Genomic DNA, 72,089 nt, shown 5'->3' on the forward strand with positions numbered 1-72,089 from the left:
ACTATGAAATTCATATAAAACAGCCATCCTTTCCTCTCAGGTCCTCATATATCATTAGAGCCAGAGCCACAACACTGAGGTTACTCCAACGCATCTAAGATGTCAAGAAATAAGAAAATTTCGGATTAAGAAGTAGGTTATTTGAATATATTCTCCTTCTGCAAAGATCTAAAATGCTATATAAAATAAACGTTTGTATTACAAACACCAAAGAACTGATAATATGTGATACATTATCTGGCCAAAATCTTAACGCGGGAACCCAGAGAGGTGAGGGGACCCCCACAGCTGCTTTCTTCCTGAGGGTACTGGGAAAACCAATTAAAAAACAGTATGTAGAGGACAGAAGAGATAGTACGAGCTTTGCAAGAGGAGAGTCTAATAGGCAACACATGCCCATAAAGCTGGGATCCAACCAGGAATAAAACTGCTTTGCCTAATCTCCCAAAATAAACCTGTGTCTTTCCTTCCCTGAGGGGACCATAGAGAAAGATGCCTGGGAACCAAGAAAGGAAAGTCTCTGAGAAGTTGTAAGTACACATTATATCCAGCGTATACTGGCAATCCAAATTCACATTTACTCCATTAAAAATATTCAAATCATGTAGGTTCAAATAGCAGAAGCCAACGTCAACACTTCAGGAAGGAACGCACCATCATCCTAGCCTTGAAGAAGCCCTCAAGTAATTTCCCAAATACCAAGGAGACGAAGACCCCTCAGTAAAAATCAAACAGCAAAGAAGAAGAAGAAAAAAAAAAGGGGGGCAATAGAAACCGTTTCACAAAGACCTAAGATGCTTGAATAATTATCCCTACTTTGTTTACATCCGTTAAAAGAAAATCTTGAGAGCATCTATAGAACAGGAAGTCAAAATATGACACAGCAGATTTATCAAAAAACAAAAAATAAAAATGCAGGAGATAAAGAGGCAAGATTTGAAATGAAAAACTCCATGATCAGATTTAACAATGGATTTGAAACTGCTGAAAAAGATAACTAGTAAACTGTAAGACAGGCTAGAAAGAACATATTCGGACATAACATAGACAAAGAGATACAAAATGTGACAGAGAAGACAGGAGACATAGAGGAGTAAGTGAATGGCTTACCTATTTCCAATCAGACTTCCAGGGAGTACGCATAGAATCGATAAAGGGAAATATCTGAAGATATAACAGCTTAGAACTTTCCAGAACTGGCAAAAGACACCCATCTTTCGATCCAAGAGATTCAATGAATCAAAAACAAGGGAAAGAAAATCCAACCTAACCATAGAGAAAAACGCCAAATACCACAAACCGGGAGATAAAAGAGCTAACGGGAGGAGGGGAGGCAGTATGTTTAAACAAACGGCAGACTACCTGACCTCTGAGCAGAAACCGGAAGAACGGCATCTTCATTCTGTGTGTGTTCAGGGCCTTGGGGTGGGGGAGGACACACCTCTCTGAAATGAGGGAAAAGTGAAGACATTTTCAAGCAAATTAAAACAGATTTCAAATCAGATTTCAATAAAGGAAATTCTGAAAAATATGTTATTTCAGGAAGAAGGAAACTGACGCCAGGTGGAAGGTCTGAGACTTAACACGGAATGAAAACAGAAAAAGTGGAAATGCGTGATAATATTTAAACAAACACTGCCTGGGTAAAAATTACAGCAATGCCTGTGGAGTTTACAAGACAAAAATAAACGGAGACGTTAAGAAGCAGGTGACTGGAGTAAATTGTGATCTAAAGTCCATGCATTGTGCGGGAGGGTAAAAATACTGATTAATTTTAGACTCTTTTAAGTTTAAGAATTATGCATTAATTTCAGTGGTAATTACTCAAACTGTAGAAATGGTATATTTACAGAAGTTAAAAAAGGAAAATTATTTTAAAAAATCACAAATTCTCCCATAAAAATTAAAATAGGAGAACAAATAAAAAAGCCCAAAGTAGATAAAGTATATAAATCGAAATTTGTAATATGATATATAAATAAAATAAACTTTCTAATGTCAAACATAAAGATTATTGGACAGAATGAAAGTATCCAGGTGCAAGCTATATACAAGACACATATCTAAACCACAGAGTACAAATGACTTAAAATAGAAAGATGGAAAAGAAGTACTGCCCAAAGAAGCTGGTGCAGCTCTAATAGTGGTTGACAAAGTAAACTATAGGGAAATATATATATAAAATTTAAATAGGGTCCCTTCATAACAAGAAAATTCTTTATTTACTGAGAAAATAAAACAATTTCAAATTTGTAAGTTTTCAGTAATATAACTTCAAAATATATTTTGCTAAAACTGACAAAGTTACTGGAATAAGTAAATTTATAATCCTAGAGGGAGATTTGAACACATCTTTTATTAATCAACTTCAGTAATCAGTAAACCCAAGGCCACCTAAAAAAAAAAAAAAACCCACAAACAAAGCAAGCAACATTGGATACTACTTAACATGAACAATTTATTGTTAAAAAATCTTAGCAATAGAAGTCAAAGAGGATATCATTAATTTTAACAAGGGTTTATATTAACAAAAACCTTGTTACAAATATTATCATTGATGGTTGAGTTTCTAACCATTAATTATCTTCTCTGAGTTTCTCACCAAGACAAGGATGGCTACTATTAACACTATTGTTCAACACTGTACTGAATGTCATAAACTGTATGATAAAGCAATAGAAAGACGTGCAAATATTAAATATTAGATAAGAAAGAAAAAATCTCTTTATTGGCTGATGAAATAATTATATATGTGAAAATGCAAAAGAATATTCAGATAAATTATAACAAATCAAAGTTGCTGGAATCAAATAGAAATGTTTACCTGTAAAACATTGCTATGGTTTTTATCCTATAGATACTATGTATAAATACATATAAGTTTACCTATAATAAATCAATAGATAATAAAAGTTTTAAATTCTATCATTTATAATATCAGAAAATATAAAATATCTAGAAATAAAACTTGCAAAAGTTGGGCAAGATTTTACAGAAAAAAATTATTAAACTTAGGTAACAGTTATTGCAGAAGACCCAAGTAATTGAAAGGTAAGGCTTTGTTTATGATATTCGGAAGATTAAATATTTTAAAGATGTCAATTTTTCCCAACAGTTTTTCCCAATTGATTTATAGATTCAATGCAAGGTCGAACAAAATCCTAAAAGAGGGGTATGTGAGTGTTCATTAGTGTGTGTAAATTGACAAACTGTTTTAAAAATGTATGTAGAACACACCCCAATGTTCACAGCAGCACTATTTTTTAATTTACATCTTCTGTATTGAAGTATAATCAGTTTACGTGTTGTGTCAATTTCTGGTGTACACATAATGTTTCAGTCGTACATATACATACATATATTCATTTTCATATTCTTTTTCATTATAGGTTACTACAAGACATTGAATAAAGTTCCCTGTGCTATATAGTAGGTCCTTGTTGTTTATTTTATATATAGTAGTGTGCACCTGCTAATCCCAAATTCCAAATTCATCTCTCCCCCAACCCTTTCCCCTTTGGTAACCATAGATTTGTTTTCTATGTGAAAAAGAATACATATTTATATATATATATAACCGAATCAATTTGCCATACACTGTAAATCAACTATACTTTGATAACAAATAAATATTTAAATAAATTAAAAAATAAAAATATGTTTCCATATTTTAAAAAAATGTACATGGAAAAGCAAAGGGACACCAGTAATATAGACATTCTAGACTGGGAGTATTTATTTTAAAAGAAATCAATATTTTTTGTGAATTAAGACAATGTAGTATGGGTGCAGGGTGAACCACAAGCCAATAGCTAACAATACAACTCAGAAACAGAATCATGTACACAGAAACTCTTGAACTATCATAGAAGTATCGTTTTATCTCATTTATGTAAATATGGTCTTTTCAAAAAAAGTATGCTTGAATGATTGACTAACCATATAGAAAAATGAAATCATGCCTCTTCCTCACTTTATATATAAAAAATAGTGCATATTGTTAAAAGACCAACATAAGAGACATAAAACTATATAAATGAGATTAAAAAAATAAGAGAATGTCTTCAGGGTCTTAGAATAAAAAAATGATTTAGTAATGAAAGAAAAAGCAAGTAATTGAACCATGTTAAAAATAAGAACTTCTATGTGGCAAAGATATAATAGTTAAAAAGATGGCATAAAAAGAGTTAAAATTCAAGCCATAGAATAGAAAAAGTATCTACTGCACATACAACTGTCAAACAGAATATGTAAAGAATTACATAAATGCTCAGAAAAAAGACAAATAACCTAATACGAAAAATGGTCAAAAGGTATGAACAGGCCCTTCCAAATTGGCAATAAGCTTATGAAAATGTGTTCAACCTTAGAGGTAATCAGAAAAATGAACAGTGAGACCACAATATGAATCAGAATGTCAACAGTTTTTTTAAGTTCAACAATATCAACTCTGGTAGGATATGAAATAATGCAAACTCTCCTTCACTGTTTGTTGGAATGTAAACTGGTGCAATCACTTGGGGGGGAAAAGGTTTGGCATTATCGCCTAAAGCTGAAGGTTCATGGACTCTATAATCCAATCTTTCTACTCCTTGCTATATAAATGAGAGAAACTCTTGGACGTGTGCACTATGGGACGCTTATAAGCATATCCACAGTAATGTAAACTGAAAACACCCGACTGTCCTCCAACAGTACAATGGTTAATTGTGCTATATTCGTACCGGGGAATTCTATACAGAAAATAAAATAAATGAACATCAGCCACATGCAATAGCATAGCTAGATCTCCAAATACAATGAAAAGTGAAGAGGTCGTTAAAGTCATTAAGGCTTCTCAAGGAAACAAAGAAATGATTATGACTATAGTTAACCTAGTGGCTCCCCCAGTCAGGGAGAAGAAGGCTGTGATTGGGTAGGGGCCCGTGCAGGCTTCTGAGGGTCTGTAAATGCCTTATTTCTTGACCTGGATGCTGTTTTCACAAGATGTTACCTTTGTAATCGTTCATTAAACTTTACATATATACTTTATGCACATTAAATATTTATCTTACAGTAGTAGAAAATGTTATGAACAAGGAAGGAAGGGAGGGAGAGAAGGAAGGAGAGAGGGAGGGAGCTGGACACACTTAACAGATGCAAATGTCAGGGCCCAACCTCCCTGAGAGTTTCATCCAAGCGTTTGGGATTTGCTTATTTTTTGGATGATTGAATATGTCAACCTTATTCTGGATACCTTCCGCTGGAACGGCGGAGGAACCGTCACTCCAAATTGCCAAGGCAATGAGAATTTCAGATGCCACATTCCACATTCATGTAGATGAACTCCAAGCCAGCGTTGCCTTGGGTTTCAAGAACCCGAGCCTGCACTCTGCTTCTGCGAGGAACCTGCCAATGTTTTGCCCTCAGGCAAAGAGGAAACCCACTTTCTTCCCCCACCCCACCAAGTCTCAGAATGTCCAGTTCCAGTGGTTAAGATCTTTCCCTCGCTGCAGTTGCTAATTAAGAACATATTGAGTCACATCTCTCTCTCTCCTCCTCCTCTTTCTTCCTCCCTCCCTCTGTCCCTTCCTTTTGCATGTCCTCCTTTGTGACACCATCCAGTGAGGAGTGACGCTTGTTTCAGACATGAAGAGTCACAGCCTTTTTACTGCTTCAATTACTTCTTCACTGTCAGGAGAGAAACACCATTCGCTTCCAGGATTTCAATTTGTGTGGGGATTTCTTTTTTCAGTGGCCCCCAGGGAACCGGAATCATTTTACAGGCACTTTAACCTAACTTTACTAGCACCCACTTTCTCACGAACACAATTTGGAAGTGAACTGACGTCACCCGAATGTGAGGCACATTCTTTGTTTTCCTGGCGCTTCCAGCATTGGGGGATGACAAGGAGTGGACCAACCACTTCAGCCAGTTCTCAGCTGACCATATTAGTGGATGGAGTGGGTAAGTGTCCATGTTCCTAAAACATAGAACATAGATAATATACAAACAATTGAAGAGCATCCTGCTTAATACACAGATGCATTTTATTCTCAGCATCTGCTCCAGCCAAAGTAAAAAATGATAATAATTATAATACCACTAATTATGAACTATATATATCAGGCATTGTGCTGGTGCTTGATATACACTGTTCACTTTAATGTTCAGTAATTCTACATGGGTGTATTGTCTCTTGGGAGATGAGGAAACGGAGGCTCAAAGAACTGGAGTGAACTGAGACTGTGGTGCAAAGGCTGCCACTCCTTCAAGAGCTAGGTCAGATTCCTCCCTTCTCTCAGCCCCAGGAGACTTCTCTGGCCGTGCTGGCCCAGAGGGCTCTCTGCTCTCTGAAAAGAAGGTTCTCATTGTCCGCGCCAATGGTTCCTCTGACTCTTCATCAACCTTGCCTCACAGCATCTCTTACTGCTTTCTTATCATTCACGTTTTCATGGGTATTTACCCGAATTCCCCAACCTGATTGAATCAGGGACCATGTAGTCCTATTTCCAGCTGTGGTTTCCTCTCATCATTTAACTGAGGAATGACCACAAGGTGGAGAAGCAGCAGGCATTTGATGAAAAGGAGACTGTACATGAGAATAAACAAAAGCAAGTATGAACTAGAAATGACTGAAAGTGCAGGAGGACTTCCCAAGGTTCCATCAGCAGATGTGATGGAAGATGGGTGGTGTGGGGCACATTCGCAGCTAGCTTTAGCTGCGTCTAGGTGAGGCACGGACACTTAGCAATAGTCACACAACCATTCTGAACTGAACTCTGTGGGGTAAACATTAAAAAGTGCTTTTCAACTTGTGGTTGCTAAGGGGGCGGAGGGTGGGAAGGGACAGACGGGATGTCAAAACTGTAGAACAGATAAACAAGATTATACTGTATAGCACAGGGAAATATACACATTTTTTCCTCTGTGGTAGCTCACAGAGAAAAAAATGTGACAATGAATATACATACGTTCATGTATAACTGAAAAATTGTGCTCTACACTGGAATTTGACACAACATTGTAAAATGACGATAAATCAATAAAAAATGTTAACCCCCCCCAAAAAAGTGCTTTTCCCTAGAATAGGACCTTTTTAATAATTGTGTCTTAGAGGTTTAACGAAGTCTGAAATATTATTTTGAACAAAAATCAAAATGTAAAATAGAGATGGCGTTTTATAAGTTACAGGGTACTGAAGAGGATGGGGTCGTGAGAGTGGAAAGCTTGGAGATAAAGTTCTTAAAACTACTGCCTGTTTCCCTAGGAAACCACCCGTGGTAACTTCCAGGCCTTGTTACTTCCTTCACTTGTCAACTTAAACATGGAAATGGGTATGTTATTTAAAGCCATGTCAGCAAAGATGCGTGTCAATGGTGTTTCTCATTTGTTTTAAAATTCCGTCATTGTTTCCAAAATCCCTCCAGAGAATCTCCCACACCAAAAATTAAACTCAAGCAAAGTTTTGCTTTTTGCAATTTAGCAGTTTTGGAGTCTTTTTTTTTTTCCGTGCATGGGCGACACTCCACGCCATCCCACTTCACCCTAAATTGAGTTTGAGGCGTTTTTGTTTTCACTCTTGCATAACATGAAAACGAGTGAACACGTTTTACTCAAAATTTCCATCTACAAGTTTCCTAAGTGGTGTGAAAAATCCTGGAAAATCTCGGAGCAAAAGAGGACGCTGGGAGAAATCAGGACAAGTGGAAACAGCAGTGAGGGATGGAACCAAATGTCTGTGTCCACACAACTGATGTTTCCCAAAAAGATGTCCTCTCTCCAGTGAGGCTGGGCTTCTGGGGCAAGAGCAGGGTGCTCAGCTCGGTCAGCAGAGACTGTCATGAATCTCCCCTGCGCCCAGCCAACACCTGACACACGTCTGCTTTGTCCCTTGGGGATGCTAAGCCCAGTGCCTACACCTGTAATATGTATAACATGGTCCACATTCCATGAAAATAGTGTCCCCCCGAAAGTATTGGCTCTAAAATTAAAAAAGCCAACTGGAAAACTGAAGCCAATATGGTCAATTAAATATCGACAAGACAGACCATTATGTTACCTAGTGATACAGAACCCAATTCATATGTACATACACACACACACGTGTTTGTGAAGGGGCACCCATGCATAAATGCGCATGTGTACACAAAAGCCCGCTGAGATGTGGGCACCCCCTAATACGTTTACTGTAACATGGCTTGGGCCTCTGAAAGTGTGATCTTAGAACAGCCCTGTCCATAATGCAAACATTTCAACTCATTATTCTTTCATTCAGATGCATAAACTACGTACCAAGTGTGTGTCACTTAAAGAAAGGCAAGCAGGCTTCCCTTTATGAACAGTTCTTGAAATTATATTCCTCGCCTTCAAAGAACTCAAAAATATGATTGAGGCGGCCAGTCATTACTGAGCAAGATAAATCAGGGTATAATTTTTAAAAGATACTCAGAAACTGATATAAACAGGAAAGAGAGAGAGATGGGGGTGATTCTGGGACTACCATTAAAAAAAACCTCAAAAAAAAAAAAACCCTAAACAGCTGGATCTTGGGTTAGGTCTCACAGGAGGACTGAAGAGGTGGGTAAAGGAGGTGAGGGTGTGTGAGAGAATGGAGAGACGGACACGAAAGGAAGAGGAAGGGTCTTGGGAGCAAGGGCCACAGCCTAAGTGTCTTTGTGTAACTGAGTGTGCAGATTCACAGACGATGCTGTAAACAGGTTTATGCTGGTGAGAGCTGCAGTGTTCAATTATGTGACTGTTAGTTATTTAACACTTCATCGGTGAATATTTTCTCTCCCCACCTATATAGTCAAGATAACAGTGGATTCCAGAATGAGCTGCCGGTAATGGGCCTCCAACAAAGAAGCTGCCAAGATCTGAGATTTGTTTCCCTTCCCACAACTAAAATGAGAATGTGTTCAGGGTCCAAACAAGCTGCTTCTTTGTCCCTCCCGGGAGGTCCTCAGAAATCCTTCCGTGAGCGATTTCCAACAGAGTGGTCAGTTCAGGCATCGTGACGTCAGGACAGGAAGAGACATTTGAGGGACTTCTCAAAAAGCCCTTCTGTTGGTAAAACTTCTCTTGTTGTCCTTTTTTCTGCAGTGATTCCTTTATCTTCAAAATGAAGAGTAAAGAGATCATTTCCTCTTCTAAGCTAAGCCTACATTTTGCCTATGTTCTTATGTAATGATACCCCATTCCTTGTGTTCAGGTAATTTCAGGTCACATTTGAATCCCCGGGCTGGACTGTGAGTTCTGTGAGCAAACAGGTGGTGACGGAGGGTCCCCCAGAAACTTACACACTGTCTAGCCACTAGCAGGTATTCTGTGAGAGGAGTAATCACACACACAAACACACACAAATCATATGAACAAATGGAATAAATAAAAATATACATCTCTCTAAATTATGTCATACATACATATATAAACATGTAGAAAGAGAGTTCAAGTTGATAGGACTTTCTCCAGAAGTCAGACATAAAATTTCTCTCATTTGTACAACTAGGCATAACTCCAGCATCTCTCCAGGGCAGACATTGTTGCCGTGAACCCCTGTTTGCAAATACCCATCCTGAGCACAATAAATGAACCTCTATTTCAAATAGCAGGAGTAAGTTTCATTCCCCGATCTCCAATCGCAGAGATGGAGGTTAATGTTGTGTGGAAGGAGAAAAACTGGATCAAAGAATACAAAGTCTAAATCCAGCTCCTCCAGGAAACGGCTCTGCAATTCTGAGAAGCCACGCGTTCCCCTGGAAGATGATATTCTCTGCAGACTTACAGCACTAATCGTCTCACGGTAGCACCTGTGGTGAGGACAGTGCACGTGAGGGCGCCTGCCAATTAGCATTATTTAAAAATGTAAAAGAAAATACAATTTTTGTCTCAGATTCAGAATTCTTTACTCCCATAACACTCTCCAAAGCATTATATGGACAAAGAAGGAACACTTTCTACAGATCGAAAACCATGCAAAGGACTCCACGCCCAGAGGTTACCTCTCCTATTTGAATGGCTTCGTCTCGAACTTTCCTTCATCCTGAGTGTAAACTCAGTGGCTTTTAGAAATAAAAGAGATCACCTAGTCCAACCCATGACTGTTTCCTGAGGAAGAAACAAAGGCTTGATAAAAAAAAAAAAAAGTGGCTTGCCCAAGTTCACAAGGTGAGATTCCTTATCTGGGGATCTGAACGTGCCCCGACTCCTCACACACCCTTCTCCTGGGTCTCACTGTCCTCGGGAGAAATCAGTGTCATGTTCCTGCATCTGAAGTTGTTTCTTCATGGCTTCCGGTAAGAACCTTCCTGGATGAATCAGATGTATGCCTAGGGTTTTGTGCGGAGGAAGCTGAGACAAATACTCTTTCGCTTTCTGACTCTAACCCTTGTCCCAGGTGCATCTCCCTAACCACATTCAACTTACTTGCTTTGCAATTATCAAAAGCCATTCAGATCTTTAAGTTAGTTTATTTTATAAAATGGAGGGAATTTATATTAATCAATAGAGTTGTGCTGAGGGCCATGAATTGAGCGTATATTTGCAAAGCATTTAGCACATCACTTGGTCTGTAGTTAGCTATTCAATGAATGTTGCTGTTCTATCGTAATAGTATGATTAAGCGGTTTCACATCATAGTTAATTCACGGTTCTCTGCTTTATCTAATGATGGGATAGTTAATTAAATTCCTGAAATAGGTAGAAAAACCCAACCAAAAAAAAAAAAGACAAATTTCTTGTGAATAATTTGGTCTAATTTTGATCAACTCCTAAGGTTTTTTTTTTAAATTGTTTAAGGCTAACCTCTAAGTGCCACTATGATTATACAAAAGCATAGAAAGCACATTTTGGATTCATAAATGCTTGAAAATAAGCTAGAAGTGGGAAACAAGATATATTATGACAACAAACACAACTATAGTAGTAATTTTCTACAAAACTGTGAGAAAAGTTCAAAATCTGAATATATGAAATAATATTCTACCCACATACAATACAGGAAATGTAGTAGACAAAAATTCACAATGGTCAACTTTGGATAAACCACCCAGAGATGAAGAAGGATTCTTTAAGCACCTACATGGCTGTTCCCAGAAAGCAGAGGGAATCACAGTCTACCGGAGAGTCCCCAGTACCACTGGGAAGTATTGTCACACACCCTGAATTATGTATCCCCAGTGGCATGTCACGCATGGCCCTGGAGGAAGAACATTAGTTAGACTACAAGGAACAGACTCACTTATGTTCCTGGCACTGACACGTAAGAACCAGTGTTTCTCAGAGATGAGAAATGAATATGAAAGAAGGGAAGGAAAACAGCTGCCATATAACCCCCATGGAGTCAGATACATGCTTTGGTTTATAGCATCTACATTGAAGAATAAAGTATTTCTTTCTAGGGTCTTTGCTTTCAATATTTTTTAATTAAGATTTTACCTTTTTAAGATCAGTTTTAGGTTCACAGCAAAATTGAGGGAAAAGTACAGAGATTTCTCGTATGGCCCCTGTCCCCACACATACATAGCCTTCTGGGTTGTCAACATCCCTCACCAGAGGGTGCATTTGTTACAACTGATGAACCTATGCTGACACATCATAGTCACACGAAGTCCAAAGTTCAGTTACGGAGTTCACTCTTGGTGTTGTTCATTCTATGGGTTGGACCTACGTATGGTTTGGACTTATGTATAATGACACGTATCTACTATAGTATCATACAGGGTAGTCTCTTTACCCTCAAAAGCCTCTGTGCTCTGCATATTCAAACTTCCCTCACCCCAACCCCTGGACAACCATTGATCTTCTTACAGTCTCCATAGTTTTGACTTTTCCAGAATGTCATATAGTTGGAACCATACCGTGTGTAGCCTTTTCAAATTGGCTTCTTTCCCCTAGCAATATGCATTTCAGATCCCTCCCTGTCTTTTCAGGTCTTGATAGTGAGCTGAATAATAATGCCATTGTCTGGAGGTACCACTCAAGCTGTTCACCTACTAGAGGACATCTTGCTTGCCTCCAGGTTTAGGGAATTATGAATAAAGTTTGTGTAGACATCTATGTGCAGGTTTTTGTGTCGGCATAAGTTTTCGACTCCTTTGAGCAAACCTTGCTTGAAATTAAGAGAATGCATACAATAGTGCTTTACTTTTCTTAGCGCATTGTCTTAGGAACAGTTTGTGTACGTATAACAAAAACAACAAATAATTCCGGAAGCTTTAGCGAGGCGTAATTTTATTTGTGTGTTTATCTATTGCATAGAAAAAGTAAGTAGTCTGGGATCAGTATAACAGCTCTGAGGTCATCAGAAGCTTAGTCTAATTCTTCCTATTTTCCACTTTCATTAGCATATAGCCTTTAGCCTCAAGGGTACCTCATGTTCAGAGGATGTGAACTGCGGTTCTCACCATCCCATCCAAATGCCGGGAAGCAAGAAGAAGAAGCAATAGCCCAGATCGTTGCATCTCTCAGCTGAGCAGGCCCCAGAGCCTTCTGGGACAATCTCCCCCAGCCGCACTACCAATGGCTTGACTTGCCTTGTGTATCTTATTGGCCACTTATAGTTCCAGAGTAGACTGAGAAGCCTAACCCTTCAGAGTAGACTGAGAAGCCTAACCCTTCAGCCTAACCCACTGCTACGCTAAATAGTCAGGCATTTGTTTGCAAAGCAGAGGGAGAGAATGAATATTACACAGCATCTACAATTGTGCTTCCCAGCTCACGTTCAACTGAACTGGTTGATGTGATTCTCTGGGGCCAGAGATGCAATTTATTTCATTTTCACAAAAAGTAGTATTTCTGGCCAACATTTGTACACTGATTTACAGTTTACAAAGAATTATCATATATATCATCATTTGCTTCTCACAGCAATGAAGGGAAGTAAATATTCTGTGGACGTTATCAAAGAATGAAATGAGCTCGGAAAAGCTTAGCCCCTTGCGCAAGGCTAACCAGTTCGTAAAGTGATGCAACAAGATTTAAACCAGATCTAGCTGACTCCACAGCCCATGTCCTTTGTCTGGAAATTGATTAACAGGCTGTCAGTTCTCCCTAATTATTTTTTAACTAGTGAGTTATGATTTTCCATTTATCCCATCCTTTAGTTGTAGTCAATGGTTTCTTTTTAGAGGGGTCTAAAGATCAAAATTATTTAATTTAGGGTAGAGAGAGGAGGGAGTGGAAATTCAAACAGGAAAGGAAACTAACTCTTGCAAGCATTATTTACAAAGTTCTTTCCAAACGCACGCCCTCGTTTTACCCTGACATCAGCCCTGATGAGTAGGTAACACTATTCTGCAGGTGAGGAAACTGAGAACCGAGGGGTAATGAAATTCCTGTAAACTCACCCTGTTGGTCGGTGACAGATGGGGCTTGAATGCAGCTCTTTCTGACTTCCCATCTTACAACTACTCTTCAAAGTGTCGGATAAGGTGATGCATATTCCATGGGATGAACTTCAAGATCATATGATTTAAAAAAATTATAATCTCGGGACTCACACTCATATATCTCCATAGTCTATGGCCATAGCATATTTTCTCAAGATCTGCAAATCAAAACAATCTTGATATCCTCTAACAATGAAAGAATTTGACTATTGATTGATTATCATAACAGAGGAGCGGGATTGCATGAAACCTACAAAGAAACCCAAATCTGTGTCCTGAACAACGGCTAAAGCATGTGATATTCTTAATGTCTTCCAGACCATTAAAAAAACAAACAAAGAAGAGTCCTTTCTTGAGAATCATTAAAACAATGGTTCTCAACAAGGGGTGATTTTGTACCCAGGGGGACATTTGGTAATGTCTGGAGACATTTTTGGTTGTCACAACTGGGGGTGCAACTGGAATCTGGTGGGTAGAAGCCAAGGATATTAATCATCCTACACCACACACGACAGCCTCCACAGCAAAGAATTATCTACTCCCCAAATGCCAGTAGGCCTGAGGTTGAGAAAACCCAAATTAAAATAATCTGCTGGGGTTTTAATGCTTTTTCTTTTAATTTTAAGTTGCTATACTGCACAGAGACCTGAAGGGTGGAGGTGTGAGGGCTTCCATGAACAATGAATTCTATATTCTAAGCAGTCACAAAACCAGAATTCTCGTATAGGGTTCACTAGCGCATGCAGGAGGGGCGTGCTAGGATCTTTGGGAGACCGGTCCCTCCTAAGGGCCCCACCACATTTTTAGCAGTCAAGGCTGGTCTTTTCAGAGCTGTCCTTTCTGTGTTTCCTGATGGCTAATAGTTGAGTTTCCTCCTTTGTGGTGGCACTGGGACTAATTGTATGTATGCACTTCTCTGTGCATTGCGATTCTAATCTCGCTGTGTCTGTTTTGGATAATTCAGTCCCAAAGTCTACATGTGACAGAACATAGAGGTAGGCTGAGTTTCAGGTCTCCCCCAAATGCATTTGTCCCCTCCCCTGTCCCACACTGCTTCTCTAGATGGCCCTGGCTGTCTTAATCTGGGAGAAAAAGGGGTATAGCTATATGACACTGCATTTGTAGAAGATCTATGGAACTTGGATTCATACTAACCCACATCGAGTCTTATCTATCTTCTGGCTATGTACCCTTGGGCAGTTTTTAACCTCCTCTGAACCCCACAGTTATCATCCATAAAATGCAAATAATTTTACCCTCCTCACGAGTTATGGTGAGAATTAAATATGATAGTATATCTTTAAAATTGTTTTATAATTTACAAAGAACTATTACAATAGATTAAGACCCTCACAGACCATTTGCAAAGAAGGTTTGAAGGGATGTGTGAGGTCAAAGCAGCTAGCTGTGTTTCTAGTTTATTTGTTCTTTTGACCAAGTCAACTTTATGTACCATAATGTGGAGCGCCTGCCCTCCCTCAACTGAAGGAAGAGGACTATTCTGTGAAATCTATTAATTTAAACGCTTTCTTCTTCTTCTTCTTCTTCTTTTTTTTTTTTTTTTTGTAGGGCGGGTGGTTAGAGAGAGCGCAATAACTTTTTCCTCAAACAAACAAATGCAAGAAATAAAACAACGGCCGGTTTTTAAAAGTTGATGGCCTTGGGGTACATCTGATCGTGAGTGGTGCCTTTAGCATCTCTTGACAGATAAGAATTTGTCAATTGAGAAACACCAGACTGACCTTGGCTCCGTGTTACCAAACTCAAATAGGACACCACTCTGAGTGGGAGGGCAGTCCTCTTCCAAGGGAAGAGGGGTGCTAAGGAGGGTTTCCAGGGGAAAACACTTCAGACACTGGATTCTTTAAAGATTTCTGAAAGTTGAGGTTTCCATAAAGGTCTGATTCATTTCAAGACTCTACTGTTTCTGGTCCATGTCAGAGTTACAGATCACCCACAGCAAGAAGGAGGCTGATGTCTGAAGTGCAGTGACATGTGTCAAGGATCCAGAAAGAGCAGCCTGAGGGCAGATTTATATGTCTTTCCTCTTTGCTTCCTGTCACTTGTGCCTTACAACTGACCATCTGTGTTATTGTCTATTTTCATGTCACTCTTCTCCATGAGACTGTGAACCTCCTGGGGACAGAGAGTGAATCTTATTTATTCATTTAATGACAGTGCTTTGCATGTCATGTCTATTATGTAGATTGTGCTTAATGAAGAAGAGAGGAAGAAGGAATAAAGAAAAGAAGGAAGGAAGGAAGACGGAAGCATAGAGGTCATTTGCCCGAGTTTGATCTAGCAATAACAAAATACAATCTTTTAGTTCAATGAAGTTCCTCAGGTAAATTTATCACTTTAAATAATTGTCTGTTCATGATGAAGCATAAACCAGACTTGACTTCTGCATGAGTTGCCCAGGACCTGGTTCAGCATCATCAGGAGCCTCACCTGCCCTGGGTCACCTTCCCACCGGCTCTGCCTGGATCACCTGGCTCTCCAGGCTTCCTCACAACCAGCTCCTCTCACATCCTTGCTCATTTGCTTATGTGTGTGGGGGTCCCATTTCTCTGTCCCCATTTGAATATAATGATTCAGTCCCGGACACTGTAGCTGCAATCTGACAAGAAACCCCGAAGGACACTGCTCCTGATCACAGTGCAGGTGTTCACTCCTCTCCTCGGGCTTCCGGGGTACACAGTCCTGCCTGGGAGCCCAGGTTCCCAGACATCTTCCCCTTTGAAAGGGAATCAGACAGTAATATCTCAAACAAGGTCCCTCACCAGGCAAGACCTATGAAATGCTGGAAGTTTATTTCTACATCAAGGCACATCTGAAGCCAGCACAGACAGAAAATTATCCAGCTCCCCTAATTTTCAGTTGATTCACCCTATGAAGGGAGGTTAAAGGTTGCTATAAACTGGTTAATAGATGTGCTGTCTCTCTATGGCTGGTATTTTATTTGTGGCTGTTCTTTGTGGGCACAAACACGCAATCCCAGAACCTCCCTTCCACCAATCATCAGAGTGCCGCTTTGGACACCCTGTTCTATTGTATCTTGAAAGCTATCAGATGACCCAATTATAAAATGCAAATCCATCTGAAGGGAGCACTGAAGTATCATTTTTGTGTGTGTAGACTAGGCTGAGATAACAACAAAGCCCACATATGAAGCACTCAACACAGCAGCAGTTTATCTCTCAATCACTTAATGTCCTGGGATGGTTTCAAGTCTGTGAATAGTGAGGGAAGGGGGTCTCTGCTCCATGGGGTCATTCGAGGACTCCAGGATGAGAGCAGGTCTGCAGCTGTCAAGTTGGTGCTTGCAAAGTTACCCTGAGGGGATCCCAACCCCAGTCAGCCTTAAAGACAAGAAGACATGGAGGAGCAAAACTGAGAGGAAGCAGCCCTCGTGATTTCATTGGCTAGAGCTCAGTCACATGCTCACAGGGAACACAAGGGAATCTGGGAGATGCAGTCAGGGTCTGCGCTCGGGAAAAATGGGAAAAGAGATATGGGTGTACAGCTAGTGGCATGCATCACAATAAGCAAATTTCTCTTAAAGGTGAAAGAGGACTGGTTGATTTCCAAAGAAGCCGTGTTTTCTCTGGGAAAATGAAAAGCGGGAAAATGTGTCTAGGGGTTAGGGTGGGTGTGGTAGATTGGCGTTGAGTGACTGAAAGAGAAAGAGAGATGGTGGAAAAGACCAGCTTTGCCACCTCTGATCATCAGCTGGGAGGTAAGCACATTCTCAGGAGGGCTCATTATTGCCACAAAGCTGTGAAGGCAACTCACTTCTTCCTCTTAGCGGGCCGTGTAATTTGGTGTCTTCTTTGCAATAAGATGAGAAACCAAAGTTGTAGTGGCCGTTTTGGCAAACTTTGCCATGCTGGGGGCCATAAAAGAGAACAGATTGCAGATCGAAGGTATTTCCAGGGGTGGGGGTAGTTTGTAATTTAGCAGAGAGAGACTGGTACTCAACAAAGTGGTCTCTGAAAATCTTACTTACGGCACTTTGAAAAATATGATTTCGATTGGGTGACCCATTTGTGAATATCAGAGAGGTCAAATTCAAACTCAAAAGGAAATTTTGATTTAGTAATTGGAAAACAGTCAAGTGAATAATGGTAATCACCAAAATTACACAAACCCTTAGCGTGTCCAAAAGCAACGAGCTTGAAACAAATCTGTAAGCACTGGCATATTTTTTTCCTTTCTCTACTATTTTCATTCTAAAACTAAGACGTTGGTGGAAAATTCTGTTACCATCTGGGTAAGGCCCCCTGCCAGTCAAGAAAACCTTCATTAATCACTGAGATGCTCATTCTCTTGTTTAAAGACAATGACCTGCCAGCAGTTACACAGTAATCAGGGCAGAGGTCACGGGATGTTCAGTTTGCAAACTTTCCTTTCTTAAGAATGTCTTCACTTCTGGAACCTAAGGCTGCTTTAAGTGAATATGCATGTGTTTATGAGAAAGAAGGAAAGAAAGGAGAATGAATCATAGCTGAGAAGTGATATTTATGTTAGGATTTCCCTTTCTTTACAGTTTCAGGTTTTGTCTTAAGCACCTTTGCCTCAGGGGAAGAAGGCATCTCAGCACGTGGTTGGGAGCACACTGAGTTGCATACTCTCCTATTCCCTTCATCCAGAACATTCTGGGAAAGACACAGTGAGATGAGGAAGACGGGCAGAGGAAGGACTTAGGACCCAGGCAAGAAGGGAGGTGACTCTCCCTTCACATGGGAGACATTCAGATTTAACTCTTTTTGGTCACCTCGTATGTAAATCAGATTTTTTTTTTCTTAATTGAAGTATAGTCAGTTACACTGTGTCAGTTTCTGGCATACAGCATAATGTCCCAGTCATGCATATACATACATATACTCGTGTTCCTACGAAAACAGATTTGGTTTTAATTCAGCTGGTGTTGAAGTTACTATTTGAAGGAAAGAACAATCAACAAAATACCTAGAAAAGAAGAGATGTGGCAAAACTCTCCGATTTCTGCTTAAATAGGAGAAACATACTGGCAAGAAAATCAATAAAGAGCTTGTATTCTCTTTCTTTTAACTTTACTGTCTTTTTAACCCAAAGGTATATTTTCTTCTGTACGTCATCAGCTCGTCCCCGGAAGTGTACAGACTGATCCACCAGGAAATGGGTTAACTTCTCCAAACTTGAATCCGGACAGAGAATGGAGCTGCATAATATCTGTACGTGAGAGGGAAGAGTTTGCCTGCTTCCATCAGGTGGGTCTGCTCGGAAGAGGGCACCCTGGTCTCTGTCTTCTTTTGCTCAGGTGATGGAGGGAGTTAATCCACTTAACCCCCAGGGCTCAGGCTGCTTCCTATCCTGTGAGGAGGTGCTCGGTCTGGCTTGCTTCTCGGGTCAGCAGCTGCAGGGAGATGAAATGGAAACTCTTCATTGTCATTGAGTCTCTTTCTCTGCCAAAGAACAATTGATCCCTGAAACCGTTAGCAGAGGGAAGAGGCTTTCCAAGGACAGCAGAAGAAAGAGTCAAATTAACCCAAATGATCAGCCTCCCCTGGGACAGGGAGTAGTCTAGAAACAAAGCAGTAACAGGAGACAGTGAGGAGGGCGGCCGAGACTCCCCGGGAGGCAGAATGTTCTGTTCCAGCCCTTCGGGGTCAGGGACACCAGAGAGGTCTGGGGATCTTGTCGAGCTACGTCTCCACTTAGTAGGACTCCTTCTGTCATGTAATATGACTTTATTCCATTTTAAGCATGTTGTGTAAAATGTTACTGGAATCAAAAGAGGTCTGACTCCAACCAGGCTGTAAATCCTTAAGGTGATACTGAGGGAAACAGTGATGACCAGGGACGGTTGGTCGTCACTGGTCTTCAGAGAGCACTCTTTTAAATTTGGGGCTAACAAAAGAATTCTACGGAAAATGTGCCCAGACCCTGCTGGGGGTCAAGTGTGTGAGCTGACCTCACCCACATGAAGGAATTGGATGCTTAAAGAGGAACTGCTGAAATGAAGACCAAGTTCACTACTCACAGATTGTCTCTGAAAGAAATACTAAACCACGAACTTAAAGCAAGAAGAAAAATAAACTCAGAAGGCAAGACTGGGATCGAACAAGAAGTAATACAAGAAAAGATGACAAGATGATCATAAAAATATGGCAACATGTCGAAATCTCATCAACCACAAATATCAGTAGTATTTGGGGCAGTTAACGTCAGAGTATGATGTAATTACAAGACAATCAGAAGAGAGGACGAGAGAAGGAATTTGAGAGGGAAATTATTTTCCTTTCTCTACTATAATATATTAATTTTCCAGTTTGTTAGAAAGATATATATTTAAGTTTGCGTGTTACTCAGTGATATTTTTTCTTTTATTAAAAAAAAAGCAAATACGATATAAGATTTACACAGATTGATTTTGAGTCCTGAGTTCATGGATGACTTTTATATGTTTTCTGTATCTTAAAATTGTTTACCAAATTAAAAAGAGACAGAAAAATGGGATAGAAAGGGAGGGAAAGAGAAAGAGAGAGAAACCCAGCTATAGAGCAAAGTTGTCAGATTTGAGAGAAAATTGGAGAACTAGTAAATCAAAAGAGGCCATTCTGAGGTTAATCCAGAAAAGGGAACAGTGGTCTTGTGTACAGCTGTTTGAAGGAAGCAAATCTCTATGGCTATCAATCAATAAAGACAGTTCTTAGGGGAAAAAATGGGTTTCACGCCATGAGTAAAACTTTAAGATTTTTTTCAAGCAGTAAAAAGAAAAGAATAAAGTCACATCAAAGACAGAGAGCAGAACCTAGGATCAATATGGAGGATCCAAAACAGACAAGTTCTTGTTCTTCCAGCCCTCTGGCTAGGGGTTTCCAGAAGAGTTACGTGAAGCAGAATCGCAAAGCTCCCATCAGAATTTCCGGAGTTAAGTCTGAGTGTGATGTACGTTAGTACCTAAGTTCAAGTTTATGAGTTAACATCCAGCCTCACTTACTGTGGGGGCTCAGTTCTTCTCAATGCTGTGTTATCTTCATAACGTCCCACATTTAGAAGCCTCTCCAGGTGCTCCTTTAGAATCTAGACAGACACCAAGCCAGGTGGTCAGGGACACTAAAACTGAATAACCTTCCGAACATTCTCACACAGGGAAGGCCTTGGCCTTAGCCCACTAAGCACCACCCCTCACACAGACCAGACACTGGAAGGTTCAGTGTCTTGCTGAGGGGCACACGACTTGAGAATGACGGAGGCGTCATTAGAAATCAGGTCTGTCTAAATCTGAAGCTAATTATCAGCCTCCTCTTTTGGGAGCTGACTGGGAAGCAGTACAGAATCATGACTAAGGCCCTGGTCAGCAAAGACCTAGCATCTCTGTTGAGAGAATGGTTTTCATCTGAACATAACTTTTTAGGTTTAGTGGGACCCAGATAGAGCTGGAAGAGATGGGAAAGTTGAGTATCAGGGTGAATGTATCCAGGGAAAATGGGTAAAACAGTTATATTATAGTCACATCAAAGGTAATCGGATACTGGTATCTATTGCTTAACAACACACTTTTAGGCAGATTGTTAAACATTATCTTATTAAAGCCAAATAGTCATCTTGTAGGAATGAAATTTAGGACATTTTCTTGTTCTCATAAGTTATGAGAAAGTTTAAAAATTGTTTGTTACTCACTGTAAATTGCAAATATTTTTCAGTTGGAAATCAGCTTGGAACTAAAATGAATGAACAATGAAATTCATTTACTTTAGATTAACTTTGAGATGTTAGAGCTGGAACACAGGTGGGAGGAGGTCACTGGGTTCATCTCCTGCCTCCAGAGGGACCTCCAGTGAAACATATTCTGGTCTCTTCCCACAACATTTCTCAACCAGGGGTGAACTTTTTCTACCCCTTAACCCCCAGGGGATATTTGGCAAGAAAGTTCTGAAGACATTTTTAGTTGGCACAACTGAAGTGTGCTACTGTCATCTAGTGGGTAGGGGTCAGGATACTGCCGTACATCTGACAATGGACAGTCTGCACAGCAAAGAATTATCCAGCTCCAAATATCAAGAGTGCCAAGGATACACAGATCCTGATGTTCACAGCAACACTGTTTACAATAACCAAGACGTGGAGGCAACCTAAACGTCCATTAACAGATGACTGGATAAAGAAGATGTGAAATGTGTATATATATATATATATATATACACATATATATATATATAAGGGAATATTACTCAGCCATAAAAAGGTGTGAAATAATGCTATTTGCAGTAACATGGATGGACCTGGAGATCATCATACTAAGTGAAGTAAGACAGAAAAAGAGAAATAATATATGATATCACTTATATATGTGGAATCTAAAACAAAACAAATGAACTTACTTACAAACCAGAAATAGACTCACAGACACAGAAAACAAACTATGGCTGTCAAAGGGGAAAGGGTGGAAAGCAATAAATTAGGAGTTTGAGATTAAAAGATACATACTACTATATACAAAATAAACAACAAAGACCTACTATATAGTACAGGGAATGATATTCAGTATCTTGTAATAACCTATAATGGAAAAGAAGCTGAAAAATATAGATATATAACTGAATCACTTTGCTGTATATCTGAAACTAACACAGCAGTGTAAATCAAGTATACTTCAATTAAAAAATATATTAACCCACACCAAGACATATCATAATCAAGATGGCCAGAGTCAAGGATAAAGAAATGATTCTAAAGGCAGAAAGAGAAAAGCAAAGGGTGAACTACAAAGGAACCCCCATAAGGCTCTCAGCTGATTTCTCTACACAAACACTACAGGCCAGAAGGGAGTGGCAAGATATATTCAAAGCCCTGAATGAAAAAAAGCTGCAGCCTAGGATACTTTATCCAGCAAGGCTATCCTTTAGGATAGAAGGAGAAATAAAGACTTTCACAGACAAAAAAAAGCTGCAGGAGTTTAGCAACACTAAACCCATGCTAAAAGAAATATTGAAAGGGCTATTCTAAATAGAAAAGCAGCAGGATGCTACACAAATGAGAAACGTACAACTGGAAAGGTGATAACTCATGAATTACAAATAAAGAAAACACGAAATTATAAAAGAAGACATACAAATCACTGAGAGTGGGAGAGGGAGACAGGGAAATATAGAATTTTTTTTCTTTCTTTTTTTAAATTTTTTTAACAGTAGGATGGGTTTGAGATCATGTTATTATCAGTTTATTAAAAACGGGTATAGGTTAATAGATTTACAAAAAAGGGTAACCACAAGTCAAAAATTTACAAGGGAGTCACAAAAATTAAATAAAATCCATGATAATACAAAGGAAAATTACCAGACCACAAAAGGAAGAAGAAAGGAACAAAGAGGATATACCAATTCAACTGCAAAGATAAGTTCAAAATGGCAATAAACACACATCTATCATTAATTACTGTAAATGTTAATGGACTAAATGCTCCAGTCAAAAGACATAGAGTGGCAGAGTGGATAATAAAGCAAGAACCTTCAATATGCTGCATACAAGAGACCCACTTTAGGGAGAAGGACACATATAGATTGAGAGTGAAAGGATGGAAAAGGATATTCCATGCAAATGGAAAAGCCAAAAAAGCAGGTGTTGCAGTACTGATTTCAGACAAAATAGACTTTAAAACAAAGGCCATAAAGAAAGATAAAGAAGGACATTTATAATGATTAAAGGAGTGATACAAGATGAAGATATTACACTCATTAATATATATACACCCAATATAGGAGCACCTAAGTACATACAAGAATTACTAACAGAGATAAAGGGGGATATTGATGGGAATACAATCATAGTTGGAGATTTTAACACTGCATTAACATCACTAGACAGATCTTCCAGACAGAAAATAAACAAGGCAACAGAGAAATTAAATACTACAATAGAAAAACTAGATTTGGTGGATATTTTCAGAGCTTTACACCCCCCAAAAATAGAATATACATTCTTTTCAAGTGCACATGGAACATTTTCCAGGATCGATCATGTACTTGGACACAAAAGAAACCTCAACAAATTTAAGAAGATAGAAATTATCTCAAGCATCTTTACTGACCACAATGCCATGAAACTGGAAATCAACAACAGAGAAACAAAGGAGAAAAAAAGAAAAGCATGGAGATTAAACAATATGTTATTGAAAAAACAATGGATCAATGAGGAAATCAAAGCTGAAATTAAAAAATACCTTGAGACAAATGATAATGAAAGCACAACCACTCAAAACCTATGGGACACAGCAAAGGCAGTGCTAAGAGGGACGTTGATAGCGATACAGGCCTTCCTCAAAAAAGAAGAACAATCTCAAATAAACAAGTTAACCCACCACCTGAATCAATTAGAAAAAGAAGAACAAAAAGCCCCAAAAAGCAGCAGAAGGAAGGAAATAATAAAGATCAGAGAGGAATTAAATACAATAGAGATTAACAAGACCATAGAAAAAATCAACCAAACCAAAAGCTGGTTTTTTGAAAAAGTAAATAAAATCGACAAACCTCTGGCCAAACTCACAAAGAAGAAAAAAGAGAGAGCACAAATTAGCAAAATAAGAAAGGAAAATGGAGAAATTACAACAAACAAAATAGAAATACAGAATATCATACGAGAATATTATGAAAAACTATATGGAACCAAACTGGATAACCTAGAGGAGATGGACAAGTTTCTGGAAACATACTGTCCACCAAAACTGAATCAAGAAGAAACTGAACACTTGAACAATCCGATCACTAGAAAGGAAATAGAAATAGCAATTAAAAACCTCCCTACAAATAAAAGTCCAGGACCAGACGGCTTCACCGGGGAATTCTACCAAACATACAAAGAAGAACTCATACCAGTCCTTCTCAAACTCTTCCAGACGATTGAAAAGGAGGGAATACTCCCAAACTCATTCTATGAAGCCACCATCACCCTGATACCAAAACCAGGCAAAGACACTACAAAAAAAGAGAATTATAGGCCAATATCACTGATGAACATAGACGCCAAAATCCTCACCAAAATTTTAGCAAATAGAATCCAACAACACATAAAAAAGATTATACATCATGACCAAGTGGGGTTCATCCCAGGGACACAAGGCTGGTTCAACATATGCAAATCAATCAATGTAATACATCACATCAACAAGAGAAAGGACAAAAACCACATGATCATCTCAATCGATGCAGAAAAAGCATTTGATAAAATTCAACACCCATTTATGATAAAAACTCTCGCCAAAGTGGGTATAGAGGGAACATATCTCAACATAATAAAAGCTATATATAACAAACCTATAGCCAGCATAGTTCTCAACAGTGAAAAACTCAAAAGCTTCCCACTAAAATCTGGGGCAAGACAAGGATGCCCACTATCACCACTCCTATTCAATATAGTCCTGGAAGTCCTAGCCACAGCAATCAGGCAAGAGAAAGAAATAAAAGGGATCCAAATTGGAAAAGAAGAGGTAAAAGTGTCATTATATGCTGACGACATGTTACTATATATAGAAAACCCTAAAAGGTCCACAAAAAAGCTACTAGAGCTGATCGAAGAATTCAGCAAGGTAGCAGGTTACAAAATTAATGTTCAAAAATCAGTTGTCTTTCTTTACACTAACGATAAATCAACAGAAAAAGAAAGTAAAGAAACAATCCCCTTTAAAATAGCACCCAAAGTAATAAAATATCTGGGAATAAATCTAACCAAGGAGGTGAAAGAATTATACACAGAAAACTATAAACCATTGATGAAGGAAATTAAAGAAGACTATAAAAAATGGAAAGATATTCCATGCTCTTGGATTGGAAGAATCAATATTGTTAAAATGGTCACACTGCCCAAGGCAATCTATAGATTTAATGCAATCCCTATCCAATTACCCAGGACATATTTCACAGAACTAGAACAAATCATAATAAAATTTATATGGAACCATCAAAGACCTAGAATTGCTAAAGCATTACTGAAGAGAAAGAAAGAGGCTGGAGGAATAACTCTCCCAGACTTCAGACAATACTATAGAGCTACAGTCATCAAGACAGCATGGTATTGGTACCAAAACAGACATATAGACCAATGGAACAGAATAGAGAGCCCAGAAATGAACCCACAAACTTTTGGTCAACTCATCTTTGACAAAGGAGGCAAGAATATACAATGGAATAAAGACAGTCTCTTCAGCAAATGGTGTTGGGAAAACTGGACAGCAGCATGTAAAACAATGAAGCTAGAACACACCCTTACACCATATACAAAAATCAACTCAAAATGGATTAAAGACTTAAACATAAGACAAGGTACAATAAACCACCTAGAGGAAAACATAGGCAAAACATTATCTGACATACATTTCAAAAATTTTCTCCTAGAAGAAATAAAAGCAAGAATAAACAAATGGGACCTAATGAAACTTACAAGCTTCTGCAGAGCAAAGGAAACCAGAAATAAAACAAGAAGGAAACCTACGGAATGGGAGAAAATTTTTGCAAGTGAAACCGACAAAGGCTTGATCTCCAAAATATATAAGCAGCTCATACGACTTAATAAGGAAAAAATAAACAACCCAATCCAAAAATGGGCAGAAGACCTAAACAAGCAGCTCTCCAAGGAAGACATACAAATGATCAAAAAGCACATGAAAAAATATTCAATATCACTGATTATCAGAGAAATGCAAATCAAAACGACAATGAGGTATCACCTCACACCAGTCAGAATGGCCGTCATTCAAAAATCCAAAAATGACAAATGCTGGAGAGGCTGTGGAGAAAGGGGAACCCTCCTACACTGCTGGTGGGAATGCAGTTTGGTGCAGCCACTGTGGAAAACAGTGTGGAGATTCCTCAAAAGACTAGGAATAGACTTACCATATGACCCAGGAATCCCACTCCTGGGCTTGTGCCCAGAAGGAAATCTACTTCAGGATGACACCTGCACCCCAATGTTCATAGCAGCACTATTTACAATAGCCAAAACATGGAAACAACCTAAATGTCCATCAACAGGTGACTGGATAAAGAAGAGGTGGTATATTTATACAATGGAATACTACTCAGCCATAAAAACCGACAACATAATGCCATTTGCAGCAACATGGATGCTCCTAGAGAATGTCATTCTAAGTGAAGTAAGCCAGAAAAAGAAAGAAAAATACCATATGAGATCGCTCATATGTGGAATCTAAAAAACAAAAACAAACAAAAACAAAGCATAAATACAGGACAGAAATAGACTCATGGACAGAGAATACAGACTTGTGGTTACCAGTGGGGTAGAGGGTGGGAAGGGATAGACTGGGATTTCAAAATTGTAGAATAGATAAACAAGATTACACTGTATAGCACAGGGAAATATACACAAAATGTTATGATAAATCACAGAGAAAAAAATGTGACAATGAGTGTGTATATGTCCATGAATGACTGAAAAATTGTGCTGAACAATGGAATTTGACACAACACTGTAAAATGATTATGAATCAATAAAAAATGTAAAAAAAAGAATGTATGGATAAAAGCAAGAAAAAAATATATTAAATGCTATTACATGTTTAAAATAAAGCCACCAACTTCATGTTAGTTGTATTATATAATTTTAATTCTAATGCAGCACTTTATGTCTTTTGATGTCCATCAGGAAGATGAATTAAAACTTTAATTAATGAAGAAAAAAAAAGCAGTGCCAAGGTTGAGATACCTTGCTTAATCGAAAGAAAAAGCAGGAAGTTTCCCTTGGAGTAGATTAGCAGGAAGCAGACACTCAATGTGACCCTAATGCTCATATCCATTTCTTTCCAGATTTCATACAGCAGAGTGACCACATCAATACTTGACCTAAAATGCAATATGCATTTTGCTATGTGTGTCTCAGCCTGACTTCTGATCAATTTCCACGTGTTTCTGTAACACAGTTAAATCTAACTCCACTTAATCACCCCTCTTCAACATGGTCACAGTGAAGCAGTTAAGCACTAACACCTACAATGCACTTCTAGGCGATACTTGTACACAGAATGTACATCTTAAAATAATGACATTCTGGCCAGTGATTTCCTGATCACAACCCACTGAAGGAAAGGAGTAACTTCTCTGAGCAGCCGTTCTAACTAACCACTGACTTCAAGAAACGGTATTGTAATATCAAATTGCAGATTACTATCTTTAAGGGAAATCATCTCTTTAAAATTGTCCATTCTCTGGTTTTAATGAGAAAATTGGCAATTTGGGAGTTGATGCCGAAAGAACTAACTCATTGTTTCTGAGAGTCTCCATTCTGGGTTATGATGTTTGCAGGATTTATGGTATGTTGAACTCAATTCCTTATCCCAAGTCGGAGATTTAGGGAAACTGGGGCACACTTACAAGCAGCAGAACACAGGGTTCGCATGTGGGGTTGCTCGAGGGGCCCTGGAAACCATTCCCAGTCACGCCCACCCCTCAGAGCTTCCCTGTTGCCTGGTTGGCTGCTTCAAGACAGCCTCAGGGGAGGGGAGAGCTGCCAGGCTCCGCCCCGGTTCGGGCAGGGGGCTGTGTGCAGCATCGCTTCTACCTGGCGGCTTAAAGAAAATTTAAGGCATTCCGCATGTTTTTAACGGCAATTTGAGTAAAGCTGGACAAAATGTGCCCCCACTGCCAGTAAGCAAGACCACTGATTAACAACGGAAACTGATCTTGTCCCCAGATTCTGCCCCAGGTAAGGGCACCTGCTTCCGCCTTTGTTCTCACCTCCCCTGGGGAGGTCAGAGGTTTCGGGCAAAGTGGACAGAGCCCTGCACTGGGAGGCAGCACCTCTTGGTCTTCCCATCACTGCCAAGGCCTTGGATTCCTTTGCTGCTGCTCACAGTTCCCTTGTGGTCCAACGAGCCTCTGTCCGTGGACCCTGAGCCTCCCCAGCCTGCATGCCCAGTGAATCCATGAAGCAGCAGGGGCACACAGGTCTGCAACCTGGCCTGTCCTTCCCTTCTTTCTCAGGGGCCCCGGGGAGGGAGGGCTGCCTGCTGAGGTTCTCTGTGGGGCTCTGGCTCCCTTTGTAAAAGGCATACTTTCAGCTGGTCCTGAGGATAAGTAGCACCTGACGAATCAGAGGTGGTGGACAGTGGGGATGGAGCTGTGCTGGGAGAAGGGACTGGAAGGAGCAAATGCAAGTGGTTCAGGCAGGTGTAGCCCTCGGCATGCGGTGGGGAGGGATCAGTGAGGGGGCTGCAAATGGAGCTTAAAGTCGGATAGTAGAAAGCACTGACCACCCCAGAAAGAATGACTGTGCAGTCTTGTTGGGTAACAGGGTGAGAACTGGGATGAACTAGAAAAGAGAGGATATGAGGTACCAGATCTGTGAGAAGTGAAGCCGCGGGGAAACAGTTCTTGCAAAGGAGGTTTATAACCCCTACTTAAAGCTGAGGAACTGGTGGCTCAGAGAAGTTGAGTAACCTGCTTTTGGTTTTCAAGAAATACTTCTGAGTGGCTTCACTTCTCAGAGGTCTGATGCCTCCGTGTCCTCCATTCTTGTCCACTCCAGCTTTCCGCCTGTTGCCCAACAAAAATGTTGAAAGAATTAAATAAGATTGTGTATGCAAAATACTCAGCAGGGAGCCTGCTCTCATGGACAATAAGTGCTGTGATGATATTCCAAAGGCATCGTGGGCCTTCGTTCAACCCATTTAGTTCAGTACTTAATAACCAAATAGGATATCCAGCCAAATCTGACTCCGGGTCCTCTAAATTCTCACTGACTTTGTAGTCATTTGACAGCAAGGTTGTCTCTCTATTAGTGGGGAGACTATTCCAAGACTTAGTGTCTCTTAGTCCTTGGCTGCCAGCACAGCACACGTAGGCAGAAAATTACAAAATTACAATTCAAATCAAGGGTTTTTTTTTTTTAACCAAAATGCCTTGTATTTTAAAAGGCGGGATGTTTCTCAGGGTTTGCTATTGGCCGCTCCACCCTGATTTTAAAACCTAAGGAGGAAATGATCTGTGACTCTGTGATTACCCATCTCATTGGGTCCCTGGTAGGACTCCAGTGTCAGTCATCTGCCAGCTGCTAACATCTGGCACCTGACCTCACCCTTCCAGGATGCAGTTTCCTCATCTGCGATAATCCCTTTCTGGTCTTACAAAATGTACTTCTGTACCTTTTACAAGAACATGTTGGTCTAAAGTTCTTAGAGACACAAACTGTCAGGCCCAGAAAAAGAATCTTCATTAGCATTTGGCTTGGATTTCTCGACTGTCCTCTGGGGCTCAGATTTGTTTGAGGATCTGATGAAAACTGGATGCTGAACCCAGAAAAATGTACCAACAGGCACAATTCCACATACCATGTCTTCTGAAGCTCCTCTGAGGATTCTAGGCTTAGAACCTGGGTTCTAGGTCAGAAATTGAGATGCAGACAGAGGGTGACTTCTCAAGATCACCCAGTTAAGCCTGTGAAGACAATTTCAGCTGTCATTCAACATTTTGCAGTGATCACCGCTTACACAGGCACACATGCCAAGTTACCAAGTCAAAACATTTTGTGCATCCATTTTCTTGCAACAGCTTCACAAATTGGGTCAGATTGATATTATTATCATTATCTGGAATATGTGGAGATGGTAGAGACGGTACAACTTCCTTAAAATCCAACAGTTAAGTGGAAGCACAGTTTGCACTTTCAACCTGGCCATCCTGAGTCACACCCCTTTCTCTGGCTGCACCACAGTTCTGGAAGTAATGTAGGATACCGGTGGGCAGAATGAAATGTGTGCGGAAGAAGCTTGACAAAGAATCACAGGAACCATGTGGTTGGCTAACAGGGAGGATCTAAGAAGTCTTCATGGGCCTTGAATAGGGGGGTAGAGAAGACAAGGAAGGGGTTTTCTGCCTGAGGGGATAGTGTGGACCTTGGCATAATATTATTGCTGAGATAATAAAAGAACAGGGAGACACAGCTGCATCATGGGGTTTGTACAGGCGGGCGGCTTCCCCAGTCAGGGAGGCAGGTGAAATAAACAAACAGAATCATTATATTTCTATCATCCTAAAGATCTCTACTGTCAACAATAACAAATCTGTAATTTGTATGTAACATAATATATAATAAGTTGTATACAGAAATACCCTTATGTTTTTATGTTATATACAAATGGCATATTTATTAAGTGTATTTATTTATTATTATGACTTTTAATATTATAGTAACAATATTACATTTATAGAAACAAGATCTTGCTATATACACTATATATTCTGTTTTGGAAATGTTTTGTTCGTCCTGGTAATTATTTCCCTTTTTTCAGGTCAATAAACTTTCAGTAAATGTAACATCCAGACCATGTTCAAATTTTCTAATTTTCCAAAATGTGTCATTTAAAGATGGCTGGGGCAAACTAGTTTCTTATCCAGGATCTTAAATGCACTTTGGATAGTTATTTCAAGGTGGCTAACGCTTGCTTTAACTTTCTCAGCAAAAAATCAACAAGAGATCACAGCTTATCTCCTTGTGGGAAAATCCTTTTTCCCAGTAAATACTGATACAACAAGGAAGCAGTTTATCATAAGGAAAATGAGCTATCTGTTTATTGGGTCATTCCGATTAAACCACCTACTGGCCAAGATAGCATCACAATGATCCTGGTAACATGTAAGGATGCTTCAAACCTTGGCATCTATAGCTATGTGCTTGTGGTACTTCTGGAGTTCAGTTTGCCACAAAAGAGATCAGCACCTGAGTTCTGAGCAGCTGGGGGGAAAAAAAGTTTAAAAGATTTAAATGTATTAAATTTTACATTGGTTGGCCTTTTAAATGTACCAAAACAATTTATTCAATGCCTCTAGAAGGAAGGGTGGATTTTACCACCCAGAGAATAGCCAGCTCTCTGGACACAGGACTCTTTCCCACCTCAGGCTTGCTGCCTTTTAGGTGGGTGGGAAGGACCACCTCATTCCATTCTAAAGGCTCTGGAATCCTGTTGTTGGTTTCCAAAAGCACCAATGCAAATTCATTTATTTATCTGTTCATCAATTCATTCACTCATTCGCTTATTTAACAAATGTTTACTGGACATGGATAACAAGTCACTTGCTGGGGACACATTAGTGAATAAGGAACTCACCTTCGAACAACTTAAGATGCACCTAATGGCAGCTGGATGACACTGTGGATCTCAGGGCAATAGGGATCCTTTTGCATCCTCTCTCCATTTTTAAAATCCCTATTCTCTGTTCCAGGGAAGAAGGAGGGAGTGAGGAACAAAGAGAGACCGAGAGGAGCCCCAGCAAAACCCCACTGGCTGTGGTGGAGGCCCTGCTTTCCTAGCTTCTGCCTGCAACTTCCCCCAAACCGTCTAACCCATCTCTCCCCAAATTCCTGACCCTTGAAAACTGTGAGATATAATTGTTGCTATTTCATGCTGCTAGGTTTTGTGATGATTTGTTAAACACGAATAGATAACCAGAACAGATTTTTACTTCTCAATCGATATCTTTCTTTTCTCTCTCTCTCTCTCTTTTTTTTTTCTCTCTGCCCAGAGGAATGAATTCAGAAAGGAGGGGGTTTAGGGTCTTATTAAAATTTCCATCTCTTTCTAGATCCCTTGCCCACTAAAGGGAAGGGGTAAGGTAGCCTTGTTTAAAAGAATTCAAATAGTGGGCTTTTCCTCCAACAAGAGATAAAAAAAACATACAGAAAAGTCTGCTTACTTTAAATATAATGTCGCTGAATTATGGTTTATCATAGTGCTGCAGGACCCTGTGAAACCGAAGTCACGTGTGCCTGACCTGGGAGCAGTGGGCGGGGCTCTTCCTCAGGCTTTGTCCCAGGGTCCCAGCGAGGTTCTGATGGTGTGTGTGCACCGCATTCCTCCTCGGACCCCTTCCCAGTTTGACGAGCTCTGAGGAGGCAGCACATAAAGCAGCACAGGAAATGCAAGACATCTGTACCGGAGCCTGGGAACACACTTTCCCCAGTCCCCTTGCTGGTGTGGTCCTGGCATGGAGCGGGGCCTCTGGAGAAATGAATTAAAGAAACAAGTCCAGTGGAGAACATGGGATTCCACTTCCATTCATCTTCCTTATTTTGCAAACACCACATTCTGCAAATCCCATGCCAGTAAAGCTCTTGGATCAGCCCTCAAATTCTTCTGGATCCTTAAGGGAGGAGATGTCAGGGCTGGCCAAGAATCTAAGTGGAAACTGATGACAGAAGCTGACATTAATCAGCTACACAGTATGTTCTTCCCAGCAGGTTTCTTCCAATAAATCAAAGGCCAGCAAATCCAAGGGGTGTTTAGCCATGAGAGAGCAACTGTTTGCTGTTCTCTTTCCTTGCTAAAGATGATGAATTTAATGTTTAATTGAATCCAACACTGGTGGCCGTGGGAGTGTTTGCTGTAGGTGTTGGGTGCACTTACCACATACAGTCACATTTCCTCACGGGCCGGGGGCTTTAGGCAAGCATCCCCGACTCCACATGGTTCATCGTTTATGTTGAAGTTTCCTGGCCAAATGGAGCCACCACCCTATCTAGTGATCTGAAACAGACTCAGTCTTTCAAGTTGGAATCCTCAGGCTGTTTTGGTGACCAAATACTTCTTTTCCTTCCTGTAAGACCTAATTAAGATACTTAAAGATATTAATGTAATAATGTCTGTTTAAAATCCAGCGAGGACCAAGCTCTTTCAACATCACTGTGTGCGGGGGTGGGATGCAGGGAATAGAGAACAGGAGAGCCTTCAGTCTGAGGCCACGCGCCACCCACCCTAGCTGTTCCACCTTAACTACATCTTAACCTCTCTGAGCTGCTTTTTGCTATCTTTAAAATGAGGATTAAATCCAACATCACTGATTCTCAGTAATGAAAAAAATGTGTGTGATTAAAGATTAATGAAAAAAATATGTGTGAAGGCAGTTCTTATGCTACAAAAGCGCTATGAACATGAAAAAATAGGATTATTGTGATTTGGACCATTAATAATATTTACTAAGGAACATGGAAAAAAATGGAATGGCTCTTACAGCAGGAGGTTCTGGAAGAAGCGCATGAGAAAAGGAAATGCCAAGGTCTTAGTAATAGAGCCAATACAAAACTCTCTTCTAGGACAGATATCTTGATGGGATAAGATACTTATCTCCAAGTCGAGACTCATGGCAAGTCTATACTAGGCCAATAAATGGGAAATTTATGGAAAGAACTCGGTTGCTTATATCCAACCAACAGTTCAGATAATTAAGGCAAGTGTTTCTTAGGCATGAATGATAATTAAATTGAAAAGTTACTATGACTGCGTAGTTTTGGCAGGTAGAAGCTATGTTAATATGTTTCTGACGTTCTTCAACTTCTAACCCATAAATGTCTAGGCTTTGGTAAGAAAAAGGAACATGAAATCTGATTTTCTGTATTTCCTTAATGATTGCCAAAATAATTAATACAGTCAAAATTACTTATATTTCTATTTCTCAGAACATTATCACAGTTTTCTCACTTTAGAGTCTTAACGATTGTCCAGAAATAAGCTGGACAATTATCATATTTATCTTCAGATACAGAAGCTGAAGTTCAGCTAGGAACAGTGATTTGCCTGAGATCCTATAGACACTTGGTGGTAGAGTCCACACTGGGCCTGGCTTTCCTGGCTCCTCCTCAAATATATCTGTGCGTTATGTTTAAAATGGTCACCCTACGTGCACTTAAAAAGAAGGAAATTAAATTGCTGAGACAATTTCATGACATGCATCAAGACTGCTAAGAATTTCACCCTACATATCTCACAAAAGTGTGTCTAAGTACCCAGGATGTAGACCGGTACCTACATCTAGAAATATGTTTATAAAACTGGCTGTTTGCATAAGATTCTTGCTCCATTCACTTTCTTATCTCAAGACACAAGGTAATAGAAATGCGAACACACAAAGATTTCGGGGTTGAATAGATCTGGAACAAATTCTTGTTGGATCACTTACTAGCTGTGTGGCCTTAGACAGTCTTCTCTCTGGGTCGTGATTTCTTCCCATACAAAATGGGGCTAATAGCTACCAAATAAGGTTGCTGTAAGGACGAAACAAGCTAATGCACGCTTGCCTCTGTCTAATCATTTGGGTCTCCACTCTAAGTTTCCCTCCTCAAGAGAGATCTTTCCAGACTCCAGTTGCTAAATAGCTCTTCCCTCAGCATCCATTGCTGCTAATGCCATCATCCTATCTTCTTTTCTTGGAGCACTTTTCATTATCTGAATTTATCTAATTTATTGATCTAATCACGGGTTTATAGTTTGTCTTTCTTTCTAAAGCTGCAGGTGACAAGAAATTAGAAACTTGACTCTCTACTGCTTCTCAAGGACACCATGATATAATTAAACACTCATTTGGGGAACACTGTTGGAATTGTTTCATGTGTTAATAGCACCCTCTTATCCTATGCAATGCATGATCTTTTTGGTTATAGTGCTTTGCAGTGAACACTTAATAAATCTTTTTATGCACGAAGTAAGTATATACCAATAAGATTAGGCATAGATTTTTTTGCTGGGGCTTATGATAAGGCCTAGAAATGCAGAGATGCCTAAAAGGCAGTCTCCACTCCCCACAGGCTCATATTCTGTCACTGAAATGGTTTATTGTTCTACCCTGGTTCTAAGATTCAAATACAGCAAAATAGTGTCATATAACTTTCTATCCATAAAATCCATTTGAAAAATATTTGACTGTTTTTTTATCATTTCTCTTCATCATGATCATGATCATCAAAACTAACACATAAATATCGCATGATATCACTTACATGTGGAATCTGAAGAATGGGCACAAATAAACTTCTCTACAAAACAGAAACAGACTCACAGACATGGAAAACAAACTCATGATTACCAAAGGGGAAAAGAGGGGGGGAGGGATAAATTGGGAGTTTTGAACCGGCAGATACTAATTGTTATATACAGAATAGATAAACAACAAGGTCCTACTGTGTAGCACAGGGAACTGTATTCAATAGCTTGTAATAACCCATAATGAAAAAGAACATGAAAAGAAATATATATATATATATATATATATCTGAATCACTATGATGTACACCAGAAACTAACATGACATTGTAAATCAACTATACGTCAATTTAAAAAAGCAAAACAAAATAAAACAAAAAACGAACGCATGATTTCCTGCTAACTCCTACTTTTGCAAAGTTCTGTGCTGATCACTGTGAGGGTACAGAAGTGACTAAAATATGGTCCTATATTTACCATACTCTACATGTAAATATTCTCAATTTTCAGAAAGATGGTAAATGTGTAACTCTGTGCCACCTGAAAGCCACAGGATAGTGTGGAGATGTTGGCTCGATCTAAATGTGCCAGATAACACAGGTGGCAGAACCTGTTCTGTCCACAGGCCACCCTTAGCTAACGACCTAGTATAGGAAGGTCAATGTTTACCTCTCATCACAAGTCTATAGCAGATCCAACAGGAACATGGGAGGATTCCATGCCAATGGGTAGGGCAGAAGGAAGACGAAGGGCACCTAGAGTTCTTTAATAGAAACCTTGCTTTAAGGAGGGCAGACTGTTATTAGCAGAGGGCACTGTAATTTTCCTTACATCCAGGTGGACATTCGCCCGCTCCGCAAAACTGGTGCCCTGCTATTTATAGATTAATTCTTTATCCTCCTCAGAGAGGCCAGATCCTCAAAGGCCGTGGATGCTAAATTCCAATCGAATTATCACTGTGACCAGCAACAAGGGCTACTGTCGAGATAAGTGATAACCACCAGTAGTAGTGCTGTAGTTGCTCACAGTGTACAGTTTACATCAAAGAACACAGGCCACACCACCTTAGATTCTAAGGACACATTCAGGAGCATTGAGAAGTGGGGGGACAACAATGTCTTCAAAAGCATTTTAATGCTTTGCTTAAACTTCTAACCCTCTTTCTCTGTTCTCTAATGTTTCTTCTCCCAAACCATCTATGACTCTAAAGGGCGTATCTGCTAGATCTTGGTTCCTCCTTGGTCCTCCCTGGCATCAGCTCAGTTAACATGTTACAATCTCAATTAAACTTTCACCGGTTTATACGAGGCACCTCAGAAATCATCATATCCAACACTTCAACTTACAGATGAGGATCTTAGACAAGAGTTGGCTCCCAGAAGTGGCATAGTCTTCTAGAAGACAAATTTGCTCCTACCAGCAGTGGGAGAAGCCTCTACTTCCTGAAAAGATAAATGGAGGAGGAGAAGGAGGATCTTGAGGAAGAATCTGGAGGCTGCATACATGGCCAACATATAGCAACTCATAGATTGACTTACAAGTCAAGTAAATTCATGTGAGTGAGTATGCCAAATGAATGAACAGGTCCACATGTACTCTTAGGGTGAACGCAGAGTTGAACAAGGACAAAATTCAAAATTTCTCCTCTACCCACCCCTCTGTGTCTCCTCTACCCTCCCACACCCCCACCACCATTATCATTTTAGACAAACTATCAGAAAAAGTATAAGAAGGGGAGTTGAGATACTGGAGGAGACAAATTGAAAATGTAATTATGTAAACTGAGATGGCTAAGGGGGAACACTCAGGGATGATGTCAGATTAGGGAAATAGAAAGATAGTAGAGTTGTCAGAGGAAATCAAAGATATTTCTAGAAACAAGTCCTGGTGAGCCAAAGGGAAATTGAATGAATATGCTGATGTTTACTTTCCCAGGTTTTCATAGGAAATTGAAGATGGTTTTGTGAAAGGCAAGTGGGGAAAAGGTGAGTCTATAAACCATTATCCACTCAAAGCCTTGATTTAAAACATTTGCTTTCAGACACACTGAGGATTCACTATCTTGTTGGTAAAATTTGAAAAGTGATTTTTTTTCATAATTTGTTTAAAGAAAATACCTTGAGGAATTGGAAACAAGCCAAACAGGAAAAAAAAGATGTTCAGCATAAAAGGCATACTGTTGGTATTTTGGGGGCTGGAAGCAGGGACTTCCCTACCCAAGAGTTCATCTTCCCCACCTCCACCCTCTTCAGCCTGAGATGGATGGCAGGGGACTTAGATTCCAGGGACCTCAGAAGACAGATGCCCTGATGCTTGACTTCAGAAAATCTGGGATGTATTTTCAATCATAGGTTACCATTTTATCAGTGAAAAAGTGAGGACCGGGATACTATAGACAAAGTTTTGTCCTAATTTGAGTGTCCTTGAAGTGCAATGCTTGATGATGTTCCCAAGTGGGTGCCCTATCTGGGTAACTGGGAGCACTTGGGTATTCTGGAAAGCTAGATCCAGACTAGGAAAGAGAAATAGTGTGATTGAGCACAAACTTGGCTCATAGTAGAGATTTGTCCCCCTCGTACCTCTTCCCAACTCAGTCATCTGTTGATATCAGTTCCCCCTGATGGTCCATGGGTCACAGAGCCTATCATTCAGAGAAGTTTTCCAAGTTCACTCTGTCTGAGAACTGTGACTGGACAAAAGAGGGGCCCAGGGGCACCACTAGGTGGAACATATGGTCGATTCCTCAGTCCCTGCTGGGTGCAGGTCAGGAGACTCTTCTGTGAACCATCTAAGGAAGGGAGAAAAATGAGGATTGGAGAATTGTTCAGGAAAAAACATAGACCTAAAAAAATCATTGCAGCTGGAAGAATTGTGAGGTCAGCAGTTCATCCCATTGCCTCTGATTGACTTCCACTCATGGAGGGATGTTAGTCCTCAGGGTCATCGCGGTGTGTGTGGGAGCGGGGTGGGGGTGGCAGCTGCCCCTCGTATCTGGATCTCACCTGTCACTGCAGGCAGCCCAGCTTGGGGAAGAAAGGAGGAGAGTGCAGATGATGTGGTGGTCAACCTCAAACAGCTGGAGGATGGCTGGAGACGGAAAGAAACAGACAAACAGGAAAGGGAAAGGGTGGAGGAAAGAGGGAAAGACTCTACAGTGGTGAGTGGCAGAGATCAGACTTCTATGTGCCTTGGTCCTCTCTGCCCCTTCGCTCCTGTACCTGCAAATATAAAAATACCTTCATTGCCTTCTTATCCTGATGTAGTCACCAAGACGTTTCAGCCACTTTCTCCGTACTACATCGCTCACAGTCAGCTTGCTCTAAAGGCAGCCTTTGCCATCCCATTTTATAAATTAGTACATTGAGGCTCAGAAATGTTTAGGGGTCCCTGGAGTCACATAGCTCAGAGGGAGGAAGAAGGGTCTTGCACCTCAGTTGTCATAACAAAAGGAAGGGAGACACGGTCATTCCTCCAGAGATGTATTCACAGCTCAGGGAGTGGCCAGGGAAGGAAAGACACGCAGTGAGAGGTCTATGGCAAGAAATTTGGAGGAAAAGGCCAAAGAGACCAGAGGTTAAGGGGAAAGAGGTGTGAAGGAAAGAAAACACGCCGTCGGCTGCGGCAGCCTCTACACCATCGTGTTTTACTTAACACACTATGTCCTGAATTAGGAGATGGATGAGAGGATAAACAACACCCACGCAGGCTGACTAAGGCCCCGGGGACTTGGCTGCATGGAAAGGAGGCACAAACTGATTCTCACCCAGGCCTTGCAGATGTGAGAAGGAAGGGCGGTGCCTAGTGGACCATCAGTCTTGGCCAGAGAGGGCAAGAGGCAGGTTGGGATGGACCAGCCCTGGGCAGAAGTGGTGGCGAGCAGAGGGAACGAATAGCAGCTGGGGCAGGTGTCTCCTTATCAGTCGCTAGCCCTCAGCCCCTGACGGGCCCCCCTACGCCTCACATTCCAAGTGAGTCAGTGTCATCATCGATCTCTGCTGTGTAGTCACAGGGCTGGGGGGGGGGGTCTGTCTGGAACACAGAAGGCCCCTTCACACATGCATTTGGCCCAAGATGCACTCAAAATATTCTGTCCTTTGCAGCTGTCTGCATCCACAGGATCCTAATAGCTGGAACACCCCTCATGCTCTTGCACCCCTACTGTTCTCATGAAAACCTTTCATCAACTCCATGAGTTACTTACTCACTTACTCACTTGTTTAGCAGATGGTATGGGGTAGCAGGTACCTTGCTAGATGTGAGAGGCGTAGCCATGAAGGTCCTGGCCTTCTGGAAGAGCACAGCCTGGTGGGTTAACAAGGCAAGTCAGGGAACAATTTCGATTTAGTGTGCTAGGTAAGATAGGAGGCAAGCACTGGATGGGACAGCACTGAATCTAGTTGGAGGGTGGGTGGTGGGTGGTGGGTGGGAGGAGAGTCCATGGCAGCCCAACGCTGGCCTGATAGAACCACGATCCTGTAGGAACCAGACTTCATCCCAAAGATCACTCTGAAGTACACAGGTGTGGTCTTTATCCTCACAACCCAAGATGGCTAATTGAGTTCCAGTCATCACCTCTTCATGATACAATGTCAGCAGAAGCAACCAACTCAGGGGGACTCATCCTACTCGATCGTCCTAGGAATTCTTAGGTGTTTTCTTTCATGCTTTCATCATTCATTCATTCATTCTCCCAAATGCAGTGTCCCTTCAGTGTCCTGTTCTGTGTGTTCTGAATGTGGAGCTTTGCATTGAGCTGGAGAATGTAGTTGGACCCATCAACCCTTGTTGTCCATCATCATGATATAAAACAAATTTCACTGTATTTGGACCCTTCTCTCTACCACCTCTCAATGCACACAGACACGTGTTGAATTATACATGGAGACCACAGAGACGTGATGCTAAGGGACACCATAAAGGGTTCTGAGGCCAGCCTTTCCTTGGAGTTTTTAGTTTGCTGAAGATTCAGCTTTCCCATAGAGTTGTCTACTAGGACATTAAGTTACTGCCAAGGAGACTGAGTGGCGGGTAGAGCCCCAGAACCCCTACCTGGACCCTGGCTCTTCCACCTCTAATGATTTGATACCAGACTTGATAATGGTCCCGGGCTTTGATGATCTGATCCAACTTGAGGCCTTACCTATGGATTTATGTCCTTTCTCCATTTCTTGCTACTGCATCTTTCTACTTGGAGAGAGTGAGCCTCCAGCCTGATAGGTTATATTGTACAAGTGCGGAACGCGAATCCGGGCATTCAGCGACTCTGAGCCAGGCCCTTAGAAAGTTGTACGATACAAACCCCTTCAGTCTTGAGCCTGCTTCTTGTAAGAAACAGAGATGGTAACAATCCCTGCCTCAAGCTTTTTATGAACATTAAATGCAAATAAGTCTGGCAGAACCTGTCAATAAAAGAGAGAGTTTTCCTTCTTTTCCTTTAAAGGGGCTTTCTCTTCCAGAATATCGGCATCTTAGGAAATGGAAGGACTCTGATAAAAAGGGAAGTAACTCAACCACAAAATCTTGGTGCCAGCCTGGGCTGGAGGAAGCCCCCATAGCGAACAGCTCAAATTTCCTTCTCTTTTGGCTGACAGAGTTGGAGGCAGGAGTCTGATACTTATCTCCTTCCATCTGTTTCTCCGTGCAGGCTTATTATAAGGGGATGTGTCGATTCCAAAACAGTGGCCCCTTCTATGGAAGTGCACAAAACATTTCTCTTAATTTCCTCGTGCTTTGCTCCCAGGCTTCCAAGCGTAAAATCCAGAGGTGCTAAAAAGATGGCGCCTTCCCGACTTCTCTGCTGTGAGGCAGCCTCTGGGGAGGGCAGGGCCTTGAGGCAAGGTCTAGGGTGGGGATGTTATCTCCCAAGTCCCACAGCAGCCCCTCGACCCTCCCTGATCACACCCTTTGTTTGAGCCAGATCAATATCTTCCCTGTTCCCCAAATGGTCTCTTTTCCCATCTTAATGGTCTTCGTCTATCCCCTCTGCTCCTGCCCCCAACTTCAACTTCCACCCAGAGCCCTGATTCCCAGCTTTAACATCTGCAGCCCCCAGTCTCACCCACACCTATCGTCAGGCATAGGCTGTGCTGTGCTCCAAGACTAGGGGATGGCAGCAGGTTAGGTGATTAGGCTGGTCCGGATGGACTGAGGCTTTGAATGGGGAAGCAGAGCCTTTTCCACGGGCAGACGCAGGCGCTGAGGAAGCTTTGCAGATACTGAAAAAATGTAATGGGCCCAGCCTTCCTTCCACACCTCTGCTTCCCAGCAGCCTTCATTCCTGGGGGTCTGAGTCTACATTTAGAAACTGAATGCTGTAGACTGAATGTTTCTCTTCCCCCAAATCCATATGTTGAATGGTATTACAAGGTGGAGTATCTGAGAACTAGTTAGGTTTAGATGAGATTGTGAGATCTTAGTTCAGATTGCTATAACAAATGACCACAGGCTGGGTGGCTTAAATAACGAACACTAATTTCTCACATTTCTGGAGGCTGGGAAGTTCAAGGTCAGGGTACCAACACATTTGGTGTCTGGAGAGAACCAACGTGCTGGTATGTAGATGTCCATCTTTCACTGTATTCTCACATGGTGGAGAGCAAAGAGAAAGAGCAAGTAATTTGTATAAGGGCACTAATGCATTCATGAGGGTGCCATCCTCACAACCCAATTACCTCCTGAAGGCTCCACCTCCTAATGCCATCACACTGGGGGCTAGGATTTTCATATATAAATTTTGGGAGTAGGAAGCAAATACTTAGTCTTTAACACAGTCTGAACCAAGACACTGAGGAAGTCTGGATGCTCAGGATAGACATTTATATTCCAACGTAACTTTAGGGAATGTACATCTCAGCCTGGAAACCCACCCATCCTGGTATAGCCCGAAATTTACTGCAGGATCTAGAAATGAACATTTTGGGGGCTGTACCTAGAAGTCATAAGCTCATAGGAAAGGCTGCTATTTTAGACTGAGATGATCGTTCTCTTTTAAAATATACTTTCCATATATTTTCTATAATTGCTCTTGCTTCAAAAAAAAAAGAACTTTTATATATACCATGAACATGATTTTACAGATAAATCTGTAATTTAAGCCTCAAAATAATAATAAGTGAAATAAATATTGCGACTCCCATTTTATAGATGAAGAGGCTGAGAGGAGTTAATTCCACCAGCATCATATAGCTAGCAAGTAGTGGACATAAGCGGAACACAAATGTGCAATTTTCTCTGCATCCAAATATCTTATTACCAGTGTGATTCATTTTAGATTGTCAGTTCTGAATGGTGAAGTTTCTGTAGACTCCCAAAAAGCATGACAAATCAAACAAAATAATTTTCCCAATCATCTTTCAGTGGCATCCCGGGAGCATAAATGCCCAACTCTATAATCTCATAAATATATTTCTACTTAGTTCTCTTTAGATTGATCAAATTGTAACCAGTTTTTCTTTTGACTTTCCACTGCACCATACATGTGCTATAATCATGGCATCCATAACACTTGAGTCCACTTATTTTATTACATGACACTTAGAGTTAGAAGAACATTGCACACAAAGGGAGACCTCCTTGAGAGTCGAAACTCGACTTACTCCATCAGTGTCAACACCACTCTTGGACCCAAGCAGGAGGGTGCTGCCCCAGCCTGCACATCAAGCAGCCTCATACTTTGGAGTGGCTTCCTGGAAATTTTCTTAGTTCCCCTCCAGAGTCAAAGACCAGTTCAGGTTGGGCCAACAGATCCATGGGGGCAGTTGGAGATGTCCTGGGGCCATGTGGTCTGGCTCTGTTGTAGATTTCTGAGAGGGAGCCTGGGAAGAAATAGCTCCCATTGGCCAGCATAGTATGTCTTTCATGGAATGGCACGAGATTGTGTTCCCAATGCTGCTGACATTCTGATATTGGTGACTTATATAGTTTATACAGAAAATTATTTACCCAGAACTATGCATACTGGAAAAGCATCCCTGATTACTGTATCTGCAGCTCCCAGGCACAATGCATCATCTTAGCAAACACTGGTGAAATCAATGAATGAATGGATAAATGCTCTGTGATACTTGAAAATAAATTAAGAACATTTAGATTTTTTTCCTGATTATGGAGCTGGCATTAATAAGCAGTCATTCTCCATAGACAAAACTGTATAAAACTCACTGTCAGAGTGCAGTGAATGCTCCCAGACTTAAGATGACTAATGAAAACATTGGTACCAATTAGTCTGTTCAGAAAACCCATGCACTCGCCTAGACTTACTCAATTCACTGGGCTTTTTATGTCAATGTGCTTGTATCCTAGACACATTAACTGTGCCTATATTCCTCAGTCATGGGAAACCCAGCATCTTTTAGTAGCTTCCCTCCCCCGACACTCACATTATAGGGTCACCAGGGCCAGGAAGTCCCAAAGAAGAAGAAGAAGAAGAAGAAGAAGAAGAAAGCCTGATTTATCTCAATCTTGTGCAGAGCTAAAATGACATTTTTTTTAAATTCCTACACTGATGTTGAAAATGAAATCTTCAAGACAAATGGCTTCTGGGCAGTGGAAATTCCAGCCCCAACAGAGAGGAATAAAGCAGCTTTCTGTTGTGAAGGCTGAAGCCACCAAGGTTGTGGTATCTGATTGGCTAATGTGTTATATTTTGAGTGAGGACTGACAAGAGTCTGATGTGAAATCATCATGCGATTCTGTGGAAGATGCCTCCCTTATGTCTTACTACGTGATTTCCAAAGGAATTGGGCCTGTTGTCAAAAATAACATGCTTCATATGAAATACAGATTTATTGGGACTCAGATAAGTTATTTATGACATTGGGTTTATGCCTTTAATAACCCATTATCCAAGAGGGTGTCTGAAGGAAGAAGGCCTCTGGCTAAGGGCCAGGGAATTACAGACCATGATGGAGGGGGAGGCCACACAGTCTTCTCCCAGAGACGACTAGTCCTTACAGATGTCCTGAGCAGCTAGGATGTGTGCAGTACTGCTTAAACGCTAAGTATGGACATACAAGACAGGGTCCCAACCTTAAGGACTTATAATCAAATTGTTGTAACATGAAAACATCATGAATCATTTAAATGGATATTTAATTTACACCATAAGAATTCGGTTCCTAGTAGACTGAGATGCTCAGAAATTTCTCAGATTAGGGTATTTTGAGCAGGGCCTCGAATACTGGATATGTTTATTAGGAGTTTAGAATTGAGGAAGGCACTTGAGTAAACAATGTGAATAAAAGCCTAGAGGTGGGAGAATCCAAACCCCTTTCAGGCACAATAAGGAGACAAGATGGGGCTGGAGGGTGAGGATTTCGAGTGGGTCAGAAGGAATTAAGGCTGGAAGAGCAGATTTGCTGATTCCACTCTACTTCACTATTTCTATTTAAACAACTCATTGACTAGAGTAGCCCAACATTCTCGAGAATATGTCTCAAAAATATCTCCATTTATTCCACTCCCAGTGTGTGTGCACGTACAATATACATTGTGTGTGAGTGTCTGTGGACGGCGAGTGTTTGGTGTGTGATGTGTGTGAGGACATGGAGGGATATGATGTTGTAACATGTGCCATGTGTCTTGTGTTTGCTGTGTGTGTGGGTAAATATATATATATATAGAAGGGCGTTAGTTGAGCTGGGCAGAAATATGGCAGAATTTTCCATGTCACTGAGCCCCACCCAGCGGCCCTTCTCAGGCAGCACAGCATATGAGGAGAGACCCTAACTAGCACATATGTCTTCCCAGACATCTATCTTTATAGAAAGACCATTGGTCCATCTATGTCATTGAAAGTGGCAAGATTTCATCTCCTTTCATGGCTGGATCGTGAGGACATTATGCTAAGTGAAATAAGTCAGATGAAGGAGGACAAATACCATATGATTTCACTCATATTTGGACTATAACAAGCAAAAAAAATGAACAAACTAAAACAAACAAAAACAAACACACATAGATACAGAAAACAGAGTACCTATGACCAGAGGGGAAGGGGCAGGTGGGGAGAGGGCAAAATGGGTTAAGGGAATCAACTGTATGGTGATGGATGGAAATTAAATTTTAGGGGGTAGGAAAGCAGAAGTGTATACAGAAGTAGTAATGTTAACGTACACGTGGAACTTACATGCTATAAACCAATGCTTCCTCAGTAAAAATCAGTTTTAAAAAGACTAAAAAATGCATTCATATATATTTATGAGTGACTATTTTTTTCTAAAATAGATTCATAGAATAAAAAAGATGGGAGAGAATGTTAAAAAAAACAGAGAGAAAGAAAAAGAAAAGGCAGATCTTTGGGGAAACAATCAGTGTTGGAAGGGGAGATACCATAGCTTCTTGCCACACTAAGGTATAAATTATTTTATATTTCTACTAAAATCAGAGGCCCAGAGGCAGGAATCTAGAGATCTGGCTAAATTATTTGGATTTAAATCTGTGGAAAATGGTTCTAAGGCAGCAATTCAGGCACCAATGACAAAAAGACATATCTAAGCTTTGCTTTTGGACCCAAAGATAATTATACATAGCTCCTGTTCCCAAAGAGCTTCCTTACAGTGAAGGAGACAAAAAAACAAAGCAACAAACAAAACAAAGAAGGTAAGTGAGGGCTGAGATGAGATACAAGGGATCTTGTAAGATACAGAGAAAGACACAGGCTGTAGACTTAGTAAGTGAGATGTGAAATTTTTAAGCTGTCTGTTAAGTTGAGTAGGATTTTCAAGCTAGGGAAGGGGTGGGTGAAGGAAGAGATTTCCAGGATGAGGGTGTCAAAAATAAACAAAACCTGACATTAGTTAACAGGCTAAGGACAGATTTTAGTCAGTGATTAGACTATTGCAAGAGAGAAGAGTCCGGTGCGACGTGAACTCAACTTCTGTTTGCACGGAGGAGATGGGGCATTTTAGAGGGAGGATGGGAGAAAAGAGAGGGGAGTGAACAGAGCCTCAGGAGGGCCAGGGAAGTGGAAATTACAAAATGCTGGGAGGAGGGGTTGGTCCTCGTGAAACCCATCCAGGTTTGTCAACTGACTCTTATCAGCTTATCAAAGTTAGGCTCCTACGGTCCCACAGGGACTGGGAGACAGGTATCGGCTTGAACAAACTATAAATTCTTTGGACAGTCTTGAGTTTTCTCAGGCAGGCACGTTAACAGGGGCTAGGATCATCTTAGAGATGTGACCTTGAGTGCTAAGAAACTATGTTCATGTTTTGTTCCAGTTGTTAGGGGCCACGGTTGAAGCCGAGTCAAGAACAGGCTCAGAGAAGCCTGGTAAGTGGTCAAGGAGAATCTTTGCCAACAAACAACATGAGCTGAGATACAGAAGCCTGGAAGGTCTCAGTGAACGTGGAGAATTTCCAGGTGACCCAGGACAGTCAGGAGTACGGAGGGGAGGTAGGTAGGGGCAGGATATGAGGCTGGAGAGGTAGTTGAGATTCAGCTTCTGGAAGGGTCTTTGGGGTTTTCTGGTGGAGGGGTTGCAGTCCTCTGGCAGGTGGATCCTGGTCGAGGAGCTGCAGTTGACTGTTGGATAAACATGAGGGGCTACGATAGATAAGCCAGACTGTCGAATTGGCTATTGCTCTTTGTTTATTTCCCTGCTGTTGTCCTTGAACCTTCAGCAAAGGCTTGTTTAAATCTTCCAGTTGAATATCAGCTGTGCTGTGGGAAGCACTGGAGGATCTTAGTCATAGCCTTTCTGGAAATGTGGCAGAAATCCAAACTCTCCGTGCTGGGAGATCCAGGGATTGGGCTGAAGGCCAGGCTGGATCCAGAGTCTTTAGCAAAGTCATTTCCATTCGCATAACGTGGGCTTTGACTTCTTTTTTATTTTATATTTATACATTTGTTTATTTAATTCTTTTAAAGTTTATACAGCAATGTGTTTCTTCATGTGATTGAGGACGATGGTTCCAGGAAGCGCCAGGCTTTCATAATTTTGGTTTTTGCTTGTGATTTCTGAATGAAAGAGTGAATTTCCATCCCAGGGAAAATAAATCAACTCTCAAGGCTGACCTTGGTTTATTATAGTTGAATAATGTGTTTATCCTTGAACCAATCATCATTGCCAAGGGGAAGTATACTCTAATTGGCCAACTTGGGTCACTCACATGGGTGAGGAGTGGGATGGGGGACCGTAAACGTCCCACCAGTCCACACAGAGTGGGGCAGGGATGGTTTCCCATAGGAAAAGCAGAGGGATGTTTCAGACAAAGGAGGAGCAAATTCTGGATCATATAAATAAAATAAGACGTATCGATTCCAAAGTATTTTTTCTTGTGTCAGTATCTGGACCAGAGCATCAGGAGGAAATGCCATACCACAGAGACCAGAATGATCGTGGCATCATGACAGTGGAAGTTAGCAAGGGGAAGTTAATAAAGGAAGGTCAGAGACAGGCTGTTACATTTTCTGGAACTATCCAGACACTTCCCAAGAACTTATCAATAGTCAAAGAAAGATGAGACTTTTTTTTTTTTTTACCAGCTATGACACTAGAAAACACATGAGCCTGGAAAATATTGGTCAAATATTATGCAGAGTGTAACTCTAGTTTGCCCTTTAGGAAAAGGGTCAGTGCAAATTTTGCAATGGACAACTCCAGAGATGACATTCTCACAGATAATCCCTTACAAGGAGGCCCAGAAAATGAAACACACATATTATTAACACTTGTTTAATGTGTGATCTAAAACAGTGTCTTTCTAGATGTCATTATAAAAGACATTGCTTTAGATGATTGTTCATGTCTGCAAAGGTTTCCTACAAGATTGTCCTTGATTATTACAAAAAATACTCTAAAAATTTGCCATTCAAAGAGCGATCTATAGACCAGCAGCATCAGTGTCATCTGAGATCTTCTTAGACATACAGAATCTTAGAAATCACAGTTTGCATTTTAAGGAGATCCCCAGGTGATCTGTGTGCACATAACAGTCTTAGAAGCACTTCAGTAAAGCACCGTCTTTCCTGTGCCAAACACTACCAAAATGCCATTGTAGAAATTCAACAGAATGAAAGGAAGTATGAAAGGTATGAGCTTTGGAATCAGGAGTAACTGGGTTCAAATTCTGACTCTATGACTTTGAGTATGTACTTAACATCTCTTATGTATGTAAACATTCATCCATTTCTGAAATATGTCAGATGCTCCAGTAATGTGAGCTCTGTTTTCCCTCGTTCCCACCTAAATCCAGGGACACCACACAGTGTGCCTTAGATTATACAGAATGTACAATATTTAACGAGGAGTTCGTTGCTATCATTTAACAAGAGCACAGAAACAAACTTTTATGTATCAAGTTACTAAGACTCTAGGGTTAATTCATTATTGCCACATAACCTAATCTAACCTGGTTACTATAAAATTGGGACCCAGAGCGAGGATCAGCTGAGAGACTTCACATATGTGGCACTGGCTTAGATTTCATGGTAGGAAGAAGCCCCTGAGGATACTGATATTGGAGGTGGTAAAAAATTATAATCCCTGGCACACAACGCAAAAGCATTTTGTAAAATGATTACCAATAATGATGTGAGAGGCAGATCGTGAATTTAATGAAATGATGGCTCTAGGAGACAGGTGGGAAACAAGGATGTTAATAGCACGCTAGCAGTGGCAGCATTTGGCAAAGTTCTGTCAGAGAGCAGCTCAGGAAAGTATTGACCAGTTTAAATGCAGAAACAATGGGAAGAGAACTCAGTCTGCAAACAGGCTAGGACACCCAATGCCCCTTGCTGAGATGGCCAAGAGGGATAAAAATCGAACAGCAAGACCCTCCCAGAGGGCAGATCCATGGGTCAAAGTGAGCAAAGAACTAAGGGGTGGTCCCTGCAGAGAGCAGAGTCAGGGCTTAATGAAGGAACATTCTCCTTCTGCAGGTTAGGGGGCCCCAGAGCATTTCATCCCCAGTTAGATTTCAGGCTTGTCAGCTCAGCAGCAGTTATGCGCCCTCATTCCTCCTCTTCCCACGCAACAGTATTTTTGATGGTAAACCTGCCCCCATTCTATGACTGCATTCTGCCTTTTTAATACATGAGGCTTTGGATCAAGAGAAGAAATAGCTAAATTGAATGCAGAGACTCCCATCCATGCCCCTGTGTCCTGGATGTTGACCCACTTGTGGTTGAATGAATGACACTTTGGATGTTCTACTGTGAGAGAAAGGTTAAGTGCTTTCTCCGTGGGAACAAAAGTGAAGCAATCATTTGATGACCAGAAGGGCAGATGTTGCCGACACTGTTGGTATTGACCAATATTTGGTCCTTTTCTCCTTCCAAGTGCACAGAGCATTGCATTATCCTCTTTTCAGCCAAAGAGGACCACGCGATTGGTTCTGACCAGAGAAGTATGCGCAGTGGTAACAACTGTCATTTGTTGGCTGAAGCAGTGAAAAAAAGCCATGTAAATTATCGTCTCTCTTTGTTTCTTCAAAGGCCAAGGGAGGAGCCTCTGTCCACCTGGGCTCTGGGCTGGTGAGAGTCCTCTGACTAGGGTTGGACATGTCGGGTGAGCAGAGCAACATACCTTTGCTGTTGGAAGCCCGGAGATTGCTGGGGTTTTGTTACCACTGAATAAGTTAAAACTGCTTTGACAAGCACAGTGACCATTCCACAGAATTTTTACAAAGTATAATCCCTCACCCGACTCAGGCGAAACTACTCAGTTCCAAATGGATTAAAAACTCTTTTCTTCTTCCTCTGCCTTTCCTTTCAGGTTTGCCAATGGCACCACAAACTACAGAGATTGTCACTGACTCTGAAGGATGAGTTTTGCTTGTCCAGCTCTCTTCCATTTAACAAATCCAATCTGCTGTGCTCATGTGAAATCAGGAGATGCTGCAGTATGAGTCATTAGTTTGTAACTGAGAAATATCGAACAGGATTTGCCAAAACCAAGAAAACTGGCTGCCTGAAATATAACTCTTTGGCAGGGACAGAGCAAATACCACTGCGATCAGAGTGGACAAGAAAGAATACAGTGTCTCCACTCTCTAACAAGAGAGGGGACATGGATGACAGACAGTGGGACTTCAGAGAACATTGGAGCGGCTGTTATCAGGGTGGGTGTCTGGGGCACTTGGAATGAAGGAGTGGTCTTAAAAATAAAGGGAATGCAAACCCTAGGACAACTCCATTGCCCATCAGTTGAGCAATCACTGAGTCAACGTATATTTATTACTTATTATGTGTCAGTATTAACACTATCAACTGACAAAAAAAACATGATGTAAAGTCGCAAGGATTTTTTTCAGTCTGAGTCAGAGACCATTTTCAACCAGAAGACAAATTGTCAGCAAAGACCCCCTTGATTATTTATTCAGAGAACTGCAAATTTCTCAAAAATAGAAAGAAAGAGAGAGAAAGAGAGAAAGAGAGAGAGAAAGAAAGAGGGAGAGAAAGGAAGGAAGGGAGGAAGGACACTTCCAAACTCAAAGCTCACACAATCTGGTGATTCTGAAATTTACTTCAAGCACCCATTTATTAAAAAAGAGACAAGGAATCAATCTCCATCCTTGTTCAATGTGTTAACAAAGGTCTGGATTGCTTGAGTCACTAATCATTCCACTGGCAAAAACTGGTGTGAAAACGTGGTGATTCGGCCAACCAAGCTCTGGTCCTGTGTCCACAACCTAAAAGTAAACTGAAAAGGAGAGGCTTACGCCATCAAAGTCAATGAACGGATAGACACAGGGGGGCTGTGGGGCTGTTCCCAGTTCTGTACCGTATAGTGGCCCATCCCTTCTGAGACCGGGACCTCATCCTAGGAAAACAGATTGCTTTGAATGGCTGCATGCTTGTGGGAGGAAGCCACTGCTGCTTTCTTCCCTGTAAACTCACAGAGCTGACCTTCACTGACCACCTACCAGGAGCCTGTCTCTGCTCCAGGTAGTAGGGAAGGGTGCCCGCTTCCTCCTGCTCTAAGGAGGAAAGTGGGGAGAAAATATATAAACAAGACATCATTTCCAGGGACCATCATAAAATGATGGAGCAGTAAGTTGTCTGCTAGAAAACAACTCCTATTTCCGTGACCACAGCCCGTTGGTTTTAGCTCCCCCGAGCTGAAGCCAAGCTTCCATCGCTTCTACACTTGCCGGTGGCTTGGATGGCTGGTATTCCCCACTGTATTCTAAGTATTGAAACCTCACTTGTCATTCATTGCCCAAATCCAGGTCACCTCTTCCATCTCAGTTTCCTTCATCTCCTTAGTTAGAATCCTCAGCCTTTTCCTGCATTCTTCTACCTTTTACATTTCTGTTAATTCTCCTAGAATGTGAGGTTCCTTTGGAGAAGGGCCCATGAGCCCTGTTTATACCATGTTTGTGTCCCATGTACAGCAATTAGAGCTCAATGAACGACTATTGATTGCATTTTCTGTAAAACGAAGATACGATTTTTTTCCTTTGGAGAGAGGAAGGGAGACAAAGGGCTTGGGGTTAGCTCAGGCTCTTGGGTGAGTTGTAAGGGGTAGGACGAAAGTCGTTATGAGGACATGACAGTCCCACAGGTGGAAGGGGCGCCCTTTCTCCAAGACGAAAGTGGGAATAAAAAGCAGGAGTTGAGACAGGAAGGGGGGGTGTCGGACCTGAGCCTGGCGACTCCTAAAGAGTCAACAGCAACAACGACAAAGGTGACCATCAAGCGTGTGGCTCTGGGACACAGTGGGAAGCAGTGGGACTAAATGTTCTCAAAGGCTCCTCCCGTTGGACAGTGTCACATTGTGACAAAACAATGTCATTTCCCTGAGCAAGTTGCCAAGTTTCTGTTCACTGACAATTTATGCAAAAATATGCTCTTGCGGTAAATGAGCCTGTGGGTCCTGAGATGGGGTCCCAGAATTCTCAGGGTGCTCAGCTCAAGGGTTGCCCCTCTACCCTCGCTTCTCACCCAGAAGGCAGTCCCTGCTGCCGTGGAGCAGCCCCCGCCCCACCTCTCCCCGCGCCCGTGGTGAGATCTTGGGGATCCATCTTACCCATGTGATTTGCCAGGTCACACATACTTGGCTTTGTCACCACACGTGACTTCTCGTCTTGCTCTGCTCATGATTATTTACTGCAGTAAGTTGACCACCCAATATTCTAATTACATGCTTCCATAAACTTAAAAACATTATTCAATGCACTCGTAGGTTCAGGGCTAAGTTTTATGTGCTATCTGTTTAATCCCCCGTCAGAAGTAAAGGCAGTTTTCTGCGGAGATTCCCATGTAAAGTACATAAGAGGCTGAATGATGTGTGAGAGAGACATAAACACAGATAGACCACACAACTTCTAATGAAAAAGAATAGATATGAATGTACGACTGAATCACTGTGCTGTGCACCAGAAACTGACACGATCTTCTAAACCAACTGTACTCCAACAAAATAAACTTAGACAAGAAAATTAACCCCCAAAGAAAACAAACCTCACACTTTAAGTACATATTTAGAAAAAGAGTGGCCCTCCCGACGGACCTTGCTCTCCCCAGACGACGTCTTGCTCTGCACCAGGCGATCTCCTGGCATCAGTCGGTGAGACGTGTCCTCCAGATGTGCCCTCCAATGATTACTCCTTGGTAGGAGCAGAACCCAACTAGCCCACAGATTAGTATTGTATTTCCTACCTAGGAGACACGCTAACACTGAGGAAGTTACAAATGTGGTGCCAGTTTACCCTCCCCATGGGACCCCTAATACACCGACCCTATGCAAATACATTTTATTTGTCAAGACAGGCAGTGGCCTGGCATGGAAATGATCGCTAGCAACAAAATTCCTTGCTGACTCCAACTCACCCCCACTGAGTAAGTGTTGAACAAATATTTAAAGGCTATTGGTTAAATGGGGAACCAAATTAAGGGTCTATTCAGAGAACCTGTGGGTCTCAGACTGGCCCTGGATAGAAGTTCGTTTCATTGCAAAAATAAAAGGTCGTGGGTCACCAGCTGTTCCTAGATGCCCTGCTCTTTACCTTCCATATGATTATTTCTCTTTGCCCCTTGTCACTTTCTCTAAGTGTCTCTAGATCCCTTTCCCCACTACCCTTCCCTCCACAGTCCTTCTTCAGCTACTGAATTCTGACTTGGCAGCAGAGGGTGGGTCACGGTCTCAGAAAGGGAGCCCCGGTGAGGCAGCCTGACTTGTCAGTAGGATGCACGGATTGCAATAAATCCAAGTATTTTCATATTCTTTGCATAGTTCAACAGAATAGTAACTGAGTGCTTACATGTGCTAGGCGCTGTTATGACTCGTTGAGAACCATATCCTTGTTCCTGGACCTGAATTCTAATTTTCTTCTGTTTTCGCAGTTTCATTCAAAAAATACTGATTGTTGCCTCTTCTGTGTTGGGCACTTTACTGATACTTCCTCCTGGTCCACATTTCACTCCATTTCCAAGGCAGGAGCAACCTCAGTTTCTAGAACAGTTTTATAGAATCAGGTTATTAGAAACTGAATCTATTAATAAAAACTATTTCAAGTATAAGTGACAGAAGCCAATTCAACCAAGTAAAGCTGAAAAAAAGAAAAAGGCTGGAGGTCGAGGGGAGGATTTCTGGAGTGGATTTCAGAGCCAAAGGAAATGTGGCAGGAGGCAGGGCAGCTCTGAGAGCCTCCAGACCGGGGACTCTGGACCCTGAGGCCCTTCCTCCTGCTCCCCTCTGACCACTGGCTGCCTTATTTTAGACTCTTTCCGGTGTGAGATGTGTGGCCATCAGAAGTTTCATTCCCACCCTTAGCTCACCTCTAAGAGGAAGGAGACTGTCTCTCTAAGTGTCAGTGTGACACGTCCCAGGGTAGGACTCTGACGGGGCTGTTTTGGTCACAGGCTCCCCTGAACCGCTGTGACCAGGGAGACGAGAACAGTCACTGATCTGCCCTGACTTCTGCGCCCACCCCGGGGCAGCAGAGCCAGGACATGGGGGCTGACGAAGAGCAGTTACACAACAAAGTGGTTGGGTTTATGGGGGGATTACATTCCCACACAGAAAGGGAAAACGCGCAGTGTAGGCAACAAATAACACGTGTCCGCGCACTGATTATGTCAGTTCAGGTCCTCTGTGAAGCAGAAGCCAATGTAGAAATTGATGTGGGAGAGATTTCATGGGGAAAACTCTCGTGAAGAAAAAGAGGAGAGGGAACAGGGGGCAGGCAGGGGCTTCTGCAGAGTGGGATGCTGTTGACACTTTTTAAAGGAGAGAAAAGATGAAGCAGTGTTGAAGAGCCTCAGGTTCCCATCAGCTCTGAACGCGCTGGGCCAGCGATGGGAGCGCCAGGGCATCTATTGCCCGTTGGAGAAAAGTCCTGTTTTGGGAGGGACGAGCCCATTCTCTGCCCCTGCTGTGTTCAGTGGTTGTCTGGGAGCATCTCTGGAAGAGTGTGGGGTTGGCAAGGAGGCTATGGTGGATCCTGAGTGTGCGCTTGGCGGTGGCAGCTAATCACAGTCCTCACCGGAAGTCTCCTTTTTGAGGGAAGTTCAAGTTGTGCGTTTCCATGGCAGCCACACCGCTGCCCAGGGAGGTTCTGGCCCCCTCCTCAAGGTGAACACTTGATTTGTGCAGGGATGGAGCTGAGACCTCAAGTCAACATTATACCCTCCTAGTCCCTTGAAATTCCCATGGGGTCTGCTTCTCGTCTGGCCATACCATTGATGTGCACTAATGAGGCCAAGCCCTACCCTGGGGAGCCTCTCCTTCCCCAGATGCAAACCTGTTCAAGAAGCCAGAAAGGAAACTGGTCCAGCCAAAGCGGTAGGAACCGTGAGAAGTCTCCCTCAGCTGGACGGTGACATGTGAACATGTTAAAAAATAAACCATTCTTTAGACTGATGTTACCATAAATCTTGAAATTTTGTCCAGTTAGAACAGACTATCCAGAACCATAAAACAGTGACACAAACAACTCAATACTGTTCTGTTTAAAAGCCCTATAGACATATTCTTCCTAAACACAAAATCTCCCATCCAACTTGTCTCCACCATAGGCTCAGATTTATAAACTTTAAATTACCGACTGGTTAGACAGCAAGAAATACATCAAGAATGACACAGCCACCTGCAGAGCTAAACATTCTGGTATTTGCTCCTCTGCAAAAACGGGAGCTGGGAGCTGAATTCACACCCATCAATGTGGCAGAGACCCCGCCCTGCCTCTGCCCACCAGCAGGGGCCGGAAATCACATCCGGCCAGTCCAGGTGTTGACAAGAAGAAATATCATCCTTCGTTTTATTAGTTGGAATCTAAAGCGTGAGAAGAAATGCCTTTGCGGGATCTAGCCAGTCTCATTCATCTCGAGATACACCTGAGGCCTGGAATTGGTCACGTACATAAATCACAGAATATTGAAGTAGCCCCTGAAAATCAAGCAGTTTACCATTTTCCAACCATACCCTTGGGGTGCTTTCAGAGAATCTGCTGCCTTAAGACTGGGGTAAAGATGGAGAAAGTAATCATAATAAAGAGATACAAGAAAGGTGATGCTCCCCGTGCATGTACAGCAACGCCTCGCTTATTAGGTAGATACACCCATTTATTCAGAAAATTAGTCCTTCCAGACTTCTAAATATTGTTATCATAAAAGTCAATCAGGACAATGGCTGCATGTATGGGATACACAGACCCATCTACTTAACACCATTCTGTGCACAATCCAAATTGTCCTGTATTGTCTTGATTTCAAGTTCATAGTCAATTATACAATGAAATTTACAGGGAAACTTTTAGGGTAGAGAGTAACTCAGACTGACAGCTGAGTGGCTGGCAGTGAGGCTGGAGAACAAAGCAAACTTAAAAGCAGACACCATTCAGTGTTTTCATTTTCTTCAGATAAATGCTGCAAAGTAGAATCGCTGGATCAGAGGAGAGTTCTTTTTTTTTAATTATTGTGAAACTTCCATACTGTTTTCCATAGTTACTGCACCAATTTACATTCCCACCAACAGTACGCAGGGCTTTCCCCTTTCTCTACATTCTCACCAAAACTTGTTGTTTTTTGTCTTTTTGATAATTGTCCTTCAGCTGCGAGGTGACACTATGGCTTTGACCTGCATTTCCCTGATGATCGGTGACATGGAGCATCTTTTCAAAAACACAGACTTGAAAAGACATGTGCACCCGCATGTTCATTTCAGCTTTATTTACAGTAGCTGCGATATGGAAGCAACCTGTGTCCATTGAGTGATGACTGGATAAAGAAGATGCCGTTTCTATGTACAATGGAATATTGTTTGGTTATAAAAGATGAGTAGCTACAAACTTCTCGTTATAAAATAAACAAGTGATGGGGATATAACGTATAGCCTGGGAAGAACAGTCAGTCATACTACAATAATTTTGTATGGAGACAGACAGTAACTAGACTTACTGTGGCAACCATTTCAAAATTTATATAAATATCAAGTCACTACGATGTACACCTGAAACTAATATGATGTTGTATGTCAATTATGCTTTAATTAAAAAACAAACACTAGAGCTTAATAGGCAATAAGATCAGAATTTTTTTGTAGAACATGAAGTTCTGAGTGTTTCAATCCTCCTTGGCACTTCTTTTAGTGATGAAATTACTACTGTGGCTACTACTATTTCTAGTAACAATTAATTAGCTGAGGTACTACTATGTGCTCAGCCTTACTCTCTGAACACTTGTCACGTGCTAATCCTCATCATTCTAAGAAGCAGATATTATTATCCTTATTTTACCAAGGAGTTAAGTGAGCTGCAGTCAGTTTAAGTAACTTTCCCAAGGTTTCAGAATTACTGAAAGACTACATTACGTTCAGCTAACTCTACTTCAGTCAAAAACAAATTGTGCCCGTTATTTCATATATATATATCTCCAGTATATTTTGAAATCATGCATAAACTAGCAAGCTTTAGTTTGCTTTAATGAACATTTACTGAGTACGTGCTCTGTGTCAGTCACTGAGACAGGTGCCAGAGGTTCACAGATGTCTAAGACTCAGTTCCATTCCTCTTGAAGCTCATAATCGAGTGGAAGTCCTCCATAGCAATCCGATTTGCTGATAATGCTAAATTATTCTGAGCGTGTATGTGTGTGCGAGAACACTAAATCTAATGTTTAGGGTAATTATCCTAAGGAAAAGTAAACATAATAAACGTGTTTATTTGTATTTTTGTGTCTATATAGGTTAATTCCATCTCACTTTCATATGGTGCCCTATATTTTATATGGTACTCATATAAAACTATGAGGAAACAAGACTGGGAAGAAATGGGAAGAAATTGGATAGGAAGAAACTTAAAGAAGGTCCTCCAGCCCCACCACTGAAAAGACATGAGGAAAGGGAAAGGCTAACACTCAGTACACGTCTGGCACAACTAGCGTGCGTGGCCTGGCCTGGCACGTGGGTTCTAGCAGGTCCTCCTTCTGGGGGGGGGTGGTTCTACCACGGAGTAAAGGGCAGGGGAAAAGGTAAGAGCCCACATGAGATGGAAGAAGGGGAGGAGTGATTTCCCCTTTCAGGTTACGTGAAGGCCACTTGCACATGCGGAACCTGCACCGTTGGCAAGAGAGGAGCATTCTATCCCAGCGCAGCCGTATCTCAGAGGGCTGGAACAGGGGTTGCTATCTGAGTCCACAGCTCTCTCCAAGGGTTCAATGGGCAGAATTCAGTGCATTCCTTGAACTTGAGAAAACATTTCTTTTCAATAAGTTTAACTGAAATTTAGCATTTCGTTTCATTATAAATGTAGACAATAAGCCCCAGGAGTATTGGCTGTAATTGTGGTTTTCACCAATAAAAATCAGATATTGCCCTAGTGCATGACAGTTATTACAGATATTTCAGAATTCTTTTAAACTATGTTAGTTATTAAACCTAAATGTAGATCACATGTGATCACACTCTTCTCGTGTAATGTCACCAGTTGACTTCCAGGCAACCCGAAGCCAGGTGTCATCAGCCACCAACTACTGGTTACCCAGACATCTGCAATACATTCTCTCTACAATTATTTGTTGATCAACATGTGGAAAGGGATGAGTCATTTTCATTATGTGTTACGGAACAGTTTCTGATATAAATCGTATCAGAGATGTTGATCTAGCCAAATATGAGCTCATTGATCGCAAACCTAAAATCGCAAAACATTGGAGTGTAACTCAAAAAAATCCATGGAGATTTCTGGTATTCCTTGAAAGACTATCTTGGCCTTGCAATACTATCTATGGGAGCTTTTATTCAAAATACCACAATATATCTTTGTGAATTGGGATTTCTACACTTGTAACCATCAAAAACAAAAAATCAACATTGACTAACTGCCCAACATGACCTGTGTGTTGCCTTGACAAAGACCACCCCACAGTTCAATATCCTTATTCAAGGCAAAAAACAATGGCCAACCTTCATATTGGTGTATGTGTGAAAAATAAAATCCACTTCTAATTTACTTAAATTTTAAATGTGTTGTTTTGCTCTTTAAATGTTAGTAACAATGCCATATTTTAATTTTTAAAGTTTAAAAAATTGATTTATATATATATATATATTTTATTGAAGTATAGTCAGTTTACAATATTGTGTCAATTTCTGGTGTACAGTACACTACTTCAGTCACATAGGAACATACATACATTCATTTTCATATTCTTTTTCACCATTAGTTACTACAAGATATTGAATATAGTTCCCTGTGCTTTACAGTATAAACTTGTTTATTGGATTTTGTGAGAATCCTCTTATATTTTGAAATGAGAGACACTCTGCCAGAGTTTAGTAGGTGTTCTGCGTGATTCAGTGGGTTTGTAGATGTAATTCTTGGTGTATTTGTGGGAGAGGGCGAGCTGTGATTCTCTCTATGCCTCCATCTTGGCTCAACTCTCTAAAGTTTAAAAAATATTAAAAATATTTTCTTCTAAAAGGTATTTACAGGATTCACCAGGCTGCCAAAGTATTCATTGCACAAGAAAAGTTAATAATCCCTGGGCTAAGTAATTTTACAGTGATGAGGAAGCCAGGAGACATGGAAGATCAACATGGAGTAGTCAGATATTCTTGAGATACACCATGGGAATGGCTGATTTACTGTTAACTTTCATCTAACTGTATGAGTGAAATGTCAGCTGCTATAACAAATAGCCCACAAATTTCAGTGACTTGGAGCAATCCGTTTGTTTCTTGGATGTAACAGTACTGGAAAGAGTAGAAATGTCAGCATGGAAACCCTTCCCCATGAAGTATGCTAACGATTCAGGATGACAGAGCGTCTGCCACTTTAACACATGACCTCTGAGTTTTCCATGATATTGACTCAGCCAACTGGAAGAGGTAAAGACCATGGAGAAGTACAAATGGAAGGTTTTTATGAGCATATTACTTCTACTCCTAGGCCAGGACTCAGCACGTGGCCACACAGATCTGCAAGAGAGCAGAGGAAGTACGTCTGCTGAATATCTAGCCAGTCTCTGCCACTTGGTCTTGCTAGGAGAAACATGAGTTACAGATAAACTATAGTATATCTACTGCTTGTAAAGATAGTACCAACTTGCATTTATTGTCTCACAAATTATATACAAAAAATGGTGTTATACAGACCACTTAGGGTCACCAGGAGAGCTTGTAAAAAGTACAAATCCCTGATCTACTGAATAAGAAGCCCTCAGGATGATTTTTAGGCTTTCTAATATAGAGAATAAGAAAGATTTGGAAATATCTTTATTAAGGAAAAGCATCACTATAGGGAAGAAAGAGGAAGAGCCCAAACAAGAAACTTACAAAGGGAAAGAATAAAAGAATAGAAGGTTACAAGAATGAAGGAAGATGTTCCAAGAAGGAGGCATTGAATGCCTCAAAGAGTGCAAGATAATAAAGGCAATCTGCAGATCTGTGACTTCAGTAAACTGATCATTCTAGGCTGAGGTGTGGGTTTTATTCTTTCTCAAAGAAGCCTGACATGATCGAGCCTTTAAGACAATAACTCTGGTCATGGTGCAGGTAGTTTTTGAGTTCAACCAACTGGGTATGGTGACCATTGATTAATACACCAGGAAGGAGGAGATATGGTGGTTTTAGTTTCGGAAACAAGGTATCTCTGAGACAATCAGATACAGCTTTGCAGAAATGACAAGAGCTCAGAAAAAAAGACTGAGGCCACAGGCTGCATGCTAGGTTTTATCATCCTATGTGTTGTATTGGGCTATGAGAATGAAAAGACTGTCCAGAGAAAATATGTAGTTGGAGGAAAAACAGGGACTTTTCTGTGTGATTCAAACAAGAAATGTTTTTCATGTAATCAGAGTAAAGGTCCAGGCAGGTGCCTGGAAGATGTGATGAAGAATGGGATAATTACTGAAGTGGGCCGTGGGGCCTTCAAAATCTCTGTTTTGGATGTCACAGATATTGTACAACTTTTGCTTGCTTTTTCTGCCCTTTTTATTTCCAAGAGTCCACTAGAGATGCAATGGGAAAAGTTGGCTTGGGTATTACTTCCCTCCCAGTAATGGGTAATTCTTTTCCCTTTTGACTTCCCTTTCTTGGTAAAACACATCAGTTACACAGCAGGCAGTCCCTGCAGTGTTATTACTTCTTTTCTTGGCTCTCTTATCTCCAGATAAGAGACAGTATGCCCCTCAGACAACAGTCCTGCTTTCGATCTCCCTGCGGACATCTTCCTTTCCGTCAGCTCTGAAATAGACCCTTCATGGAGGTGGAGACAGTCTTGCACAATCACAATCAAATGTGTGATTTATTTTTAAACTAACAAACAATCCTTCTGACTCCCCCAGGAGACAAAATCTAATATTTCCAGAGGAAAGTAGAGTGCACGCCATGGGCTGGCTCCCTGGGATGTCCTGTAAATAGCCTCCAAATCAGGAGTAAAGAATGCAGCTTGGTTGAAATAAAGGAAGACAAGAGCCAGAGAGATGATCACGTTGGCTTGTTGTTTTTCTGAATGTGTCCATCTTGGCACCGCTCAGCCTGATGTCCACAGAACACAGCTATCGCCTCACACAGCCAGCCTCTGTCATGTGGAATCAGTTGACATCTGGGGCTGTTTCGTGTTTCTCTCCTTCATCTGCCCTCACTCAAGCATTTGGAGACATCAGTGACTCAACCAAGCAAGAAGAGAGAAAGCAGTGATAATTAGGTCCTCTTCGATCTCGCACTGCTCATGGTAAAGCTCTACTGAAGTAAAGAGTGACATCATTCATTCATTCATTCATTCATGAACACGTTTATTTCCTGCCTCTTGTGAGTCTCATGTGGGAGCTGGTCACATGTTGTTCTTCATCTCAGTAGGGGGAAGGATTGAAAAAGACAGATCTGTGAAAATGTTCAAGCTATGGAATCTTGGGAAAGTCCTAAGACAATGCGAGGTACTTTTCACCCCTTTCTCACGCCATGTCAGGGATTGGGAGGGGGGCTGTTAGTAATCATTTCCAAATGCGAGTATGTGGAGGAGGAGTTGGTGTGTAGAGGGTTGTATGTTCCAACTAACGAGGAAGGGAGGGGAGGGAGCCTCCCAGGATGCGTCTCACATGATTCAAGAGCCACCCAGGATGGTGGACAGTGGTCTATATTGTGGTCATTGTAGGTTCTCATCTCATCCCACTGGCCTGCCAAGGAAGCTGGTTCTTGGTGCAGAAACTGGTTTGCTCAAGGACTTGAAGTTTAAGAATAAAGCGGAACAAATCTAAGAGTCTATCGCATTAACAATACTCTGAGTCAGACTTACCCCTCTTTCTGTATGACGATAACCACAGTAGGACTCCAATGGCTATTCTTTTACTCACACCTAGAAAGCCACCTGCTGATTTTCTCCAACAGTTGTCTAAAACTTCCTCAATTCTTTTAAAATCCTTTACCAAACTCTAGCCTGATAAGTTTTTAGTAATACCTTTTTTCCCCTAAGACCGGCCATCTGAGGGTGAGTTCCTTTGCCCCTCTCTCTATGGCCGACTTTTGTGGAGCTTCTCACACCTTTATCTCTTCATCCTTGGAGGAAACACTGCTCCTTCTTCAGACCATAGCAAATCTTCCACTCATCATCAGACTCCATCACCTCTACCTTCTCAGGGCCTCGGCCCAACAACCACTCCCCCTCTCCTTCCCTCCATTCACTCCCTCCTGTATTAATCAAGTTCTTAATGTTGTGATGTTTTGACTTCCCCGCCAAGGGTTGGCTAAGTCCTAGAGATAATAAAAAACATGCCTGGAAACACAACTTTCACATGCAAACCAACCAATTCCACACCCACACCCCCAGCCACCTCCTTTATCTAACTCTCACACACCAAGTTAATATTCCCTCTGCCCTAAATCAGCTCAGGGCCAGTTACCAGACAACCACCCCACATCCCAGAGCCTATCAAAATTATTCCAACTAGCCAGTCCTAAACTGTTTCCCCTGCCCTGCCTTGCCCACAGAAAACTCAGTAAAGGCTCCAGGCTATATTTTTTCCCCTCACTGCCTCCTAACCAAACCTGGTGCTTCCGCCTGTTGCCCTGCATGGCATGGTGCACACTCTCATCTCAAACTTGTAAGTAATAAGCTTTTTTTCCCCAATGACATTGACTTCTCTGTGTCATCAGTAACCTCCATAAATTAAAATCCCATGGTTTCATTGTACCAGAACAATGTACCAGAAATCTTATGGTCCAGAAAAAAACACTGGTAATATTTTAATAAATATCCCTCTAGAAATATCTTGTATAAAAAAGTAAAGAAAGAAGTGTACATATATACATGTATACATTTAGGTGTCTTAGATATACATAATATTTTACATAAATGGGATAATGCTATACATCTTCATTCAATAATATGCTAACAGCTTTACATTTCAATAAACAAAGATATATGTCATCAATTTTAGTACCTAAAGAAATTTTAGGAATAACTTATTTACCTAATCTAGTATATATTTCACGTTCCTTTTTTTGTGATTTTAAACAATAATGAAATAAACATCTTTATTTACTTATATTTTCACATTTGCATATTTATGTTCTTAGGGTAAATTTCCAGAAATAGGTTTAATGTGTCAAAGGATATATCACTTTTACCCACCAAACTGAACATCAGAAAGGCTGTATAATTTATATTTTACCCCCACCCCCACAGTACATGAGAGTAATCATTTCCCAATCCTTCATAAAAACACATTTTCAATCTAGTAGGTGAAAAAAAAAAGACCTCATTTTATTTGCTTATCTTAGATTAAGATTAAATTAGTTTTCTTTTGTATAATGTATATTGATTTGCACTTTTTTTTTTTTACAAATTGCTCATTCACATTCTTTGCCTTTTTTTCTGCTTGGTTTCTCATTTGCAGTTTTGATTGTTCTGTAAAACTCTTTATGTATTCAGACTCAGACTGAGTAATCAACTCAGCGTCACTTATATGATTGACAAACAAGTTTCCCCGTTTGCTGTTTTCCTTCCAGCCTTCTTCCCTGTTATTATTATTTTTTTTGTATGTAAGTCATAATTTCTAATACAGCCAGTTTTATTAATATTTTCCTTTTTGGTTTCTAGCTTCCCTGGAATTGTTCTCAGCTGATACATTATAAAATGTCTTCAGTGGTTTTAAGTTTACAGTTACATCTTTGATCCACCTGGAGTTTATTTTGAGCTATAGGGTGACTGGTGAACTCCTTTCCCATCCTTCCCTTCATTTCCCACCTTCACAGGCATTCCGGTTCAAAAACCGGACATTCACCTGAGACCCTTCTCTTCTGTGTGTCCCACACATCCAGGTAGTAACTGAAATAACCACAATGAACTTTGGAGTGTTTTTCAGGCTATGTGAAATATTTCCACACATATCACATCTGAGCTTCTCCACAACCTGAGATGGATCAGGTGAGCCCCCCTTCCCATTATGCCTTCAATAACATGTGCACAGACAGGTACATTGCTGGGGAGGAAGAAAGAGGAGCCTGGAGAAGCTGTGACTTACTCCAGGGAGTTCCAAGAGTGAGGAAAAATGAAGTTCATCCTAAATCCTGTCTGATTCCAAAACCCGTATCCCTTTTACAACAACACATAACTCTGAAACCTTATCAGCTCCTCTGTTGTAAATCTACCCTATGCATCCCCTCTTTTCTTCTCCAGATGCTCCAGCTAGAGTGTTTATTATCTCTCACCTGCATTTTTTCAGGTCCCCCCCCCCGTCAATTTACACATGGTCTTAGATTAATCTTTCTAAATCATAGTTATGTTTGCCTGCTCAGAGTCCTTCAGCCCACTGAATACATCCTTGCCAGGCATGTAAAGACCTTCAAGATGTGGCCTCAGCCCATCTTCCATCGTCCATCTTCTCCCATTATTCTTCCAAGTGGACTGTGGGTTTAAGGGACACTAAGGATTTGCCAAGACTCACGCATGCCTCTGCTGCCCAAGATCACACCTTGTTTCAAACCACTACTTCCTTTTACAGTCACCACTGTTTCTCCTTTCTCTCCTTCCTTAAGACTCAGCCTGAATTTCACATCAGTTATGAAATCCTTCCTGGAATCTTCCAGTGGACATTTCCTTTCTTTCCCCTTTAACTTTCCACAGTCCTTAATCAGTGACTCTTTCATGACTCATACGTTTCTACTTTATAGTTTGTGCCAGGGTCTTAATTTCCTTATCAGACTGTCAACTTCTTGAGTTAATGGATGGTTTCTTCTTTAAATTTTATCACTCATCTCCCAATGCTTACAATGGTGACTAGCACAGGTAAATATTTGAAAAATAAAGTAATTAGTGAACGAACGTGTCAATGAAGGAATGATGGAATGCAGGAGTAAAATGAGTGGCTGATTGTGGATTATTTTAGGAAGCCTCTATATTGGGAAAGATTTTTCTCCCTTTATCGCTCTTGCCTATCCTGATACCCACCAATACACACTCATAGTGATGTAAGTCTGAAATCCCAGCAGTAGAAGGCTACGACTTCCATGTATTACTTTGATCTGTGCAAAATGTTGCTGCCCCAAGGATCAGAGGCCCACATTTCTTGGAGAAATTCTCCATCATACGGTGAGTGGAAGACTTGAGAATGGGAAATCCCCCCCAAAGTCTGGGGATAGTTGCATATAAAATAGAACAGTGTACCTCGTTAGGCAGACAAGTAGAGCTGAAGGAAAAATTGGGTTAATTTGGAGGAATTGGTTATTGACACAAGGACCCGCCCGCTTTTCAACCCTGTGGGTGGTTTTACAGCCCTCAGAGTTCTACATATGAACCCTTCCTCCTTTGTATCACCTTCCCCACCTGGGACAACATGGCTGTCTTCTGTGGGGGGGGGGGTACGGCCCTGGCTCTGCTAGACTCCCTTGAAATGACAGAGCCTGTTACATATCCCTGCCACCCCTCCACCCTGGGACTTCCTTGTTCCCAATAGAGACATCATCTCTCAGGGAGAAGAGGAGCAGTCACGTGACACGCAGAAAGGATGGTATGTTCAAAAAGAAAACTGACAAATAACACCTTCTTGCCCCCAAGGCAAGGCACTACTTTAGAGGGGGCTGAGTGCCAGTTTGTTAGAACTGAATAAATCAGATTTCTCATGTTTAGTAACAGATGTTCTGGCTACAACTCATGAAGTCATTTAATATTGCTTTATGCTCTGGTAATAAAAAAAAAGTCATCTGGCTTCACTTGGCCCAGGTTACATATCTTCCTCAAAGGGTCAAAATGATTTGATGCAGTTCTTGGATCAAAAGGGCTAACGCTGTCTGTATGTTACAGGCTGTGGACGGGGTTTGCTCAGAGAACAGGACAGATGCTGGCATAATACATCCAATGGCCTCAAGTGTGCCTCTGACCCCCCAGACTTGCCCTACCTCTGGGTTTTAGAGGATGTGAATGCTCCAGGAGGCTCACGTTTTCCACCCTCCACATATCTCGCACCTGGCAGTGTGAACGTCCTAGGAAGGTTAGCACAGGTTGACCAGCCATCCTGGATGCGGCTGGCAAGTTACCAGAGCTTTATCTCTACAGCCTTGAAGGGGAGCAAATAAGCAGGAACAATTTGGCCTTCTCAGCACAAGCTTTGCAGATGAATTTGGATTAATCTCCTGAGGTAGGGAGCGAGGGAAAATGTGCCTGACGAAGCCTGGAAATAAATCAAAAGAACTTGCAACATGGCTAAGCCATGGAGTGGCCAAGATGACTCAAAGGCTGAAATAACCAAGTTAATCAGAAAAGGTCTTCTAAAGAAAACTTATGATAAGTAATAAGGTGATTCCTTATCCTCAGAGAAAATCGAAGGAAAAGATAAACAAAGGCAAGACCCAGAGGTCAAAGAGGGAGACGGCTTCCTCCTCGGAGCATCGAGCATCGTCCCAGAAGCAAATTGAAGGGAGATAAAGGGGGATCCAAGGGCCATAAAAAAGGGGCCATTGCTGCAACGTCTCAGAGAGCGCTAATTCCTTCCTAGGAAGTATGATGTCAATACTTAGTAAAATAAATGGCAAATACTGAGCAGCAACATAAACACCAGGTAGGATGATGTATTCTAGAGCAGGACGCTCCATGAACTCAAAGATCCTGGAGGCAACGATCCGGGTAAACCTCATGGTCAAGTTCACACACACACACCAGCAGGTGTGAGAAAGGTAGACAGTAGACTGGGAACTGCTTCCAAGGGCCCTTCGCTTCCTTCTACCCCCATGACACCCATCCTGAGGAACACCCCCCTTCCTCCATCGTTGCCAGCAAAGGAAGTCTCACGTTCAGGCCCTCACTGAACTCCCCCATGGCAATGCCAAGGCACTGCATCCACACCATCTGACTCTGTGGATACAGATACATCAGGCACATTCTAGACCTGTGAGCAGCGGACAGTCTATTTGGGGAAACCAATGTGGAAATAAAGGATCACACATGATGGAGTAGAATTGTGTACAAAGGCGTGGTGAGTTCCCAGAAGACAGATGAACATTGGGCACAGGATCTAGCTTTGCACAAAGCCACTAGGAAGATGTCCTGCTGCCCCGAGAGGCCTAGGCAGCCTGGAGAGCTGTGGCTGGGGTCTGATTTGTGGTTCTTGCTCTCACATCACGGGATGTGAGATGCTTGTCATGGCAAGCAGGGATGGAAAATCACTCTATGGCCATCTGGACGAAGCAAAGAGACCAGGTTTCCTGAAGCAAATGGGAGGACAAATTGCCTAAGGAAAGACCCTGGGCTGTTTCAAGATTCCATTGATACCATGAAAGGTTTAAAAATATTGTGATTCCCAGGGCATTTTGGGTTTTGAGTGCAGAGTCAAAATGCAATAAATAATGGTGGTGCCAACCTAGTAAGATGAGAAATGTCTGAGAACCAGAGTGTCAGAGGCGAGAGGGATTAGAAAGAGGACCCAGTTCAACTCCTTGAATGAGAGATGGGGAAGCTGAGATTCAAGTAAGAGAACTGGCTCACTGACGTCCTGGCACTGGCCGGTGGTGGAGCAGAAGGTCCACCTAGTCTGGTCATGCTTCCTCCAAGGGACAACATCGTTTCCTAGTCACCTTTCAATCTTAGCAAAATCTGCCAGAGTTCAATGACATGCAAGTGGACCCCTCGTTCTGTTTCTGTAGTGACAGCATTTTGTAGCAATAGAGCATTGACTTGCTTTATCTTCAGTTATATCCTTACTTTGGAACCCGCAGCCCAAGTTCTAATTCTCTCCATGCCATTTTACCAGAAGCCATGAAGGAGTTGAGGCAACTTATTTCATAGAAGAACAAAAGTCAAAGACGAAACTTTTCATCTGAGGAGGAACCTTGATCTCCAGTTGGACTCAAGAGCACTTAGGCTCATACACTCCAGGAGAAAGATGGGCCTGTGTTGGATACAGAAAAAGGGGATCCTACAGACCTGAAACCAACTCCAATCAACAATCCAACCCAATCAAGGCTTGCAAGCTGGTAGCAGCAGTAATGCAGGAATAAGGTCATTTGTTGAGTACAAACCACCCCTTGGAGACTCCAGGCCGCAATCAGCAGTTTCCACCTTCTGCTCGTCTCAGTGCCCTTGAGCCGCCCTTGAGTCTGTCCTTCCCTGTTCTAGGGGCTCCGAGCTGGAGCTGCAGTTGGGGGAAGGTAAGGCCGCCCTAGGGCAGCAAAGTAGGGCGGCCAGAGGAGGGCAGAGCTGCCCGGAGCCTGGCACTGAGCGTGGACAGCGGCTGGCAAGGATGATGGGACCTTCATTTAGACTCATTGTTCCCTGCATTCAAATTCTGCCTCTGCCGCTCACTGCCTGAGGTCAGGCAAGTTTCTAACTATTTTTCACTAGTTTTAAAGGTGCATTTGCCCTTGTGTTTTAAAATCTCTGCGATTTTGACGTGCTGTGCTACTGGCGAAGTCTCCCAGTGAGAATGGTCAGGGGCTTTGATTTCCTTGGGTGGCGCTGTCGCCTAAAATAATGACATGCCTTCCAGTCACTGGTGTTTCAGGTTTGATAACATTAAGGAGTATTTCTGAGCTTCTGTTTATTTATCTGTAAGACAGAAATATTAAAAGCTGCTATAAGGGTTAAATTAGAGGACGTGAAAAAGTCATTTAGGGAAATAGCCTTTATTTAATAATTGTCTCATGTGGGAACTGGAGATGTGGACTGTTACCTCCCTCTCCTGGCCCCCTGAGTCAGGCTGTCCCCAGTCCTCGCTTCACAAAAGATGGCCTGGCAAAGCTGAATAATAAATCGTAGCTAATGTCTACAGATGCCTTATTTGGCACCAGGCCCCGTACCAACTGATTTCATGGGTCTGATTTCACTTTTTCTTACAAGGCTCTGAGGCTACAGTGAACTCCTCACCTGTAGGAGGTCACCTAGTTAACAGCAAAACTAGGACTTGAACCATTCTCTGTGATATCCACCGTGATTTCTACCAGCAAGTGGACACGCACAGAGCTAACTGCCACGAACCCAAAGAAGACCCCCAGATTCACTAGTGTCCGGACCCCAGGCCTCCTCCCCTGGGTGCTGGTATAGGTGGATGATAAGGCTTTTCCATCCGTCCTAGGAAACGGGGTTAATAGGTTGGCAAGGATGTCAGGAGCTGGGTGAGATTGACCCCGGGTACTAGAGGAGAGACTGCTGCAATCACGTCTGATCTGGGCACAACCTAAGACCACTCCTGGCTCCTCCTGGTGCGGAGCGCCGACCCTGACACCCTCGAGCAGAAGCGAAGGCGGTTGGGGAAACACCATCAGGGTCTTGTTACAACGGTTTGAACTCAAACAATCTCCTGATGGCTTCTCTGGGCGCAGGCCAACTGCAATGGTGTGTTCCTCACAAGTAGTCTTTTCCCATTCCAGGGACTCCCCGAGGTGTATTCAATAAAGCGCTCCTCATTCTGAAGCAGATGGAAAAGTGTTTAAAAAGGTGCCAGGTTTATTTATGGAAGCATGAGATTGACTTTAAGAGATGCGCTTTGCCAATATGAAATGCGAACTCTCAAAACAGGAAGTGTCATTTACTGCCTATTTATTTTATTGCCGTATCAGCTGCCCAGAGCCCAAGAATCCTTCCTCTCAGGAATTATTTATTTTCTAACTTCTGAACCAGAACATCTTGACCATCACCATTCACGCTCCTTGCTGCCAGATTCCAGACTACAAACATGTGCCTCGCTGTCATTCAGAGGGGATCCACTGAGGTTTCAGTGAAAAACATTTGGACTCTAATCGTTTGACCTGAATTTCTTTTTTTTTAATGTGAGTGGAGATGTTTCAAATAAATCGAATCAAATGACAAAAGATGATACAAATCTTAAAATGGCTCTTAGAATAATGGAGGAACTCTCAAATATCTCAAGATACCCAGCACTCAGTATTCTGTCATTATCTTTTAATTGGTATGAAGAGTTTTATGGAAGAAAATGAGAATCTCGTCATTTGGACTTATTCCTGTGTATCTGGTAAGAATGAAGAAATGGACCATAACTTAGTGACTTGTTCAGGGTACAGCTCTCTTCCTGCACTAATAATTTTTCACAGTGTTTCAGAGTTGAAAGTTACTACTCTAGCCTTCATGAAACAGACCAATAATAATCGGTTAGAAACAGCATTTGGTATTTAGAGAAATAGCCTATCACACATGAAAGCACTGACGACAACGCAGGAAACTTGTTTCTTGCTCTGGGATCTGTGAAGCCCAGCACTGGCCTGAGCCCTTGAGAAAACTCTTTTCATCCAAGTGTCTGGTCTTCCAGGAGATGCTAGAGATGCATGAACGAAAAACAAACAGGCTCCGAGGGAAAGGATGAATATTATTAAGAAAACAACAACAAAAAAGGAAAGAGCGGCTGTGTAAGAATTCCTTCAGCTTTTAGGGAAATACACCCCAGTCTAGTCCACTAGAATGATCTAGACCATTCTATCTGAGTATTTTGGAAAAGGTACATTTTCACACGTGGACTTTAGCTGCAAAGCACAAGCTGCTGGAAGAAGCCCTTGGGCAGAAGACATGTTACAATGGCGCCACCTGCTGGATACTCTCCAAAACACATTTCTTCGTCGGTCTTTCTCCTGCTCTAGACTTCTCCCTGTCTCCCTATTGCTGACCGAAAAGAGTCTAAAACCCTGGTGTTCAATGCCGCTATGATCTAGCACAAGTTGATGTTCAAATCTCATTTCATGACACTCTCTGCATGGGTATTCTGGTTCCTCTCCCGGAATAAGCTCAGAATTTTTAGCCTCCTTTCAAGCCTAGCATTAACTCCATGCACAAGTCAGAGCATCACAGAGGAGCTGAGGAGATTCAGGGCCAGAATCTCTGCAGGAAACAGCCGGAGGGTGTAAAGTGCCCCAATACCCCCTTCGCGTAGGACTCCCAAGTGCTTACAATAACCTGAAGACTGTTTCTCTCCGGGCATTTTGAAGTTGAAACAGGAGAGAAGTTAGCAATAGGAAAACAGGTAAAGGACGTTAGTACACACACAAAATACGCACATTCAAATACATATCAGGAAACAGAAGGCTGAATTCACAAATGATCAAAAATGCAAATCAGACTCAAGCAGTATCATGTTTGTCGGTCAAATTTGAAATGATTGTTTTTAAAATGATTCTGTGCCTTGTTGGTGAGGGTCTAGAAAATAGATTGTCTCATACACTTTTGTGGAGCAGCATTTCTGAAGGGCATTTTGTGACTATTCATCACAAGACTTAGCAATATGCTTACACTTTAATCTAGAAATTTGATATTAAAAATTTCCTTTAGGACACTATCAAAGTTTTGTCCTGGGGTATATTCACTAGAATGGTAATTACTGCAGCAGTGTTAATTGTCGTAGATAAAAGTTTGAAATAAGTTACATGGCTACATAGGAGATTTGATATAGTCATATGATACATTTAACTAGACACAGTAAATGATAGATATTGTGATAAAAATGTTCATTACATATATATTGTTCATATATTATTTAGTAAAAAAAATAGAAGATTGAAACCCAGCGTATTCTGTTTGATTTGATTTTTGTTTTTAAAGTATGTGCACAGAATAATAATCACATACTAATAATGCTCCAAAATATTAATGATTATTCATAATAAATAAAATTAAAATTATTAATAATAATGATCCAGATGGCAGCGGCATGAGTGATTTTTATTTCTTTCCCCCAAATTTCAAAATGTGTTGTAGTAAGTTATATATTTCCTTTTATAATAGAGTATTTTTAAGAAATACAGTGATAAAAACCTGATGAAAGCAACACTCTTATTCAGTTGTATCTGTGCATCGTTTTCCATTGGACTAGATTCAGCTTGTCATAGGTTTTGGTTTTGGTCAATGCTTGTTACAGTTTCAAGTCTCTGGGATGCCCAATAATTCCCTCTCTACCAGGTCTAATGTGGGTGTGGGTGTGGTGAAGTGGTGCCTGAGCAATGCCAGGTGAATCCCGTAAGCGAGCAAAGTGTTCTGTGTTTTATAGCCCTATCAAGGGCTATAAAAATGTTACATGCTGCAACTGACAATCCCATTATAAAGGTTCCATCCTAGATGGCATACTTCCCTTGAAAGAAGAAAACTATTTACAGTCAAAGTGT

The 72,089-nt window shown here is 41.4% G+C and overlaps 2 long non-coding RNA genes across 2 annotated transcripts; one reads left to right on the plus strand and one right to left on the minus strand.

Annotated features, from left to right (window-relative positions):
* Positions 1-14,168: 14,168 nt before the first annotated feature.
* On the plus strand, positions 14,169-15,702 carry LOC140685911 (uncharacterized). The gene is made up of 2 exons (XR_012059371.1): positions 14,169-14,366; positions 15,578-15,702. It is a non-coding gene; the product is annotated as an uncharacterized lncRNA (long non-coding RNA).
* A 2,535-nt stretch (positions 15,703-18,237) lies between these two features.
* LOC116283469 (uncharacterized) lies at positions 18,238-32,287 on the minus strand. Its single transcript, XR_012059370.1, has 5 exons — positions 32,055-32,287; positions 31,469-31,574; positions 29,693-29,798; positions 20,357-20,439; positions 18,238-18,769 (listed from the first exon to the last, which is right to left on the minus strand). It is a non-coding gene; the product is annotated as an uncharacterized lncRNA (long non-coding RNA).
* Positions 32,288-72,089: the final 39,802 nt, after the last annotated feature.

This window comes from Vicugna pacos, chromosome 15, assembly GCF_048564905.1.
Source record: "Vicugna pacos chromosome 15, VicPac4, whole genome shotgun sequence".
Lineage (NCBI taxonomy): Eukaryota > Metazoa > Chordata > Mammalia > Artiodactyla > Camelidae > Vicugna > Vicugna pacos.